Raw genomic sequence first — 56,490 nt, 5'->3', positions numbered from 1 at the left:
TCCATGGAGGAATCTTCCAATACCCTGTCTGAAGGTATAAGCTTGGCAACCAGTAACCTAGGAACCAGTAACCTAGGGACTGGTGGAGTTACTAGTGAGTAGACTTTTATTGAATCTTTGAGCTTTTAGCCTTCTGTTAGGGAAGGAGAGCCAGACTGGGGAGGGGTCTCTGCAAAGACTTTCGACCAATCTTGTTTCTAGCTCTATTCTGAATCTCCAGCGTCAGAAGCAACTGGATGCTTCCAATTTCGAGCATTTCAAGTTTTCTGCAGTATGAATCTATAGCATGAATCAGCTAGCGTCTCATTATCCTCCACCTACCTAGGCTTTCTGCAGGTTCTGAGTGTGTTACTACTTGTCCTTTTGCTTTCTAGTTTCCAAAATCTTTATCATTTATCTAGTGCTGCTCCCCCCACCACCGTCTCATCTTTGAGGCATACTTTTCATTAACCCTTTACTGCTACTCTGTTGGACTGAAAACAGAAAGGAAGACTAATGCATGTGTTCCATCCACCACGTAAACAGAAGCCTCCCCACTCACGTTTTGTAAGTGACTTCCACCCTCACCTTGCATCTTCCACTACCCTATTGGACCTGCCACCTCAAAGGTCACCAATAACCTCAAGTCACCAGTTCAAATTCATATTTGCTCAGCTCCCAGCCTCTTTGACATTTCTATGACCACTATTGTTGATGAGCACATAGACAGTTTCAAGGCTGGAGCTGTTACAAGGAGCACTACTTTGAACATTGTGGCATATACCTTTCATAAACATATGTTAGAATCTGTGTTGGTATATACGTAAAAGTGGGATATCTAGGTCAAAGTGTGTGCGATAAGTTCAGCTTCAGTAGACACTGCCAAAGCTGTCTAAAGCAGTTGCACTTCCAGTGTGCACGGTATAAGTTTTCCAATTTACGCTTCCTCCTATATATGTTCTGGATACAAATCCTTTGTATATTATGAACATATTGTATATATGTAATATGAATATATAATATGAATACTTGTATACTCTGTGGGTTGCTTTCTTGGTCTCTTAATGGAGTCTTTTCATAAACAAAGGTTCTTCATTTTAATATAGTCTAATTTATTATTTTTTCTTTTATGATTGATGATTTTATGTCTTAAGAATAATAAGTCTTTGCCTACTTCAAGTCATAAATATTTTCTTCACCAAAAGTTTTATGTTTACCTTTCCTATTTAGATATGCATTCTACCTAGATTGATATATATATGATATATATATGAGGTAAGGGTCAGGATATAATTTTTCCATAATAATATCGAATTGACCCACTTATTGCAAAGACCATCTTTTTCCTGCTGCACTGCAGTATTGTTTTACCATAAATCAGGTGACTACCTATGTGTGGGTTTGTTCCTGGACTCTGTTTTGTTCCACTGGTCAATTTGTCTATCCTTGCCTAAACCTCACTGGTTTAATTATGATAGCTTTATCATGGGTCTCAGAAACTACAGTAAGTATCTTCCAGTTTTAGTCTTCAAGAGAGCCATGTCCATTCTTGATCTTTGGTATTTCCATATGAATTTTAGAAGCCGTTTGCTGATTTTATTTTTAAAAAACCTGCTGAGATTTTGACTGGCATTGCATTGAATCTATGCAGTTCCTTCTATTTCTTTCAATAACATTTTGCATTTTTCAGTGTAGAATTCTTACACATCTTTTGTTGGTTAATTCCTAGATATATGATGTTTTATAATGCCATGCTAAGTGGTTGATTTTTTTAAATCAGTTAATGAATCAACGAAGTTAAGTTTCAGACCTTGAAATCTTTGGTCTCATGCCTGACACTCAATTATTGTGAAAAATGAATGGTACATCCTCATTCCTAATACCTACCTATTTGCACAATGATTTAGAACAGGAATAGGAAATGCCTATAGGCTGATATCAGGAATATGGATCAACTCATCAGGAGCAGCCTAACATTTAACATTACTGACCTGAAGAAGCTTCGGTTTATTGGAGGTTGAAAAACTAGCTACCCTTAGACTAGGTTTTATTCATAGGTGTTTTTGTTTATCCTGCTCAATGTTATAAATACAATTAAACCAACTGCCATCATTTTAAAAATGAGTAAAATTTCAGCTTTCCAGATTTTCTTTTTTAAAAAATCAGACAATTTGGCAACACCGGGCTCATAATCTTTCTAGGAAAAGAACTGGCTGAAGTTGAATAGCAGTGGCGTCCTTGGATGGAGCCCGTGTTCTCCGGCCACCCCCGCCCCCGTCAGTCCCGGTCCTCTGTCCCGGTCATCTCAGGGCGTCTTCCTCACCCTGCCCCACCTGCCCAGCCGCCTCAGACACCTGTGTTTGTGGCCTCTGACTTATCCTTGTTTGGCATTTAGAAATTTTATATTTATTTTCGGTTTGTTTATTTAAGGGCACTGTCCTTTACATAGTGTTTTTAAGGATTTAGTTGGAAAGAGAAAATTACCTGCCCTTTAAGAATCAGCTCAAATGTTTCTCTATGAAGTCTTTCCTATGTTTGTTTTCCTTATGCCAGCACCATCTGGTTCTATTCTGATTATTCATGTTCATTTCTTTCTCCTCCTCAAGCTGGGAGCCCCTAAAAAGTAGACACTAATCACACCATGTGATAGTCCCAGTACTTAGTCCACTGATGCCCTCAGAAGCTCAGTAAATGTATATCAAGCAATAAATGAATAAATCATAGATGATGGATGGCTGAAAAACAGACTGGGTTACCATGTCTCTATCTTGGGGCAGTGAACTTGAACATAGAACCTAGAGAATTTACATTTTTCCCTAATATTTCAAGATAGTGCATTACTAGTCCTGAACATGAAATACAAATGACAGCACAGTTGAACCTGAACAGTTCCGTCAGAACATGTTCACAAGCACACCACCCACACCATCTCACCTAGTTTTTTGTTTACATCACTTTGAGATTTCCTTGTGGTCTTTTCAATTTCCTCCACAAGCCTCTGGCTTTCTGCCACCAGGCGTTCGGACTGGGACCTTTGGGCCTCTGCTCTGTGGTACTGGTTCTTGTTAGCAATGTACCACTCCAAGGGCAGGAACTTGGGTGGAGGTTGCAGTAGTTTGGCCATTTGGGGTTTCCAAAGTCCTGAACAAAGACAAACTTCTTTTAGATCAACTGAATCCAATTTGTCCTTTTTTAAATGTCAGTTTTTCTTATGTGACATACATACCAAAAAGTGCCTAAATCATAATCTGCATACAGAATGAACACATCTGGGTAGCCAGCTCGCCTCTTTCCAGCCACTCTGCCCCACCCCGACCCTCACAGTAACCACTCTCCTGACTTTTAACACTACAAATTAGTCTTGTTGTTTTTGAACTTCACATCTATGGAATCATACAGGATGTACTCTTTTGTATCTGACTTCTTTCACTCGACATTATGTTGCTAAGATTCATCCGGGTAGTTCATATAGTTGTAGTTTGCTCATTCTCATTGCTGTGTAGTAGTATACAGTGGCATAAATATACCAAAATTCATCTCTCCTTTTCATTGTTTATGGATACTTGGGTTCTTTCCAGCTTGGGGCCTATCGTGAGAATGCTGTGAAGATTCTCATACATGTCTTTTGGTGAACAGATTGGTGCATTTTTATGACTCGTTAGAATTGCTGTGTTAGAGAGTACTGTTCGATTTCACTAGATACTGACAAACAGATGAACCCAGACAGGTTTTCTTTAAAAGTGAACAACTGTCATTATCTTTAAACTGGCAACTGGGTGTTGAGCCTATTGGCAGATAAAAGAATCTAAAAACTTCCCAGGACAAAGGAAAGGCGAGAACAGGAAGGAAAACACAGGAGAAGGCAGCAAGCCGAGGCCGGCAGCAACAGAAAGACTAAAATTCTCCCGCCTCGTGGGTACACAGCTCAGGTTGTGAAAACTGCCTCCCTCAGGCCTTAAAGGCGCCCCACCCGAATCCCTACCCAAAACTCCGAGCGCCTGCCCGGAGGGGTGTCTGGCTCTCTGAAGCCCCTCAAACAGCAGATCTCGACCAGGCCGAGCACTCCGGGCGTCTAAGCGCGGAGTCTCCCCATTTCTTCCTAGTCCGGACCTTCCTGTGGCCTCTCCCAAGTTTGTCTGAGCATGGCGTTCAATTTTAACACAAGACTCCTAAGTAAATCTGAGTAGCCTCCAAACAAATCGAAATTAGACCTCAATTAGGGCTGAACCCAAAGGGCACAAGGCTTTGGGTAGAGAGCTGAGGGCTGCATGGGTGGGGTGGGACCAGATGTACTTACCTCAACGGCACAAATTACTATACCAGCTCAGGTTGGGAGCCTCCTAACCTCAACTGAACTCCGGGCTCTGGCAGAAGAGGAAGGTAAACAGTGCAGTCTCCGTGGCAACCGGTGACGGAACAACAGGGCAAAGAGGGTGGGTCTGGCCCGAAGCAGCGTCTTGGGAAGGCTCTGCGCAGGTGCGATTTCTACAGTCCCCAGCCGGTGGGGGTGTGGTAGCACCCCCCCCAACCCAAGTCAACTTATCACGAAGACGCAGGACACCAAACAGGAAACAGCGGCCAAAAGCCCAAGGTGACAGTCAGGAGACATGACCAGCCCTGGCCCAGCAGCGGACTGGGTTACCTGGGGCCGCGCTGCTCCCACTGGGTCTGGGACTCCCCGGGTGTACAGGGGGATTAGGCTGGAGGATGCCTCAAGGTCCTCGCGGCGGCAGGCAGGCTCCGGACCACTAAGCCACAGAGCCGGCGCTGCAGGGAGGAGACGCGAGAGATTTCTGGGGTCGTCACGATCGGGAGGGGTACAGAAGGAAGAGGTGAGAGGAGGTGCCAAGCGTGGCCCCTTGGTGGTCGGCTGTCTCCCACCCGGAGTGGTGGCAGGACCCAAAGCTAGGAGTCAGGAGTAGCTTCTCCATCTATAAAATGAGCGGCTTGGAGCTCCCAAACTAACAGTGCTGTGCTCGGAATATGTTCTTTATGGTTGCAGTACTTGTAAAGTATCACTGTGTAAACACTAGGGGAAATACACAGCTGGGGAGAATACGGATTGGAAACGCTTATCTGGGTCCCCAAGCACACCAGAAGTGGGTATTTAAATCTGCTCCGCCTGTGGCAGACCCCATCTTTCCGCCAGCCAATCGAAGGCCAACCTCCCTCCCAAATCAGCCTCTCAAAGCCCGCCCCCTTCCTTTCCACTGCGGTTAGAAATGTGGTAGAATATCACAAAGCTTCGTGAATATTAAACACCACGCCTGTCCAATAGCTTGAGAAGGAGCTTGTATTGCATATTCCTATCCCCTGCCTCTCAACGGAGCAGCTAATTAAGGAGTGAGGTTAGGCTGGCCCCACCCGGAGTCCCACGCTTTCAAGTTGGGGTTCAGGATGACGTACTGGGTTTTCCACGTTGGGAAGTCAAACCACCGGGAACAGGTGCACGTCCAGTCTCAACAGTAGTTTAACGCGGACACCTAGAGAAGGTGGTCCGGCTCCCACATGTGCGGAGCGAGCAGGCCTGCAGGCAGGTGGCGGCTGCGGGGCGCTGCGGGGACCTCCTCTCCTACTTAGGCGATAGAAGGCGGTGGCCTGATGGCGCGATCCAACCCTCAATGACCTCTGGGGTTTTTTCCTGAGCAGGCCCTGCCTTGTAGACCAGACATGGGGCTGACTCTCAATTTACAGAAGGAGAAATCTCTTGGAACTGTTGGAAACGTGATAGAATTGGCAAAAGTACATGAAAATAGCTATATGAATTATAATCATAGATCACCATTGTATTTTGTGTCAGTATGCAAATATAACTTTCCTATGGGGGAGTGGGGCAGGGGTAGATAGAAAAACCTTGAGACCCTCTGCCCAAGAACTAAAGCTGACGGTTGAGTCAAACCATCTCTTCAGCTGGTGTTCTCTGAAAGCTCTAAACTTGGATGGTGTTGCATCTCTTTCCTGATATGCTTTAAAAAACAACCAAACGAACACTTCTTCCTTCAGCTATTTATTCTGGAATTTAAGTGTAATCGAAAGTATTTGAAAATATTTTAGAAAGAAAAAAATTTTGCACGCACACACACCCTCACATTGGCAGGCAAAGGAATGCATCTGATAGAGGAAGTGTGCAACGACTTACCAGCAATTACTTAGTGTCTGTCTGGCACCAGCATATGGGCAAGTGGAATGTAAAACAGTTATCCAGCACCGAGCTTAGAACTGGCTATATGATTAAGCACATAAAGCTTACACCCAATGTAGACATACTCAAGCAAGGTGCACTGAAGTTTTTAAGTAATTCCGAGGGGGTTATTTGGTTGGAATAAAGCTATATTTCCTAAACTTCAGTAATTCTAGTACCAACTTCTTAATTTTCGACATAACCATGCACCCACTTTAGAATTATTTTGATGTTTTTCTTCAAATATACTCATTTTTACATGTAAACATATTTTTTTTATTTTTTAAACATAATTATTTTAAAAGAACACTTTACATCACAACCATAAGTGGAAAACTAGCATCACTTGCACGATGGAGAGTAACCATAAAATAAAATGAAACAAAATAATATCATAAAATTTAATACTGATTAAAAGCAAAGAGATAAAAGTAATGATAAATCTAAACTTCTGTTTTTTAAAAAATCACATCTAAAAGCAAATTTCTCAATAAGAATGAGCCTATAGATATTTGGCTTGATTTGTTAGTTTAAGACTATGTACTTATTTTTTTACTTGTGGTGTTTGTCAGACCAGGAATCTCAACTCATTAGTAAACATGTTTAGAATGGTTAAAAGGTGCAATGACTCCTCGGAATTGATGACTCTGTTCAGCAGCAAGCTAGGAACTATAGTCCTCCTGTGGGCCCAGGAAGGAGAGGGACCCAGACATGGTGAATCCCAGAAGTCTGACCTGATGTCTTGACACTTTCTCCCCTAAATTCAAGGGGTTTAATTAGGAAACCAAGTCGATTGTAAACAGCTGCAGTGAGTCTAGGTCTAGACTGGCTTCCTCCTGTGCGAGAAGCCTGATGAGGCAGCTCTGAGTGCAGGTCTGGGGGGCAAACACCCCGAGTCACTCTGTGTCCACCGAGAGGTGGAAAGTACCAGAGAAAAAAGTAAGTCAGAAGGATAACCCAGGAGAGTTAACATTTGTGAAGTGGAATTTTCAGAGCCGGGAAAATAAGAATGGCAAACAAAGATGGAGAAAGAATGTCCTTGAGCTGAAGATGCAAGTCTTTGGATTGAAACACCCACTTGAAATAATTATCTCAGACGCACATACCCCTAGTCTGGCGAAATGTCTTAATTAAAAGAATAAAGAGGAAAGGAACAAGTAGGTACCACCTTTTCATCTATAACACAGGTTGCTAAAATGATGTCTTCAAAATTCTAGAGAAAATATTTTCAAATCTGGAATTCTATAACCAGTTTAAAAAACCCTCATGTATTAAAGCAAAATAAAAATATTTTTGGACATGATAGTACTCTAAAAGTTGAGCATATACTCTTTGGCAGGGAGGGGGATTACTAGAGCAAAAGTGAAAAACCCAGAACGAGGAGACATTGTCTATGGGAAACAGTGGAGCCACCCAGCTGCACGACGAAAAGAAACCTCAATATAATAACTGTACAACTGGACACAATGGGTTCAAACTGCGGATAACTGAAAGTCAGAGGAGTGCTTGAAGAATACCTTGAAGAATTACAGAAACTGGATGATTCATAACCCAGAAGTATAACCACATACTCCTGGTGGGCTGAAATTATATCTCCTCTGATCAATAAAAAGAAAGACAAACAGAAATTCTGAGAAAATTAAAAGTTTGTACAAGAAAGTTATAATTATGAAGAAACTTAAAGTTCGATGTGACTTTTCTTTTTCAGAGTAAGATACGAAACACGAGATGCTGGGTGCCAAGGGCCGCCACACGGCCGTGTGGGCCTCACAGACCACCCTGGCAGAGCTCATTTGCTCTTGGAGTCATTCGTCGATTCAGTCGACAAAGACTTGTGGGTCACTCTCTGAACCCATTCTCTGAATTCACTCAGGAGTCACTCTCCAATTTGCCCAAATATTTATTGAACATCTACTAAGGTCTGAGACCTGTGCTTGTCACTGAGGATAAAAGATGACCAGAAGACATAGTCCCTGCCTTTTTATGGAATTTGTAATCTAGCTCTATCTTACCCTGATTCAATTGACACCATCTATCTTGTAGGTTAGTTTATTATTATATGAATATTACATCTGTCAAATTTATAGACATACATACTGTTTGTCATGGCAAGTGTACAGTATATCTTACGGATACAGCTGCACCTGTGAAAAATGATGTTTGTGAGAGGTTATTCAATGAAACATTGTTTGTCACAGAAAACAAAATTTTTTAGACCTAACTGTCCACCAAAAGAAGACATTAAATGAATTATGAAACAGTCATAGAGTGAGACACTTTTCACCTTTAAAGTGTATAATTAAGAATCTTATATTTCTATATGGAATAATCACAAAGACACATTAAGTAAAAAAAGGAAGGTTCAGAAGAGTATATATACATATATATCTATAAATATGGCATTCTATCATTATTATGGTAGAAAAATAAAATGGAATTCTTTGAATATACATAGAATTTTTCTGGAAAGACACATGAAAACTAGTAACTCTGGTTGCCTCTGCTTCAGGACCTACCCGGCCGGGGGTCTGGAGAGGAAAGACTTCACTGAATACGCTTCATTTGAAAGATGTACAATATATTATCTCTTTTTAAAGACATAAAAGTTCTTTATAATAATAAAGTATTTAAGTAAACAGATGACACAAAGAGCGCAGCCAAGAGAAAAGCGGCTGTGGAAAGAGTCGGGACAGAGATAAATTGTGGCTTTGAAACTGAAAATCCTGGCGGAAGCCAATGGAGACAGCCGGCGCGGTGGCAAACATATGCAGCCCAAGGCCAAGCCTGATTCCCGCCTGCGTCTGACCAGCGGCAGCCTCGGTTCTCTCATCCGTGTTCATTCCTGTCCTGCCCAGCTTATGGCAAAGATAGGAGAGCATTTTGCAGATGCAAAAATGCTAAAACCAATATCATCAGGTATTATTAAATTCTTGTTGAACTCATACAGTGCCACCATGACCCTTGAACTGCGTTTCGGCAGCATTGCCAGTGGCGTTGGAATCCGTATCAGCGTCCCTAACCGAATGCACCTGGATAAGGAAAAAAAAACCTTCCTCCACATAGTGGTATTGGTTAGATATGAATTCTTTTCTACCTTAGGTTTCACAGTGGAACCACAAGTTCATTGATAAGAAACCGTCAACATTCATTCTCTACATCCTTTATATTTTATTAAATCTCAATATTATAGGCCAGTGATTTTCAACCTTTCTCATCTCACAGCACACATAAACTAATTACTAAAATTTTGCAGCCCAACAAAAAATATATTTTTTGCCAATCTGACAAAAAATATAGGTATAATTTTGATTCATCCACATGGACACTGCTGTGTTGGCTGTGGTGATTGTTTTCATGTGACAACCTAAGGGAAAAGAGATTAGCGCCCCCTGACCAAATAGTCAGGTACTGCATGTTTTAAAAATTCTTGCAACGCATGGATTGAAAATCGCTGTCATAGGCCATTGTGTGAAGCTGACTATTCAAGACCGTGGTGCCCTGGCTCCTTACCAGGAACTTACTCCTCTGCCACATAGCTCTATTTTTAAATGAAAACAAAAAGCAAACAAACAAACAAAACCAAAACCCAGCAGTTAAGAAACATGATAACTTAAGAGCTCTCATTGGAATTTTAAACTTCCACTAACTTACTAAATAAGAGTGGTATGCTTTTAAGAGGTCCTTAGAAAAATAAAGAGGCTGCAAAGTGTATGTTTCTTTTTTGAAATCGCATATTTCCACTGCCAATAAGGACTAAGAGATGCTCTCAGCCATCTTTCTTTCATGTGGTCACAGCACAGCCACAAGTCCTGTAGTATTTTCTGAACGTCCACCAGGCACGGCGAACCGCGCCAGTTCTCCTCACTATTCATAGCCGGTGCGCATTTGTGAGTGGGCTGCCGCGAGGCTAACTAGCCTTCACAGGGAGTGAACCCCGGACCCAGCGCAATCTCTTTGCTGAAGAGTGAATTCCCTGAGGGCAAGGACTAAATCACAGGGTCTGACCTCACAACACAAATTGTGCATGCCTATAAAAGCATATTAAGTGAATGCACTCCATTCGGCTCTCCAGCCAAAATGAAAATGAGCAACATTGACTTACCATCTGATTCTTCTAAGTGACAGTGGGATGTTTGAGAAAGTTTTATTGCCTAAATCACCATTAATATCAGGAAACAAATGACTCAGTAAAAGAAATTAATGTGCTAGCTCTTTTTGACTTGTTACCCAATCACCGTTTACTTACTTTTTATTAAGTATGATTTTCTTCCACATCAAAAAGGCTATGAGACAGAAATTCTCTTTGTAAGTTCACTTTGGCTGTCCTTGCAAGAGTAGATTTAATTAAGAAGGGTTTTTTTTAAAGAATATTATATATTTATGAATACCAATCATCAAAAGATAAACTACTTCAAGATCATAGAATGCATGCAATTTGAGTATAATTTTTTATTGCTCTTCCTGATTACCATTTTGGGATTGTGAAAACAATAAAGAAGCTATTGCCTTGTTTTGTCATCCTAATATACTTTTTATTTTGATGTACATTTCTGATAGCCTAGGTACAATTTATAGTTCTGTTTATAGTTCTGCTTCTTAAAACTTTTTAAGCATTTGGTATAAATGGTACTAGAATACTCGCCTATATTTCCACTCATCTTTATTTCATTTTGCATGAGAGAACATTGGGAAGCAATTTTGGTAGGTTTTAAACCCATACTTACTTTTGAGTTTTTTTAATCCTCGCCCACGGATATGTTTATTGATTTTAGAGAGAGAGGAAGGGGGAGAGAGAGAGGAATGGGGAGAGAGGGGGAGAGAGAGAGACATCCATGTGAGAGAGAAACATCAACTGATTGCCTCGGGTACACACCCCCACCCCAACCAGGAAGCAAACGCACAACCTTTTGGTGTGCTGAAGAGCATTCTGACCAATTGAACCACACGCTCTGGGCCACTTTTGAGTTTTTGAGATACCTTTTTAAAGAATCTGACTCTTGGAATGGCAAAAAAACTTAAAAGTTTATCTGGTCCAATCTGATGTTGAAATACCCTCTATAGCATTCCTGCCAAATGGTTGTCCAATGTTTGAACACTCCCAGTGATGGGAAACTCATCACCTCCAAAGCCGCCCCTTGGGCTACTTTGGGCTGCCGAGCTGGAAAGGCCTTTCTATAATTTCTGTCTATGGGCACTTCTTTACATCTTGGGCCATGCAGAATAAATATGCTTTTTCCTAAACATGAGCAACTTTAAGTTTTTTTTCAAACATTTGCCCTTTATCCTCTAAGAATTCTCTTTTCCAGACTAAATATTTAGGTTCCTTCAACTCTTCTCCATATGATGGCTGTGGAACCAAACTAAAACAGAGTCACTTATGTCAGGGATGAAATGGAGACAGTCGACGCAAGCACATAAAGGAAACTTAACCTAACCTTACAGGAATTTACAGCTCTTCTCAGAAATTAGCAGAGGACACCAGCCAATCCCCAAACTCTAGATCCGTTTACATAATTTCTGGACTCCTTGTTCCCCTGATTCAGCTACCCTGAACCAAATAAAAACGAAGAACACTAGGCAACAAATCAGCTGAAAAAGTCAAAGAAAAACTTCCCTCTTTATCCCCTCCTGTAACCCTGAGTTTCCTGGCTTGGGGGTCGAAAGCCTTACAAAGACGAACTCATCCTTCTGCTGTGTCTTACTCAGTGTACAGAGCCTGGTTTTTGACATAGGAGCTCTAGCCTCCCATCATTATATCCTGCCTCCTCCTAATTTGTTTCAGGTTACCTCTCGTCCAAAATCGTGTATAATAACCCTGTGCCAGAAGGGGACGATTATTTTAATGGGGTAGGTTTTATAGGACAACTTTTTAGCATCAAAATACTCTGAACAAGGGCTTTTGATTGTGGCGGCACAATGGACTCAACTATAGCCCTTAGCAGAGCCTGAGATGAACAGCCCAGGAGAGGCAGAGTGGCAGGAGGCCGGGCCAGCTGTATAGAGAGGGGCTCCCCATCGGGGGCATGCCGCTGACCCCTTGAGCCAGTCACATCCCCACTCCACCTCATTTTCTCCTTTGCAAAATGAGATGGGCACTACGTAACCCCAGAATTCCAGGGCTCTGCAGAGGTGTCTCAGTGGTTCCACAAGTGTTTGACTTTTATTTTAAACCCTTTATTTTTAAAACTGTAATAAAAATATGTACAGTCAAATGTGTCATATATGCCCATTTAGCTCATTGGAGCCAACCACCATTTTGCAGACCTCAGACTAAAACCAGCTTGGTCATATTTTTACATTTTTCAACTACACCTAAAAGTGTCTTTGGTTAGGAAGGGTTTATTCAGTAGAGCTTTTTTTAAATTCAGGTCTGTGTGTGTCTATTCATATGAAATTGTCCTAGTGAGGACATTTATGTTGCCTTTAATCAATGCCAGGCAAGGCTCAGGCCACCTGTTGGGATATGTTCTCTTGTCACAACACAATAGTGCAATCACAAGAGAGCCAACCAGCTTTAGTGCTCCTTAAGTTTCGGATATTATTTGTCTGACATTTATAGTTATGATACAGAATGAGAGATATCGTGAGCATGTCTACTTTGAAACCAAAATTTCTCACTAATCCTTATGAACTCTAGAATCAGTTTTGGCTGGAGAATACATTGAATTTGCAAGTCTGAAAAATTATATCCTTTGTACTATTTATCTGCAGAATTTTCTCATTATTATGCAGCTAGCTTTCTTAAATAAAGAAAAATAATAGTGGTACTTCCAGTTAAGATGGCGGTGTAGGCAGACATGGCTCACACAACCACATCAAAATCACAACTTAAATATAGAACAACCATCACTCAGGAACATCAGAAATTGAGTTGAATGAAAGTCTGACAACTACAGAATTAAAGAAACCACATCCATCCAGACTAGTAGGAGGGGCACAGATGCAGAATGGGCTGGTCCCACACCCATGTGTTATGGATGAAAATTCAGGAGGGATATCTTGAGAGCAAGGAGTCCCAATGCCCCACCAGAACCCCCATCCCAGGGTCTCAGTGCCAGGAAGATAAATCCCCCCAACTACTGACTGCAAAAAACAATAGGGATTAAGTCAGTGGAAGAAACTGCTGGAGCCCCAAGAAGTTCCTCTTAAAGAAACCACACACGGACTCATCTACTCAGACTCACTCTCTCTGAACTCTAGCACTGGGGTAGCAGCTTGAAAGGCACCAGTGACATACTGGGAGAAACTGAAGTATCTGGCATCGAGGTGAGCAGAGGCCATTGTTCCTTTTCTAAATTCTCCCCCAACAAAGCCAATAAGCTGGTGCCATATCTGAGACTCCATCAACCTAGCTAACACGGTTTGATCTGCCATGAAGATCCCCAGAGACTCCTCATCGCCCAGTTTACAGGCTACCCAAGCTGCTTTTCCATATGAATGGCTGGTTTGGCTCCTGCTGCACAACTTCATAAATCCTATCAAAAAAGCAATAGATGGCCTCAGTGAGTCCCAGGCCCAGCACTAGGAGCACCCAGCCTAGAGTGACAGCATGGCTTCTCCTTTGGGAATCGCCAAGCCCAGCACAATTAGGCACCATCTCAGATTGCTTTATAGCTCAGGCAGAGTGGCCCCAGGCAAAACACAGGCAGGGACTGATGTTGGCCTGCACCACCCAGGAAACCCCAGAGCCTGCGCACCCAGTGGACAGCTGCAGACCACATCAGAGCACCACTACCCTGCTCCTGCACAGCTGATCCTGCATGGATGGTGGAGGTTGGTGGTCAGTAATCACAGCCAATCCTCACAGCTTACTGACCCGGATAAACCCCCCTCCCATGGATCTGCCAACAGCAACCAAGGCTTGACTACAAGAGGAGGGGATACTAAGCCCACACAAAGAGTACACCTCTAGTACCCAGCTTGGGTGATAGGGGGAATATGCCATGGGACCCTACACGACACCTACTATATTAGGCCACACTACCAAGACATGGAGTCAAAGCAGTTCTACCTCATACTTAGAAACAAACACAGGAAGGCTGCCAAAACGAGGAGACAAAGAAACATGGCCCAAATGAAAAACAGATCAAACTCCAGAAAAAGAGCTAAATGAAATGGAAATAAGCAATCTATCAGATGCAGAATTCAAAACACTGGTTTTAAGGATGCTCAAGGAACTTACTGAGGACCTCAGCAGCATAAAAAAGATCCAGCCGGAAACAAAGGATACACTAATTAAATGAAGAAGAATTTACAGGGAAACAACATTAGAGTGAGTGAAGCCAAGAATCAAATCAATGATTTGAAACATAAGGAAGGAAAAAACAACCATGTAGAACAATAAGAAAAAAAATCCAGAAAAGTGAGGATAGTATAAACAGCCTCTGGGAAAATTTCAAGAGGTCCAATATTAGCATTATAGGGGTGTAAGAAGGAGAACAGAAAGAGCAAGAAATTGGAAATCTATTGAAAAATATAATGAAAGAAAACTTTCCTAATTTGGTGAAGGAAATAGACATGCAAGTCCAGGAAGCACAGAGAGTCCAAAACAAGATGGATGCAAAGAGGCCCACTCTAAGACACATCATAATTAAAATGTCAAAGGTTAAAGATGAAGAGAGAATCTTAAAAGCAGGAATAGAAAATAAGTTAGTTACTTGGCTGGCGTAGCTCAGTGGATTGAGCGCAGGCTGCGAACCAAAGCATCGCAGGTTCGATTCCCAGTCAGGGCACATGCTTGGGTTGCAGGCCATGGCCCCCAGCAACCGCACATTGACCTCTCTCCCCCTCTCTCTCTCCCCCTCTCCCTTCCCTCTCTAAAAATAAATAAATAAAATCTTTAAAAATCTAAAAAAATTTATTAAAAAAAAAAGAAAAGAAGTTAGTTACCTACAGGGGAGTTCCCATAAGATTGTCAGCTGATTTATCAAAAGAAACTTTGCAGGCCAGAAGGGATTGGCAGAAAATATTCAAAGTCATGAAAAGCAGAGACCTACAGCCAAGATTACTCTACCCAGCAAGGTTATCATTTAGAATCGAAGGACAGGTAAAGAACTTCTCAGACAAGAAAAAACTAAAGGAGTTCATCATCACCAAACCATTATTTTATGAAATGTTAAAGGGACTTATTTAAGAAAAAGAAGATAATCGAAACTATGAACAATAAAATGGCATAAATACAAATCTATCCACAATTGAATCTAAAAAACAAACTAAGCAAACCAGAAGAACAGAGACAGAATAATGATAGGGAGAGGGTTTTGATGGTTGCCAGATGGGAGGGGGTATGGAGAATGGGTGAAGAGGTGAGGGGATTAAGAAGCACAAACAGGTCATCACAGAATAGCCATGGGAATGTACAGTATAGTATAGGGAATGGAGAAGCCAGAGAACTTATACACATGACCCATGGACATGAACATTTGTAGGGGGTTGCCTGAGGGAGTGGGGGTGCTTGGTGGAGGGGACACAGGGGGGAAATCAGAACTACTGTAATAGCATAATAATGTATAATTTTAATAAAAGAAAAATAACAGCCACTGAAGCTGATACTGTACTGTAAATGGAACCCCAGCTCCCCCTCTTCTTATTTGCATTCTTTTGGCCAAAACTGGGATTTTAAGGACCTGACTCCGGAGCCTGCGATCTTGCCACTGCACCATCATGCAAGCGCTGCACCCATCGTGTGCTCACAAGACACAGGCTGTCATTTTCAAGACAGTCCGAAGTGACCTTTCCAGTGTACCATGTCAGAGGCTTGACTGAGCCCTTTCCTGAATCTGGTGAGACATCTAGCCCATATTGGCCTTCCAAAGTCTGGCTCAGAACATATTATGGCCATATTGTGTCCTTCACCATGTTCTGTACCAGGAAAAGTGGGCTAGGTGGGCGAGCCTGTGGATGCTGCCAATCTACCTCTGGGGGCTCTGCTGCAAGCTGCCCCCCCCCCAGCCCACAGCATCCTGGGCAGCAGCCCTGCTTCCAGGCTCTCCTCCCCTCAGAGCCATGACTGCTGGATCACGACAGAATCCTGATGGTGCTCTGCCAATTGGACTTGAGGATGGTAACAGTCCCTCCTCTTTGAGATGACAGCTTCATCTGGCACTACATGGATTACAGGAAATAATATACACAAAGTGCTGTCACGTGGTAGGTGCTCAGTACCTATGTTACGTCCTCTTCCTTTCAGATGCTGGGTGTTTTGACACACTCAGAGGAACGCTCATTTACAAGGCAGCATGTTACATCAAACAATTGACACAAACAGCATATACTGTAGGACAGTGGTTCTTAACCAGCAATTCATATCAACATCCACTGAAAACTTTTTAAAAAAATGTCTACTCAGTTAGAACCACCAGGGTAGGGCTGGGGCTTGTGAATATAGTATGTATTTATCTTCTATTTCAATAGGTAACACACGCTGCAGATTTAAAATGTAAATAGTATAAAAGGGTATGGAGTGAGAAGTAAATCTCCCTTCCGGTCCCGGTCTGCCTGTTCCTCTCCCGTAGGGCATTCATTTTTTTCAAAGATATGCCTTATTTTTTTCTCTGTGTTCTTTAGGTTGGATAATTTCTATTCTATCTTGTAGTTCATCAACTCTTTTTTGGACATTTCAATTCTGCTCTAAGCCCATCCAGTGATCTTGCATTTCTAATGTTGTATTTTTTTAGTTGTAGAATTTAACCATTTGGTTGTTAATAATTTCTATTTCCCTGATGGCATTTCCAATTTGGTCACTCATCTGAAAAATTTTCCTTCATAACCAGTTCTTATCCCATGATACACTTCCCCTGAATGACAAAAATGTTTTCCCACTTCTATTTAATTCTCAGATGGATTCCCTGTTTACGTAGAGAATGAAGAATTAGACTCAGTGATCTTCACAGAAAAAAAAGACTATTACAATCTCTTAAATCCATTTACTCACCTTATAAGCAATTTTCAATTTGTCTTTACTTAAAAAATTGGTGTTTCATTTTGACTGTATCATGCATCTAATGTCAGTAAAAAGAGCATATCTTCTGTCAAGTGATTTGAGTAGGAATACACCAAAACATGCTGCCTTTTGCATATTTTTAATTGGAAATATATTTTTTTAATCCTCAGCCAAGGACATTTTTTTCATTGCCTTTGAGAGAGAGAGAAAAAAACATCAACCAGTTCCCTTCTTGTACGCGCCCTGACCTGGGATTGAACCAGCAACCTGTTATGTGCCCTGACCAGGAATCGAACTTGCTCCTTTTGGTCCATGGGGCATTGCTACAACCAATTGAACCACACCTGCCAGGACTAACTGAAAATATTTTTTAGTCTGTCCCCATCTCCTCATTGTGGGAGCTGTAGAACTTGCAGAGCATGATCTCAAGGGATCTTCCGAGCTTCCAGCGGCAGGAGCTAGGGCAGGAGAATGTTTTTGCCAGCTGTCCCGCAGTTGCTAGAATAAAGTCTGCCCCTGAGTCTGTTCGGTAAGAGAAAGCAACTCTCCCCCAGCCACTCACACACTGAATTAGGGGAAACACCTTCCTGCTATGGAGGGAGGAGGATGCAGAACTTCTGTGAGAATGATGCCCAAGAAAACAATTTCTGTTTAAAGCTAATCATAGGGAAGTGCACAACATATCACCAGTATGGTATGTTATATTCACTGAAAACTGCCCTTAAGATGAAGTTAGGCCAATACTAAGAAAAGCACCTGAAATAATATAACCATTCTGTAATCTTTGTTTTTATTTTTAAGCGAACAAATGCCAAGAAAGTATTTATAAATATGATTAAATTGAATTGTATTTCCTAATGAAAATACCAGAATCTTCCAAGAAAAAAGCTTTTTTTCCTTAAAGGGTATTTTTTCTCATTTAAATTTTGTATTTAATAGATTTTATGTAAAGAACACCTTCACACTGAGGCAGAGAATGTCTGGGTATAGCAGTGGCCTCTGTTCTAGATGAGGGAATTATGAAACACATCAACTAGGTCTGAAGATCCAGTTTCCGAGAGAAGAAGACAGTAATGGATGCAGGTGCAAGCCAAGCCTCTCCTGAGGTTTGAACGACCACCTGATCCCTTGAGTTATGAAAGATATTGATACATTAATATTGCATAGTAAAAATTAGATGTTAATTGTTAATTGTGTTAAATATTAATTGTAAACTTACTAATTGCATAAATAGTGACTATTTTCTAATGTGCATTTTAAAGTACAGTTTAGAATGACAAATATCATTCTAAAATGTTTGTGATAGAATGTTTATGGTTCATCAATACCTATCTGCTGGCATTTATGTGGGCCAAGCAAAGTCAGATTGGGCCAAACCCTGGAAAACATAAATATATTTATTCTCCTTTTATTCTATTGTCATGAACTTGTGCTCCTTACAATAGTGTCTGCTATTAAATCTCAGCAGACACCATCGGGTGCCTCTCCGAATGTGGGTGGGCCTCCAATAACCAGCATCGAAACCCCCAGGTACAGGTTCTTAGGCCCCATGACAAACCTGCTGAGTCAGAACTTTAGCTGAAGAGACACTGTCCCTTCAGTGGTGCCTGCTTTCCTACCCATGGTCTTCCTTGGGTTTCACTTTTCACAGGAAACTGAACATAAACCTCAAATTGTCTTTGCACTTGGGCCAGTTCCCTTTGCTGATCTGATACAAGAATAGCTTTTTGTACTGCGACGGTGAGTTTATTGAATAGATCCCTTGTATTTTAGGAGGAGAAATTTAGTGCCTCCTTGCTCACCATCACTACTGGCCCTGGTAGCTCTGAGGATAATCCAGCTTGGATTTCACCCTGGAGGATTAACATTTCATAGAGCACATAAAGCCACTTGAAAGTCAAGAACAGGCAGAGTGAAGTGTGCGCTGGGCTCTTTCGGCTTCTCATGTTTGGCCTTTTGTCAGGCACAGCAGCTGAGGCGGCCAAACTGGAGGAGTAGCAACATTCAAGGGTCAAACCAGCTGCAAGGTGCTCCCCTAGAGGGTGGAGCGAAGGCTGCTGACCCACCTCCCACACCTGCCATGCTTAACACCACACCTGGGATTGTAGGAGAGAGAAGATTTAGCCTCCATTCTCTTAGGTTCAGTACCTGGGGGCCTGCAAATCAAACTGACGAAGATTAGCAGGAGGAAAAGCATACAATTTTCTGGATGTCAATGTTTTACACACATAGGAGCTTCACAAAAAAGAAGTGAAAACTCAAAGAAGCAACTGGACTTGGGGGCTTAGATACCATTCTAAGAAAGGTCACTAAGTAGCGGGAAAGGACAAAAAGGGGATGTGGGTTAGGGGGTGATAAATTGTGGGAATGTAACTAAGACATATATGGATAAATTAATGGAAGATGAGTATTATTACAGTAAGGGCCTTTTCTGCAGGCTCATCTTGGTGTGACACCACCCCTCCCAAATCTCTAGTGATAGGGGTCAGCCTCCTCCTCCTAGTGCAGAGGATTTGCCTTCCTCAAAAGAGAATGTATGCTCTGCTTGTAGGCAGGAAAGGGGAGGGCGGAGAACTTTTTCTGCATGCTTTTTTCCCTCAATTACCAGCTCAAAATTATCCTTATGTCAAAGTGGCATGTGTTGGGGTACCATATTATGATCCTCTTGGGGTCATTGGTGCATGCAGCTGGGGAGAAGCTGAACAGGGGCTGGCACAAAAGGATGAGTTTAGGCAGTTTCTTTGAGTTCTAACTGCAGCCCCATGCAGAGCACTTGGCCCGTCCCCAGGGGCAGCCTGCTCTCCCTGCTGCACCAGAATTGCTGTGGACTAATCTGAAAGCAGCTTTCTGACCTTGAAGGAACTGTAGGCGCAGGATTGATGTGCCCACCAGGTAGAACTGCTCTGCAGGAAGATTGGGTCTTAGATGGTGAAAATCAAGCTTCACTGTTCAAAGGATTGAAAATGAAATAAGTAATTTTAAGAGTTTTGTGAAATATGTGGTTATGCTATATCTGCAAATGATTCTTATACTATGAACAGCAAATAACAAGCAGGATCCTATTTGAAATCTAAGCCGACCTAAATTCAGGGAAATCATTATATTCCACTAGGGGGCACTGTGGTAACAATCTATAACTGGTTTGTAAACTAATAGACTAGCAAGAAGGGAGGGAATTTGTGATTCATTTATAAATTTGTGATTAGAATCCTCTGAGCAGAAACAAAAATCAGATACCACTTTTACCATAGGGACTTTGTCTATATGACACAAAAACTACGCAGGTAGGGTGTTTTCTTAAGTTGGAATGACATTTAAAAAAATGCAAGTTGACTGACTTGAACAAAATGGAATGGCTTTCAATTAGTTGCTATGTTGTTCTGTTGCTATGTGGTCCAGCAGAGGCCGCAAACAGAATCAAGGAGATCACATTTCCTCTGCCTCAGCCATTGGACAAGTTTCATACCCCTAAGCGTCCTCTCCTGCAGTTGTGCCCAGCGTGACAAAGTTTGTGTGAGGGTTTATATTGGGAAAGATAATAATGTCACAGCTTATTTTTTATGTTGTTGTTGTTGTTTAATTTGTTTATTGTTTTTATAGAGAGAGAGAGGAAGGGTGAGAGAGAGAAGAACATTGATTTGCTGTATGCTTGCTTATGCATTCACTGGTGTGTGCCCTCACTGGGGATACCAAGCCAGGGCCTTTTTCTTTCTTTTTTTTTTTTTACAGAGAGACAGAGAGAGAGAGAGAGAGAGAGTGTGTGTGTGTGAAGGAGGGAGAGAAACATCAATCAGTTGCCTCTCACACACACCCCAACCAGGGACCGGCCCGCAACTCAGGCATGTGCCCTGACAGGGAATCGAACTGGCAACCTTTTGCTGTGTGGGACAACACCCAACCAACTGAGCCACACTGGTCAGGGCATGTGGATGATCTCTTTAATCCCCATGGCAGCTCTATGAGTTAGGTCCTACTATTATTTATTATAATGATCAGACAGACGAGGAAGCTAAGGCCCATAAAGGATTTCCTGCTTGCCCACGGACATGGCTACTCGATGGTGGAGGTAGGATTCAAACTCCAGTAGATCAGATCTAGATCCTAAGTCTGAACTATTTCTAGGCAATTAATGGCAAAGATGGGACCAAAACCCAGGTCTCTTAGTTACAAATTAACAAGTGACTTTACTGTTGACAAAGACGTGGATGGGCAGGAATGGGTAGAAGAAAACTTTAGAAGAGGGCAGAGGGGAAGACAAAAGGACTGGGTTTGCAAAGAGACAGATTCATGCCAAGAAATAAGAATATTCCAGGCTGAGCTGGGATGTCTCATATATGCCAATTATGACAGTGCCAGAGCAGCCGAGACCAGAGAGATGTCCCCACTGCCTCCTGAAACCCGCAGGGCCCCAAGGGGTGCAGCCTGATGGACTTCCCAGGAGAAGCTCTCTGAAGACTGCTTCTGGTTTTGGGGCACAGAAGAGGAGAATTAGAAGTTCGGCTTAGCCCCCAGAGCCTTTAGTCAAGTACATCCCCAAATTATAAGAATAATTATCATTGCCACCACTTGAGCCCTGATATGCCCCGCACTGCACTAAGCAGTTTCCTTAGCCTAGCTCACAGAATCTTCCTAACAACTCTATGAGGGGGGTACCATGTCCACCACCTGGGAATTTAATGTGCTGACCCTGCATGTAAGGCACATGTGGATTATGAGCCAGAATGTATGTCCTGTGTACAAATTGGATTTTTTAACTGCCCCCTCTTATCTTTGAGCCATGCAGCCAATTTTGTTATTAAAAGACAACCCACTTCTGAAGAAGGATAGCAGATTGCTTACTCCCCCCTTCTAAAATCCCACTCCAATGTCAGGAAAGTTTATATATATGGAGAGAGATGGGGGGAGAGGCAGAGGGGGGAGAGAGGGAGAGAGAGAGAGAGAGAGGGAGAGAGAATGTAGCTAAGAGCATTCCAGACATATTTAGAAGATGGAGAGAATGGTAGTTGATTTGGTGGAACTGGGGATCACTACCTGGGTGCTGCCACCAAGAAGACCAACAAGCAGATGCGGATTGGCCTTGTAGAACTCTAAGTTCTGAGGACTCGGAGACACAAGATCTATAGATGGTGGAATTGAGGCATGGCACTAAAATCCAGGGCAGGGGAAGCATGTGTGGGGGGTTGGCCCCCCTTCCTTCTTCTGCTTTTGCACGTTAGCAGGCAGCACAGGCAGCTGACCCAAACCCTCTCCACACACCCATCACAGCCCACCCACCCGTACCGCCAGCAGATCCGAGTTCTCTCTGGATAACTGAATGGCTCCAGAGAACTCAGAATCCTGGCATTTTAGAGTTCCAGCCTAACTGAAAAGCCAGTTTGCTGCCAATCATCTCGTAGCGAGTCCTTCCCATGGACAAGCCCCACACACTCCCTCCAGCCTCCATTCATCTTTTCAGTGAATCGGGCTCAGACAAGAACAAGCGGCCCAGAATCACCCAGAGTTTCAGGAGCGCGTTCAACCTGCACGATGGAGACCCAAACAAAACAAGACAAAAAGCATCTAGAGGAAACAGAGATGATTCAGGGAGCAGGAAAAAACTGTGGAAAGAAAAATCCTTGAAATAATTTATTCACAGAAGTAAAATAAGATAGTATGTCCATGAAACAAGTTGGATGTTATTTTTAAAGGGATTACTGAAAAAACAAGAATGAGATATTGGAAATATTTTTAAAGGAGAGTAAACGTAAAATACTTGCTTAATGGGAAGTTTGGATGATGAAGTAGAATGAAAAGACAAAGAAATTTAAAAATAATAATACTTGAGGAAAAATGAGAATGAGGCCCAGTCCAGGGAGTCCGGTTTCCAACTCACAGGATTCCTATAAGAGAAAACAGAGGAAAAGGAAATGGAAGGGAGGAAATTCTAGTAAAAACAATACCATTTTCCAGAACTGAAGGACATGAATCTCCAGTTTGAACTAGGTCCCACTAAGTACCTGACACAATGAATAGACTCCCACCAAGATTTGTCATCACAGATTTTAGAATACCCTGAATAAAGAAAAGATTTCCAAAGCCTCCAGAGAGAAAAAAACACACAGATCAAAATGGCATTAGACTTCTGAATAACCATACAGCGGTTCAAAAATAATAGAGCAATGCCTTCAAATTTCTGTGTCAGAATGATTTTCAGCCTAGAATATTTGTAACCAGATGAACTCAGGTGATCGATGAAGTGTGGAAGTGGAATAACCATTTCAGACAGGTAAGGAAGGACTCAAATTTTACCTCACATGCATATCTACTCTTTAACAGCTACTGCAGGATGTTCACCAGCCAAATGAGGAAGTCACGCACGGAAGAAGGTGCGGAACTAGGAGTCATGAGATTTACGACAGGAAGGTGGTGAAAGGAAACACCAGGATGACAGCTGAGGGAGCACAACCAGTCCAGAGGGGAGCAGGGGGCAGCAGGCTCCAGGAGGGAGGCACCAAGGAACAAAAGAAAATGACATGTTTGGGGATGTAGAAATAGTATCCAGAAGGTTGAAGCACTTGGAGGAACAAATTAGCAATTGGTATACAGAATGCCAAGCAAATAAAAAACAAAAATTAATAATTAGTTCCAGAAAATAAATGAAGCAAACTATTGTTTTTGTAGTAATAATTACAAAAAGCAATTATTAGTTCCAGGAAAATAAACTCATGCAAAGGACCCAATGTAGGAGTGAGCCTAATGCATTCAAGGACTCGAAAGAAGAGTGAGGCTGGGGAAGGACTGAGGAGGGCAGGAGACCAGGAAAGGCTGTCAGAGAGGAAGGAGGGGCCAGGACACGTAGGGCCTGGGACCGCTGTGGGTACTCTGGCTTTCCCCTGCATGGGATGGGAGCCGCTGCTTAGGGCTTTGTACCAAGAAGTGATGTGATCTCACCTATGGGACAGCAGAATAATTCTGCCTGTGGTGTTGGGAATAAATCATGGGGAAGGGGAGAGGAAGAAGCAAGGTGCTATTGCAGTTAGAGGGCCCATTGCAGCGATGAAAGTGAAAGACAGCAATGTTGGCCCTCGAGGAAGACAGAGGCTTGGATGGGGGTGCCAGCATTGAAAGTGGAACAGGTGGTTGGATTCTGGGCAGACTTTGAAGGCAGAGCCAAGATATTTCTTGACATATTGAACGTGAGGCATAAAAGAGAGAAGTTCAAAATGCTCTAGGATTTCTGGTCTAAGCGACTGGAAGGATGAAGTCACGGTCAAGTGAGATGGGGAGCCCACAGTTAGAGCAGTCGTCCCCCTATCTATCATCGAACCAGCCCAGCTCAGGGCATGAAAACAACAGCAATCAGTTATTATTATTAATTCCCATGACTGGGCTCAGCTAGGCATGTCTCACTGGGTTGGGGCGACGGTTACCGAAAGAAGATTAATCTAGCTGGGGGTGGATTATCTGGGGCTCCTCAGCATCTCTCTCTCTCTCTCTCTCTCTCTCTCTCTCTCTCTCTCTCTCTCTCTCTCTCTCTCTCTCTCTCCCCTCTGACTCCCCATGGTCTCTCTAGCATGGTGGCTTCAGAATAGCCAGACTTCTTACATGGTGGCCACGGCTCCACGGGGCTATGTCCCAAGGCAGAGAGGGAAGCCATGTCTTCTTTTCTGGCCAAGCATCAGAGGCAGCACAGTGTCCCTCCAGCTGCCATCTATTCCTTATATATTCCGAGTCACCACATTCAAGCAGAAAGGGGGTCAGGCTCCCTCCTCTGGATAAAAGGGTCAAAGAATTTGAGAACATGTGTTAAAACCACCACAGCAGGTTTGGGGAAGAAGATAAGGTTCAGTTGGGGAACATTTTGAGTTGAGCACTATTTGCAGAGTAACAATAAAGTAAACACAGACAAGTACTTTAATCAAAAATTGTGATGTGACCCCATTGCGGGGAACTGAGGAAAAGGAAGTGATAGGTCACCGAATTGTGGAAAATCAGTGAGTGTGAACTGAAGGAAAATCGGGAAAGAAGAATGAACAGCATCCATTAGAAAGGTAGGGATAAATACAAAGGGAAATACACAGAAGGAGGAACTGTAAGGATGGTTCCTTCTAGAGAGACAGATGGGGTGAAGGTGTGGGAGGGGGAAGGGACTAGTGTTTTCAATATCTCTTCCTGCACCGTTCAACATTTTAATCTATGTATATGTATTACTTTGATAAAAGAGCAAGTTTGGAAAGGATGCTAATTGTAGTGAAATTGATGTTGTACATGTGTAGAAAAGAATACCCAATCCACAGGGCAAAGGCAGTCTTAGAAAATTCCACTGCCCTTTCCGCTGTGCGGTGCCGCCTCCTTCACCTCTCTGGCCCACAGAGCGGAGAGAGCCGCAGGCGCAGTGCACTCTGTGCTGCAGCAGCACTGACCACACTGATTTCCAACTCTCAGGTCACCTCGCTGACCCCTTCCCCAACCCTCGCAGGCTGGTGATGCAGGGCTGATGCCCATTTGGGGAGAAAACTATGGCTCAGGAGGTCCCATATTCATTAAAAGATAGACTGGAGCCCTGGCCGGGTGGCTCAGCTGGTTGGAACATCCTCCCGTACACCAAAAAAATTACAGGTTCAATCCCAATCAGGGCACATACCTAGGTTTCCAGTTCAATCCCCAGTTGGAGTACATATGAGAGGTAACCAGTTGATGTTTCTCTGTCTTTCTCTCTCTCTCTCTTTCTCCCTCTAAAATCAGTAAACATATCCTCAGGTGAGGATTTAAAAAAAAAGTAGAGTGAAGACTAGAAGCCCAGTCCCCTGGTTTATGGTTTAATGGACCCTCCATGTTAAACGTGGAGGTGGTATCACTGTAGATTATTCTGACAGAACGGGCCGGGGGTGGGGGAGGGAGAAAGGGAATGTTCTTGGAAGGGAAGTCCACCACTCTAAATTCAGTGCATCATTTTTCCGGAATAAAAACACACCTGTTATGAAAGCCACAATCCTAAAAGATACTTGATACAGCAACTGTGGTGGCCCCTGGCTGAAAATACTCCATTTCCCCTTAGTCACTTGTCTCAGGTCAGCGCAAGCCTGGGGGATAAAGTGACAGAAAGAACAAACAGATCTCCTGTGGAATGCAAGTCCTTGGCCCAGAGGAAAACTGCAGTGAGGGGCAGGGGGCGCCATTCTGAGCAGAACCTGGGGTTTTTCTCTTCAAAGCGAGCCCCTACGGAGTGTGCCTGGCCTGCCCTGGGAGCAGAGGGAAGCAGGGCAGCATGAGGCAGGATGGAGGTAAATCAGTTCCCCTGCAGACCAGGACCCACCAGCAGAGCTAATCAACCTGCTGATTTGTAGTTAGTTACACAAAGAACCCTGCTCTAATTACATCCACGCCCTCATTAAAGTGATAAAGTGGCTTGGCAAACAGTGTCCCCCAAATTTGCCAACATGCAATTCAATGGTGACCATGATGGTGGAGCACTGTCAACAGGTAGGCGGGTGACCCTGCCACGGTCAAGTCAGCAGAACCCACTGAGCACCTACTGTGTGCAAACTCTGTCTGAAGCCTGGGACGGCAGTGCAAACAGGCAGGAGCAAAGTTCCATCTCCCCGCCCCCGCTCCCCCTGCCCACTCACAGTGGACAAGCTCTAAGTGTCTCAAGAAGCCTTCCTCCACTTTCCTCAGCAGCAGTGTGCCGTGATTCTGTGTGCGGTTAATCCAGTTCGCTTAACTCCTCCAGCATGAGACCTGATCATTTACTCTGCTGCAGGCAGCATTTCAGTCCCTGGGAAGTGCTGCCCTGATGATCCTTCTGTGGGTCCCTGAGCCAGTGGGGGGTTTCACACTGAGTGCAGATTCCCCCGCAGGGTTTCTGGTCGGGTTTTCAGCATTTCTCTGTTCTAATCCAATTTGATTTTCTTTTTTCCCCTTGAACAATAACGCCTAAGAGAAAGAGACCAGAGGTCTCCCTGTGACACGAATTACTGTCCTTCATCCCTGGCAGTGACACTGCACTCTCAGGGCTGAAATCTGAACCTTTTAACCACTGGTGGTTCAAGTCCAACCTGGAGAAGCTAAGTTACAGCTTGTTACCTTCAGCCTCATTTATCAACCTCTGCTGAGCAAGCAAATACCGACCGGAGCATAACTCCGATGCCAGAGCTGCCTCCCATTGCTGCTCAAGAGCGTCTGGCAGTTGGAGCTGAAGTTATCCCACCTAAGAATGTCCCACTGCATAGAAATGCAATGACACCTGATTAATTCTGAAAGCAAGCACTTAACCTTCAGAAACTTGGTCCAGGTCCATGAAGCCCAGAACAACGGATTCATTCAGCCAGTTCTTCCTGTATTCACCTGGCACTGGTGACTTGGTACTGGCCATCTATTCAAAAAATACAAATGGAGAACCTACTATGTGTCAGGCACGTGTTGGGCCCAGGGGAGCCAGCAGGGAGCCAGGCCGCCACCACCCCCCAGCCCTTGTGGAACTGTGATCTAGTGGTAAAAGAAGAATGCTGAGTGATGGGACAAAGCAACTTCATGGGGCTCTGGGAAGGGAGATGGGGAGGGCTGTCAACAAAGGGCTCCCTGAGGAAGTGATGGCTGGACTGAGCGATGAGCACAAAGTAGGAGAGATCCAGGTCCACAGTGGAAAGGGAATAGAGAAGAACAAGGTAAGGATAAAGGTGAGAGCTGGGACTGGAGGCACAAGACCAGGTCAGGCAGCCTCCAATGCCCCGGGAAGGAACTGCTAACCCTAAAGACAGTGGGAACCCACTCAGCGGAGGCGGTGTCATGGTGACTTTCACAATTCACGAAGGTCATTCTGGTTGCAGCATAGAGAATGGGTGAGAAAAGGCCAAGAGTAAAGGCTTAGAAATCAGCTTTAGGAGTTAATTGTTCTAATCCAAGTGGGAAGTGATAGGAGTTAGATAAGTTTCTAAGGCAGAGCAGATAGAGAAAATTGGAATCAAGAGATACAGAAATCTTTCTCAAATATAAAGAGCTCTCAAAAATTGAAGGGATAGCCCAGGCCAGTGCAGCTCAGTGGGTTGGGCATTGTCCTGAAAACCAAAAGCTCTCCAATTTAATTCCCAGCCAGGGCACATGCCTTGGGTTGTGGGTTCAGTCCCCAGCTGGGGCACATGCAAGAGGCAACGGGTCAATGTCTCTCTCACATCGATGTTTCTCTCCCTCCCTTTCTCCCTCCCTTCTCTCTCTAGAATTATTAAAAGACAAAAATCAAGAGGAATAGAAGATACAGAAATGGGCAAAAGACCTGAACAGAGAGTTCGTAGAAAATGATGTACAAATGGCCCATACGTATGAAAATATGCTCATCTTGCCTCCCTTTATTTGATTCCTCATTGTAATTTACATACAACATTTTTACAGTGTAAAAGAGGAAAAGAAAATATGCTCATCTTCATCTATAAGGGTATAAACTACACTGATGCCCCCTGTCACCTAAAAGGCTGACAGAAGTCTGACAGCACTCACAGAAAAAGTGAGTTGGGGAAAACCAGGTGCGCTCACATGTTCCTGGTGAGACTGTTTGTATCACATGTTCCAGAGTGATACAAACCCTGGGGGGCGGGAGGGATTGAGAATTGACAACATCTGACAAAACAGGTGTTTACCCTTTTACCCAGCTGTCTCGTTTCTGGGATTGAACCCTGCAGACGCCCGCCCACACATGTGAACCAGACTGTGACCGAGGCTGACCCGTGCAGCACTGTTTGCGACAGCAAAACACTAGAAACAATCTAGATGTCCTTATGCAGGAGACTGGTTGAAAAAAGGGAACAATCCGCACAATGCAGGGCCATGCAGCCATTTTTGAAAGATGAGGACAATCTCTATGAAGCAATTTCTCCTGTTAATGAAAATAAAAATCAAGGTATGAGGAAAGTTTATGCTGTTACCTGCTTTGTGTAAGGAAGAAAGGAAAATGAAAATGCAGGTATGTATTCCTTAGTGCTGTGGAAGAAAGGAAGGGAGCGGGGAGGGAGAGGAGGAGGGCGACAAAGAGGCAAAGGAAGGCAGAGCTGAGGGAGGACGGCCGGAGATGGAGGGAGCAAGCAGGAACGGGCGGAGGGCCATGGGTGGGAGCACGCCTTTCTGTAGTTTTGACCTTTGAATGAGGAAAAGAATGTACATATTCAAAAAATAAAATCATGGAAATAAACCCTCAGTCAAATATGAAACAAATGAACTGTATATCAAATTCATAACATTACTTCAGAGAGAAAAAACAATGCAAGAAACTTTTAAAACCAGTGTTCTGTGTGCCCTAAAAGGATGTGTTTCTAGGGGAAAAGAGGGCTGCAAAGAAATCCTGAACTTGACTTAGTGGATTTGTTATTGACAATGGCATCAACTGTAAAATTACAAAACTGTTGTCTGTGTATTGTAGAATAGAAGAAATATAGAAATACAGGGGTAGGCAAACGTAGGTTCACGATGCACTTTTGAGTTAAAAAAGCCATTGCAATAATCACAGCCTGTATGTCTTTTTCTATACAAACAATTGTAAACTACTTTTGCTTACCCTGTATATTAAAATTATTGGAAATCAGGACTGTTGGAGAAACAGAAATATGAATACAGAATACAGGAAACTGCAAACGAACTCTGGTCTTGGATTTATACGGGTGGTATCAGTAAGCTTGGAGCCATCTCTATACAAAATGTCTTAGCTCTGTTCATTGAAAGGGCCCAGAAGCATGACACTCAATGTAAAGAACACACCTAGTTACTGGATCTTGATTGATAAATACAATTCCCCACTAGAAAACACCAGGATTTCTTGAAGAAATGACTGATTCCAAGGTTAGGGCAAAGAAAGTAAAAGGTGAGCCTGGAACATCTTGTGCCAGGAAGGTGTAGTGGGCACCCCCCAACCATCCGGTCAAACTTCCCGTGGCCAGCGGTACTCCCGACAGGAGTCAAGAGAGTATCTACCACCTGGGCTGTACTCCTGCCAGACAGGTTTCACTCCAATCTAAACCGGAGGAAACAAAAGCAGAGTTGGGGAGGGGGAGGGGGAGGCGGAGGGGGAGGCGGGGGGGGCAGTCTCCAAGGCAACCAGCCTGGGCTCTGAAAAGAGTCAAATGAAAAACAGAAAGTAAACAAAGGGGGGGGGCGGTGTCAGTTCTAGTTTTTAAAAGATTCAAGAGACACAACAACCAAATTCAATGTGTGTAAATTGGACTTCTGAGAATTTTTAATAACCATAACAGGCATGTGGGAACAATTAGGAACATTTAAATATAGATGGTACATCAGATGAGTAAATGTCCCCTTTCTTAGGTGAGCTAACATATTGCACTTACGAAGGAGAACGTTTTTACTCTTGGGTTAGGAGAACGTTCTTATTCTGGGGAGGTATCTGCTGAAGTATTCAGGGGTGAGTGTCCCGAGATCTGTGCCGTATTCCAAACATCTCAGAAAAATGGAATCAGACAGAACTCAAACATGGCAGAATGTTAACAATCAAAGCAGAGAAACACACATTACTGAACTCTTCTTTCAACTTTTCTGTAAGTTTGAGAATTTTCAAAATAAAACCTTGGGAAAAACTAAGTGCTCTGATGCTTCAGAGCCCAATAGAAGAAAAAGTCATGAAAAATCCTCCGTTGGCAAGGGTTTTGCAAATGCCTCGTTCACAGTGCATGAAGGGAAGTGAGCTGCTTTTGTGGGAGGTCCACAGTGCCCAGGGCCAAGGTGACATCCCAGTCTCTACGGTGGACGACAGGTAGTGACCGTGCTGCCCTTTGCCAAGGTAGCAAACAAACATGGGATGAGGAGCCAGTTTTAGAGGGACACGGGAATTAAACACTCAGTTCTGGCACTCATAGACTCCAAAAGCCCACGCCAGCCCTGGGTGTAAACCCCTGGTGCAGAAGACAGACCCGAGTGTAAAACATACCGCAGAGGGGTGATGGGTAGAGGAAAGGAGGCACGAAGGCAAGTGGGTGGGGTCACGGATGCCAGGAAGAGGGGTCCAACAATGCAAATGCCACCGAGGCATCATACATGCTGAGGACACCTGTGACTGTGATTAAAAATTGGGTTATTGAAAAGTATAGATTTTACTCCTGCCTACATGAATCAGCTCAAGGGATAAGGGTGGAAGTCAAGATGGGGGCTGTCTGACGTCGAAGCAAGTCCAAGAACCCAGAGGTAAGAGATCAAGGCTCTAAAGGCAAGCCCAAACCATATCTTAAAAGTGACAGGCATGATGGGTAACAAGCATACCAAGTGCATTTCTCATCCAGCGGAAGCCTGTGGTCCAGGACGATCGGTGGTGATGCGGCCGTGAGAGCACAGCCGGGAGAAGGGAAAGGGGTCCCGCTGGCCGTCTCACCAGGCACGATCAAGTCATCAGAATGAGTCGGTCACCTGTCTCCAATCAGAAACTGACCAACCTAATCAGCATTTTCAGTCTGCCATCCGTTTGCCTGGAGTCCTATAGACCTCGTACGGCAGAAAATAAAATAGTGCTTTGTGCTTGTCTCCTCCAGTTACGGAGGACTGACCACGGCAACTGCAAAAGCTGAGAGCTTTTTCATCACCCAACACATTTGCAAAATTCATTGGCTTTAACAAATCGCTCCCCAAACAGCTGGCCTGTGCGTTCTCCTCTAACCGGCTTGTGCTACATCACATTCAGAAAGTGCTTATAAGCTTGCACTTGCCCTGAGAAATATCCATCAGCTGTGAGAAAAGCTAAAACCCATCTTGGCTCTGGTGAAACGTTCCCTTCAGGGAAACACACAAGCCGATTTGGTCAGACGTAATAAGTTTTAACAAAATCCAGGTGAGGAAATCTATCTGGAAAAAGCAGAAGAATCTTACAAGCAGCTCCAAGAAATGATTCTCTCAGGAGAGGGGGAGAAAAAAAAAAAGATGTGAAAGCATTTATACCATGGTCGAAGGCAACCTGAAATCAGGTTTCACAAATGGGGACTTGCGTGTAACCCTGGTCCAGCACAGCGGTTTCCAAATGTCTGGAGATTGTGTGGCCTTCTTGCACTTTTCCTTCATGGCTGGAAACTCTCAGACTTTGTCCTACAGGTAATCGAGTTTAAAACCCATCAAATCTGAGCCCTCCCCAAAGACCGCAAACATCATAGAACCTACTTTAAAAATACCTAGTCTGCATTATTCTGACTGCGAGACACGAGGGACCCTATCCCTCAAGTTTAAGAGAAAGTGTTTCTCATTTTGGCAGGATCAGTTCTATTTGATGTGCAGAGGTGCGAGGCTGCGTCTGCAACTCAGGAGAGCTCCATTTAACATGTGTGAGTACTCAGTGACATGTAGGCATGTTTTTTATAGAGCCCCTGTTCCCAAATTGGCTTTAGGTTTGAAACCTTAAGCTTCAGTACGACAAAGGATCTTTGCTAAGAGGAATCACCTTCCTGAGTCTCCCAGAGGCAAGAACTGGAAAGGGGGTGGTGGTTCCCACTGTGGGAGCACCCAAAGGACTGAACCAACAAAGCTGCTGGGCTCCTGCTCACCCACCCAGCTAGCTCTGCGCATTCCTCCCGCCACCCCAAAAGACCTCTGCCCGAACATGCAACAGAGTAGACACGTATGTGACTCTGGGAAGGCACACAGTTGCTGGTGTTTAGGGCCCACTGCATGAGCTGAAGGCACGTATTAACTCCTTAAAGTGAAATTCTGTTAGTTCAGGGCTAAAATCCAACCCAATTAGGAAATGGTTCTTGAATAAGGATAAGCTAAAGGCTGTGGCTTTAAAGAATCTAAAGATGTTCTATTAAAAGCTTACCACCCAACAGCTGTGAAAATAAACCAGCGTTCCTGGATGGGCTTCCTCCGCGTGCAGGACCACCCAGAACCTGCCAGGGCGGACCACCGCTCATCACAGATGCGTCAGTCAGCATCCAGAGACAGATCCGCACGGGGAACTCGTTGCTCACACCCCCTCCACAACGGAGTGAGCAAATGTGACTTCAACCTTCTGGACAAGTGATTTAGGTACAGAAACAGTAAAGGGGTGGGTAAGTAGATTTTTCATTAGGTATGTGTGCATAATCTCTCAGCCAGAAGGCCCTATATCCCCCAAACAGAAATAACAAACCTGAATCGAAGTTTGACACATCTTTTTATGTACAAATGGTCAATGATACAGATGGCGTCACTTTTTATAAATATCTGCAGCAAATCCCCTCAAAAAGCTGTGAGTAAAAACTATCTCGCTACACAAAGGGCCTGTCCATCCCCAAAAGTGTCAACTGCAGGAGAGCCTATTCTTAGCCACACACACTTGTGGGGCCTCCAGGGAAGGGCAGGAGCGCCTGGGGACCGAGCGAGAGCCTTCCCATCTCCCTGGAGAGCTGAGGTGACTTGAAGGTCATCTGTTGCCCAAGACCTGGGAGGGATCAAACTCTTTCTTCCCAAAGCTTCGGTCTTCTTTGTCAGGCTGCTGATTAAGCCGTCTCTCTGTTTCCTGGCAGCAGCCCAGAGGGAGGGAGGAAAGGAAACTACAATAGGGTGAGGAAGTAAAAAACTCTGGGTATTTTGATTAAAAGAAAAAAAAAACTTGGTAATCAATGTAACCCTGTGAAACCAGATTCACCAGAGGGAAAATGTGATTTAGCATTCTGGAATCTACAGACAAGCATTTTTTTAAAAGAAAGATAATTACTTAGCACCAATCTCTCTCTCTCTGGTAATTTTCCCTTTTCCTTCGGGCCCCTGGCTGTGATCAACGCGGTCGGAGCCCGCTCAGCAGTGCTGCAATCAGTGACACAGCGGGGCAGGAGGGGGCGCGGCCACACCCGCAGAACCAACAGCGCTCTCGCAGGAAGCACCGCTTCTGGGGCCACCTCAACTCAGGCGACACAAGCGGACCCACGGACTCCTCCTGGGCTTGCCATGTAGCTCTCTAAGCCCAGGGGGCTTCACTCAAAACGACGCAGGTGGTTGTACAGCGACTGGACGTAAGTGAAGACACACATGGGGTCCGGCTTGCGGCCCATCACCATCATGTCCTCCACCTCGATGAGGCGCTCGCAGTTAGCCAGGTTCCTGAAACACAGAAGCCCCATCAGAATGACGGTCCGCGCAGCCAGCCAGCCCGGCGCCCATCCTCACCGCCCCGAGGAGAGAACTCTGCCTGGAGCTGGAGGCTCCCAAGTGCGGCCCATCAGAGAACTCAGGTCGCCCCAGCAGAACCTCTGGAGTCAGGGAGTCTGACCCCGAGTTTCCCAAACCCCGCACTCAGGAAGCACCGATGCAACTCATTTCGACCTAAGCAGACTTACATTAATGTTCAGACAAATTAAGTTTCACATTGAAATACCACTAAATTAAATTGCACTATAAACACAAACGTTATTAATTTAGCCTAATTGTATCAAACACTTAAATTTTACTAAAAATTTCAACTTATATCAGCAGTATATGGAAAATCAACTTATATCAGCAGTATATGGAAAATCAGCATAAACTACAAAAACATATGGTTAGTCCTTATTTAACATCATGGACAGGTTCTGCGATGTCAGCAAAGGGATGTATAATGAAACCAACTTGACTGCAGGCTAACTGACACAAACAAGAGTTCAGTCCCTACAGCTTCTCATCAGTGTTACAACAACATGACATTGAATGAAATTTTATTGAAGGATTTGCTGTAAAAAGAAATTCACCCACATGCCTCCTAAAACTGTTTCTAAACTTTTTACCATGACCCATGGTTAGATTTTTCACTGCAAGTCAGCACACGTACACACACATGGAAATTAAGTTTCATAAAAATACCCTTTCTACTACCAATACTTTATTTCTAATATTTCATCTCTATTTCTCCCCCCCCTTTATTTTTAATGCTGGTATGAGCCACTAAATTGAGTTTACTATGTATTGATGGGTTACAACTCGAAGTTTAAAACATTGCCAAATTACTATGGCTTTACAGTATAGTTTATCAGCTCTCATGATTCCTCCAACTTTGTTCTTTGTCAAGATCACTGTGGCTATTTGGGGTCTTTGATTCCACATACATTTCTGGAATATTTGTCCTAGTTCTGTGAAATACACTATTGGTATCTTGATAGGAATTGCCTTGAATCTATAGGTTGCTTTGGGTAGTACAAGTATTTTAATGATGTTTGTTCTTCCTATCCATGAACATGGTACATGCTTCCACTTTTATCTCCAATTTCTTTCTTCAGTGTCTTATAATTTTCAAAATACAGGTCTTTTATATCCTTGGTTAAATTTATTCCTAGGTATTTTTTATGGAATTGTAAATGGGATTGTTTTCCTTAGTTTCCCTTTCTGATAGTTCATTATTGATGTATAAAAATGCCACCGGTGCCCTGACCAGTGTGGTTCAGTTGACTGGAGTGCTGTCTCATGAACCAGAAGGTCGTGGGTCTGATTCCCAGTCAGGGCACATGCCTAGGTTGCAGATTTGATCTCTGGTCGGGGTGCATATGAGAGGCAGCCAATCGATGCTTCTCTTCCTCTCTCTCCCCCTCTGTCTAAAAATTAATAAGCATGTCCTCAGGTGAGCATTAAAAAAAATGCAACTGATTTCTGGATATTTATTTTGTATCCTGCTACTTTACTGAATTTATTTATCAGTTCTAGTAGTTTTTTTTGGTGGAAACTTCAGAGTTCTCTATACACAGCTCATGTCATCTGCAAATAATGACAGTTTTACTACTTCCTTTCCTATTTGGATGCCTTTTATTTCTTCTTGTCTGAGTGCTGTGGCTAGGACTCCCAGTTCTGTGTTGAATGAGAGTGTGGAAAGCGGACATCCCCCTCTTGTTCCTGATCTTAAGGGAAACACTTTTAGTTTTTGCTTGTTGAATATGATGTTGGCCGTGGGTTTGTTATATATGGCCTTTACTGTGTTGAGGTATATTCCCTGTATTCCCACTTTGCTGAGAGTTTTTATCATAAATGGGTGCTGGATTTTAAGCTTACCCTTTGTGACAGCATGAATGGACCTGGAGAGTATTAAGCTAAGTGAAAAGAGCTGGTCAGAGAAAGACAGGTACCATATGATTTCACTTATTTGTAGGATCTAATGGACAGAATAAACTAACAAAGTGGAGACAGACTTGGACACAGAGAACAGAATGACAGGTCTCAGAGGGGAGTCGGGGGGCTAGGAAAAAAAAAATGAAGGGATTAAACAAAGTAAAAAAGACTCATGAACACAGACAACAATGTGGTGATTGCCACAGGGAAGGAGGGGGAGCGGCGGAGGTGGAAGAGAGTAAAGGCGGGTAAATGGTGACAGAAGGAGACCTGACGTGGGGTGGTGAACACACGATACAACATACAGATGATGTGTTATAGAACTGTATACATGAAACCTGTATAGTTTTATTAACCAATGTCACCCCAATCAATTTAATTTAAAATTAATTAATAATTTTAAGGAACATTGCCTGCAATCATGTTGTCCCTCTCCCCGCCCCGGGCCCAGTGCCTCTTGCCATGGGAACCACTGGTGTAACTTCTGGCCCTCAGGTGCCCGTGCATGTGGAGCCGGGGCCACTCACTGGGCTGTAAAGAAAGCTGTTCCCACTGCCGTCTCAGCTCGGAGGCAGCTGAAGGTCCTGGCTTCATGGAGGCAGGATGATGAGTATCCACAGTTAAGGGACATCACAATGCTTCTCAGCACTGAGTCTTGCAGTAATAGCCGAAGTCCCCTGGAATGCCGAGCTACACTCCCCCAGGGCACTGGTGTGGCTGACCTGGCATTATCTCGCTGAACCAGAAAGGCAAAAACACTTGCACTCGGTCCAGTCATCAGTGTCCTTCCTTCAATAGTTGTGTGCACCTTTGTAGTCTCAGGGGTCCCCAGTCTTTTCACCCCGTGTTACTAAGTGCATGACTGGTAGGGTTCCTGTCCCACCTCCATCCTTACTAGCTCCGTGACTTTGGGCGGGAGACTCGGCATCTCCGGGCCCCGGTTACCCTGTCTGGAATAGTAACCACCCATGCACACAAGATGGAAAGGTGCCTGGTACATGGAAAGAGCTCAATAACCGTTAGAGATGACTGTTGCTGTTTCTATTGTCATGCCCGAATTTGAAATCTAGGTAGCCGAGTCCAGATCCTGGCTCTACCAGTGGCTTCACCTTTCTGTGCCATTTTCTTGGCAGAAAGTTAGGCTCCTACTTCCAGAGGGCTCCCCATCTGCTCTTCTTTGGGAGGTGGTGTGTCTTCATGTGCCTTGTACCCCAGAGCCCATGAACCAGTCCACATGGTTTGTGTAGCACCTTCTCCCAGTCCCCACCGAAGCCTGGGCTCGCGTGCTCCAAAGACAAGGACCGTGACATTAGCACAGGGCCCAACTGGCCTAATGCCAGGCCTCCTATCAGAAACTAAATGTCAAGGCGAAATGGAGACATCTGTCCCAGATCCCATTGCTGCCTCCCCCTCAGTCTGCAGCGGGCGGCCTGTAAGAGAATCCAGCAGCTTTGTGGGGTGGCGTGTGCTCTGGCCCAATGAGCAGGCACCCTTGCTCCCCAGGTCGGGCCAGAGCAGGGCTCAGTGTCAGGAAAGTCGGCGCTCTGACAAGGGCAGGCATGCAAAGGTGCTTTGTCAACGGTCAAGGTCTGAAAATCCAAGTTCTTCTGAGAGTCCTCTGGGGACCTGAGTTAACCTTCCTGAGCTATCACTTAGCCTCTGGTGCCCTCCTCCTCACCTGCAGCTCAGGGAGAGCACCTCCCCTCCCCACCCAGGGCTGCTGTCAGAGGGTCTCAGGAGTGTGTGAGCAGGCTCTGCACCTGTGCCAGGTACCAGCCCAGACAGCATGACCTCGGCAGTCCCCCCATCAAATGTGGCAGCGTCAGTACCCTGAACCCAGCCTTGGGAGAGAACTGAAGTACCATCCTCCGAACAGCCCCACTGGAAGCACCAACCGTCTCCGGGAAGGCCCTGCCCTAGCTTGCTCACCTCCGGGTCTAGGGCTGGGGCCTCATTTCCTTCAAGGACAGTTCGAATTCCTCTGCAGGTGGCACTGGCCATGAGAAAGTTTTCCCTAAATTTCTCATACTCTTCACACTTCACACTTATGGGTCTCACAAGGCTATTTTCAGGTTAATTCCACGCTCCCCACCCCGCCCCCGCCACACACACATACACACAAAGTCCCGTTGGAAGAGAATCTTCATATCCATGTCTTTTCCTGAAACTAAATATTCTGGTTCCTTCACTGTCCCCAAAGGGTGCCTGGGACCCCGTCCGCTGAGCCAGTTCTAATTTCCTTCCTATCCCCCTCAAGGGATGAACCTAGAATTGCTGGCACATCCCAGGTGCTGTCCAGCCTGTGCAGGGAGAGCGAGCTGACCCTCTTCTTTATTCTAGGGGTCGTGCTGACTCTCAGAATGACAGCCCTGCCCAGCCAGCGAGTCTTCGAGATCCGAGTGGCGGTCGGCACTGGTGCCCAGGCCTCCCCCTGGTGTCACCCTGGCGTCACCCTCTCCTGCCCAGGTAGAAGCAGGGGGCAGGGTGCTGGCTTCCCCAGCACACGGCCAGGGGACTGGGCCACATCTGCCCAGTCCGTACCCCGGCTGACCCACCCCAACAGTAACAACAAGATGGCCAGAAGCTGTGAACACAGCTTACAAGACAGAATATAAGAAAAGAAAAATGATGATCAGCAACTTTTACAAAAAATATTTAAGTCTCAAATATAAGAGACCCCAATTGCCTTTTAAATTTAAAAAAAAAAGCCTGCTTTTGTATAAATGGTACAAGCTTGTTTAAAGTAATTCAAACAACATGGACTAGTCCAAAGGAGAAACTACAAATCACTTCAAATGTCACCTCGTAGCAAGAACAAGAGTTAACATCTGTGTACTGGCCATTTTAAATGAGTTTACTTAGCCCCACCTTGTTCAGGGTTAAAAGGGGTTCAGGGGGTTTTCTCCTACTCCAGTCTACTGTGATCTTTAGCTACCACAGGGCGGGCCTGTAAGGGGGATGGGGTGGGGGGAAGGGTTATTTTTATTTATTTAAGCCTTCTCTAAGACCAGGATGCCAGGGCCCAGACTGCAGCCTCCGATCTGGTTTTAGGAAGAGACACATGGACACTACAAATAGCCTGCCAGCCCCTTCTGCTCAGCGTAACCCGAGAGCAGGGCACATTCCCCGCAGGGCAAGTGGGCGCTTCAGGCCGCACGTCTGGCTCCACGGGAGATGTGGGGAACGAGGTGCAGAGGGTCACGTACCCGTAAAAGGGGCTGTTCCTCCAGCTTTCCAAGTCCTGAACACCTGTCCCCCTAAAGGAGCTCATTTTGCTGTCAGCACCACATCCGCTCACACAGATTAGGCCACAGGGAATCTTTGGGACCGTAAATTATTGGGGGAGGGGGAGCACAAGCCACTTTTGCTCTGCAGGTTTCTGCTGCATCTCTGCACGTTTAAGGCCCTTACTCAAGGAAGGATCTGAAGACTTTTCCTTCCTGTGTACGGTGGACCCAGTGTTTGGAGGCCCAGTCCGTGTCCCCTTTTCCTTTTGTGAGCGCCCAGGCTCCTCCCCTCCCACACTGCCTGTTCCCAAATCACATTTCTTAGCTCCAGCCTGCCACCTGCATGGCTCTTGACGGCTTCCAAGTGCCCCGCGTGTCTGCTTGGCTCTGGCTGGCACACCAAAGGGACATCAGAGAAGGCACTGGTTGACAGAATCCTGAAGCAGGTGTCCCCATGCTTCCTCCCAGCTTTTCTAACCAGCCTGTTGCCTCAGTAACTGGGGACCCAAACTGCTGCCCTCCCGAGAAGCCTCGGACAGACAGGTCCACCTTCCCAGCCCTGTCCACTTAGTACCTCTGAGATAATCTCCCGGGTGACTCATGAAAGAAGGCACCTCCCAGACTCTGAGCAAGTCCTGGCCCCCTCGAGTCAGCAGAAAAACAAGAACTCATGCCAGGGGCCTAGTGGACCATCCACCCCTCACCCCAGCTGGGAGCAGACCCAGGCCACAGGAGGCAGGGCCAAGCTTTTCAGACCCACTGTTAGCTCTGGGGGGGGGGGGGGGTGAACCCTGGAGCAGTGCCCACCACCGCTCTCCCCGGCTGGGAACAGAAGAAACATCTGTTTGGAGTCTGGAGGCTCTGCAAGCACAAAAATGATGCTGGGAAAGCACAGCCACAAGTTGCTCTGGCTTTGGCTGCCAAGGGAAGCTGTGTTCCCTACGAGCTGAAGTGCAGGCCACCACCCGTGGCCCAGGGCCTCCCTCTCCTAGCCACGGGTCCAGGGCTGAGGTTAGCTATGGCAGCCAGGGCTTGAGCTGGCACCGCCTGGACCACTGGACTTGATGGAGAACTCTGAAAGCCAAGTATGACCTCGCCCACCGGGGTGGGTCTTGGGGTGCCCATGGCAGACCCTGATTCTGGACTGTCCCGTTTCTAGGCTTCAGAAAGCTGGGCCTCATCCTGGGGAAGTACTCCTCCCCAGCATCGTGCACTTGGCTCTACTTCACCATTGTCTGGATCCAGTTGCATAACACGCTCCATCCAAAGCTGTTTCTGCAATTAGGATGACAGCTAATCCCAAGCAGCCAAGAAAGAGAAGGCTTTTAAAGTATACAAGCAGTTCTTATGACCCCAAGAGGGCCGAGAGTCCAAGCGCGTCATCCGAGACAACACAACAGGGGCAATGCTCATGTTCCAACCACTCAGCCAGGGAGCAGCCGGCAGCCAGGTCTCCATTCTGTCCCCAGGGCGTGGGCTGCTGCTCGGAGGGGCGGCTGCCTTGGCTCCAGGTGAGCCCTTCAGGACCAAGTGCGGGTCTCCTCACCTGCTGGCTCAGACTCCTTCCCTGGCCAGGCTTTGGTGGGTGTGGGGGATGGGAGGTGGGGCAGGGAATGGAGTGAGGAGGCCAGGCAAGGCCCAGGAGCAGGCTCCTCCCGCTCAGTGAGCACAGCAGAGCGCCCCCCCCCCCCGCCCCCGCTAGACACAGGCACTGGGCATACAGACTGCGGACAAAGGTCAGTCACAGAGGCTTGAGTCACAGGCACACAGGTGGGTGGGTGTGCAGGAGGGAATGAGAAATGTGTCCTCCAGGAAATACTGCTTTGGAGACGCCTTCCTTCCCTCTGGCCTTCCTCCCCTTAACTCTACAAGACTCAGCATCAGGCAGCCCTGACCACCCTCATCAGTTCCCAATGCCGCACTGGGCTCGAATGGACCACAGCGATGGCCCCCTGCCCTCTGCCTCCTGCCTGTGTCCACCCAACAAGAGGCCCTGGCGTGGAGGCAGTAGGAGGGTGAGGACAGTGTATTGAGCATGCCCCTGCTCCCTCCCTGCCAGGTCACTATGAGCTGGTCACTCCCACTGCCCAAAAGCACAGCTCCTACCAGCCAGCCCCCTGAACACAGCTATGCTCCCGGTTTCCTGTGGCTCCGGGCTTATTGGCCCGAGGACACCGCATTGCACCTGGCTCCTTCCCTCACTCCTGCCGCACCTTTGTGAGGAGCCCCTCACTGACTTAGGATGGATGCACCTCCGATTCACCATGGCCCTGATGCTCTGGGGGTTGCACTCAGACAGTAACCAAGTCCCCAACTGACTTCCCATGCGCCTCCCAATCCCAGAATTGCCCGCACCCCATCTTCTCCCAATAAGCGGGGCTTAAGAAGGTAGGCAGTTTCATATGGAACACTAGAACAATGTTTAGAGAAGCAAAAGTCCACTCATTGGAGATGTTTTTAAACTGGCAGATGTTATTTTGTTTCTGGCTGATCAGCAGCTGTGGCTCACCCAGGCACCTGCATCTTCCACCAGCCCCGGGAGGATGGACTCCATGCTCTGAGGGACCTCATCCCACTGCCCACCAAGCCCTGTCTGTGGCTGGTCTCCCAGACCACCCCGAGAGGCCAGCCACCCGCAGGTGCACCCATAGGAGAGCCTGGCTCTACCACCAGGCTCTGCAGTTTCCCCACCTACACAGGACACAGACCGGCTGGAGGGCCTCGGGGCCTCAGGGCCTCAGGCCTGTGGACAGCTTCCCCGTACTCTGCCCACCCCGGGCTTGGGGACTGGGCCGGGGCTGGTAGCCCATGGGACTGCCATGTACTCACTCAGCCATGGTGAATGCCAGCTCGAAGTTCTTCTGCCGCTGCGTGGGGCTCAGGGCACTATAGTCGAAGGCATCGGGGAAGAACGAGTGCACCAGGGCGCAGAAGGCCATCCCGTCACTCCAGCTGGAGGAGAAGTTCTGCAGGTCCACGTGCTGCACGCAAGGCGAGGTCCATGCAGGCGGGTGAGGGGGGTATGGCCCCACCTCACTGCCCTACCCAACTCAGCCCCACAGGCAGATTCTCCCAGCCCCTCCCCAAGGTCCATCATCCACCCAGTGCAGCCACAGCTGTGGGCACCAGACTTCACCCCATAATGGGCACCACACCAGTCTGCACAGGTCCAGGTACAGGACGCCTGGGTTTGCTGGGGGCTCACGGGGGAGGCACAATTTCTCTGGCTCCTACCTTCCACCCCCACCTGTGGTTCTTGCTCTGGCCAGGGGACCAAAAGCAGGGGGTGCTGCTTAGTACAGCCGCTGGCCAACATCCCCAGGGCCAGGGTGGGACCCTGGCTCACCTGGTAGCCAAGAGTCTTGTTGCGACACCACTCGAGCAGGATCTGCTTGATGCTGCTGGCGCTGGCCACCCCGAAGCTCTGGGACCGCTTCAGCTTGGCCCGGGCCTCGCCTTTCCCCCTGTGGAGAGAGCGCAGCCTGCCGTGGGGGACATCCCTCAGCTGCCATCCCCTCTGAGAGGCGGGGGAGTCCCCAGCCATTCCCACACCGCCGGGAAGTGACCCTACCTGCTGTGCTCCCCCAGGGGCCATGCTGTCAGTACACAGCCTCCCTCACCCCCCACAGCCACGGCCAGGTGTGAGCCCCCCCACCTACCAGCCACACAGCCGCCCTGGACGGTATCCAGCAGGACCACCCCCCTTCCAGCCTCTAAGTGCCCCTGAGAACCCCCTAATGCCTATCACACCCCTCCTCCTGAGCCTCCCTCCTAAGGCCATCTGTGTGCTAATGGCTCTTTCCCAGCCTAGAAAGGCTAGCCCAGAGGTTTCCTCCTCTGGGCCCCAAGGACATGCCCTAACAGCCAAGGTGAGGTTGTCTGGGCCATTGGGGACACTCCATCTCCCTCACTGGGGTTGTAGCCTTCGGAACCAGCTCGGGGACCTTCATCACCACCCGCTGGGCTGCACCCCGCACGCAGCAGGAGGCACTGCTGGGCACGGACGGCAGGGCCGGACAAACGTGCAAGGGCGAGCCCTGTGTCTGGCAGGTGGCTCCAGGCCTGATGGAGGACCGAGGGGCACCTGGGTCCTGTGTGCCCCTTCCCCGCTCCTGTAGGAACCCCAATTGCCTGCCTTCCTGCCTTCCGGTCACTCCCAGGAGCCAAAGAGGCTACAACTCACGAGGAACTTGGGTGTGAGGGTAGCCCATGAACCCCCTCTGGGAACCGGGGAGAGAGGAGGGCTCTCATCCGGCCTAGCCTGGCTCCCTGCCCCACAGCCCACCCTGTGGCCCAGCCCTGACCTTGTGTTTTGCCCAAGAGTTCAGCCCTTAGAAAGCCCCCCTTGTGCTGTGTCTGCCGGACCCCAGTCTGGGTCTGGGCCTATCTGGGAGCCCGGCCTGGCCTGGGGCTGGTGTCCATACTTGCCCACCGTATCCTGCTCCCACTTCTCAAACAAAGCCTTCCGGGCCTGCGCACTGGACGTTCGGGGCAGCGTCTGCGACCTCACCAGCTCCCGGCGGCTCTCCCCCTGCCGATGGGTCTGAGTGGTGGCTGGCAGCTTTGGGGAGGGGGGCGACTGGGGTGGAGTCACCAGAGGTGGGCTGAGGAGAGAACCACCGAGTCAGGAACACAGGTCCAGCTGTCACTAGGTCACTCGGGCTCCTCCTCCCCACTGAGTGTTAAATGAGGCAGAAATTGGGGGCGGGGGCCAGCCTGGTGGCAGGTACAAAGGAGAATGCACCACTTGCTCCAGGCTCTCACCAGGCTCTGACCGGTTGGGCAGGTTTTCTGAACTGGCCAGCCCAGCCTCCTGGACTCAGGGAGAATGGGCCCCTCACCAGGTGAAGGTGTCAGTGGGAGGCAGGCAGGGGCATCCTCTCAGGCAGCAGGTGTGCCCAGAGCCAGTCCCACCAGAACCAGACGCCCCTCCTCCGCCTCCGTAGATAAGACCCCCTTTGTTTCTGCCTCCCTTCAATAGCTGGCCAGAAAGTCACAATTATTTTATTATTAAAAAGAAAAAAAGAAGAAAGCAAGCCAAGCCAGTCCCCCACCCCCATCTCCAATCACAGCCCAGCTGGCCTGGGGGGACACGGGGACACCCAGAGACCAGGAAGAGGCCCGTGGCACTGGGCAGCCCCTGCGGGCCCACCCCGGTCTGCGGCCTCTCCAGGTACCATCTCGGTCCCCGGGCAGGAGGCCGCCCGGCTCAGAGGGACCCTAGCCAGGGTGGATCGATAAAGAGGAGAGTGGGGGACTGAGACACCCCTCCCGTCTTTTGACAGACTTGCTTTGAAAGGTCCACCCAGAAACCAGCCTGCAGCCACACTGCTCCAAACAAAACTGTCCACCAAGCCCCACCGCCCTCGTACCTGCTCCAGGCCCACCCAGCACCCCTGCTGTCTCGGTGCTCTGGAGGCGACCGGCCAGGGCACGTGCCTCCTCATGCAGTGGGCGCAAGGAGCTCCCTGCAGGTGGCTGGGGCACCCTGGGTCCGGGGCAAAGCCCAGATGATCCCCAGGGAGTGATGACCCCCCAACCAGGAGCATGGCTGGACTCACCTGTCATTGCTCCTGCCTGCTGTTACTGCCCCATAGCCAGAGCCCAACAAAGGCCGTGGGAAAGAAGAATTCTTCTCTGCGGGACAAAGGGAGGGACAGAAATAACCAACCCTGGTCTCCAGGAGGGCCAGCCCCTGCCTGTCTCCCTCATCTGCCTGGCCCTGCTCTGTCTACCCAGCACCACTCCACACACAGGGAGGACCTCTGGGCCCAGCCCACCCCACCCCGACCAACAGCTGAGGGGAATGGAGGCCGGGAACTCAGAGCAATGACCTGAAAGGGCTTTCGAAGGGTACCCACCTGCTCGGGAGAGCACAAGGCCCGGGGCCTCCTGCGCTGTGCATCCAGCTAACACCCTGTTCCCGAACACTCATTTTCGAGGCCCATGCCACCCCAGCCTGGTCTACCACTGAAGCCTGACCACAGGCCCAAGTCAGGCCTGGCGGGGGTGGGGGTACTACGCCAAAATGTGCAGGGCAAAAGGCCACCTTCTAACTTTTAACCACAGCCTCAGCCTATAATCAAGGCCATAGTTGTCCCCTGCAAAGGACGATGCTATTTCATGGCCTCTCTGGGAGACGAGTCTGGCAAGGATGGGCCCCACGGGAGGGTGCAGACAGGCTAGAGAAGGGAGTCGCTGTGACAGGCAGGGGAGCTGGGGCCTGGCCCCAGATTTTCTGAGTCTCCAGCTGACCGCTCCCTGCCCAGCCCCTGCGCGCCCTCCCAGGCCAGAGTTGGGGTCTGTCCCCAAGCCCCTGCACCTACCACTGAGACTGGGAGTCCAGGGTTTGGTGGCTTCACTGGGGCTTGAGTTGAGGCCCCCCAGGATGGTGGCAGATGTGGGTGAGAGAGCCGTGGCTGAGGTCTCCCCAGCAAACCTCTCAGAGACCCGTGTGACAGCCATGACTGGCTGGTGGGGTGGCCCCAAGGAGAGGCTCCTGGGGCGAAGCTTGGGGACCTCTGGTGCTGGGAGGGTCTGGGCAGCCTCAGGGGTTCCGTCACCTGGACCTGGAACATGTGACAAGAGGGGGGACAGCAGGTGTCAGTTATGGCATCCACAGGGGCCTCAGGCGCCCCAGGAGGGCTCCAGCCACCCTGAACCCCCCTCTCACCTCTTCCAAGAAGGCCTCCCTGACCATTCTAGCATCCCTGAGCTCCCCCAAATGGGGACTTCCCACCACTCCAACCAGAGCTGACATCTCCTCCAACTTCCCCTCACAGCCAGGCTGGTGAGCACCCTCTGCCATCAGCCCACCCTCTGCCCCACTCAGGCTGGGACAGCTCCTCAGACAGGTCCTGCTTACATTCCTCCAAAAACAGGCAGCTTGCTGCCTTCCAAGATCTCCCACTTCTCCCTGTGCTGAAAAAGCCTGCTCTACCTCAAATGCAGCTGCTCTCCTGGCAACCTCTCCAGGGCTATGGTTTAGGCTCAAGTCCCCCCACCCAGCCAAGGGATGGCCGGGCACAGGCACACAGCTGCCAAGACCCCTGAAGCTACCCCTCAACCCCCTACCTGCCCCTGGCTGGTGCCCGTTCTCAACAATGCACGAGTTTGAGGTCCTCCTCATCTCCGACTCGCTGGCTTCATCCAGAAGATCCACACTCTATGGAGACACAAACACCGCAAAGGCCCAGTCAGCCAGGGTCGGCTACCCACCTCCCGAGTCAACCCCAAAAGCCCCTCCTGATTCTGGCAGGACAAACATCATCCACCGGTGAGAGAGCTGGCCCCGAGGACACACTGTGACAGGCCAAAGCTGCACAGCCAGCTGGGACGGACCCAGCCCCAGCTATTGAGCCCCTGGGGTCCTAGAAGGCCAATGCTTCACTGGGCGCATCTCAGAACCCAACAATGCCAGGCAGGAAGGTCAAGATGGAGGGTGCCGAAGGGGTGTGTGCGGTGGTCGCACCCCTACCCCAGGCTGGACCAGGTGACTGGGAAAGGGAGAGCCTGGCTCTGGCTCATCCCAGCTGGGCAGGCTGGCGTGGCGGCCTGTGTGGGAGCAGCTGACACCCAGAGACGTACATAAGCTTGCTCTGGGCCAGTGATGGTACCAAGGCCCTCCTACTGAGGCCTTCCCACTGGTCGCAGGGTTGCAGGGTTTGCCCAGACATCTGGAGCACAGGGCTCCCCCATCCACTCTATGCTGCAGAAGTGGAGGGGTGCAGAGAGAAAGCCAAGATCAAGAGCCATCGGGGAGCCTGGCATCCTGGCGGTGCCGCCAACCACCAGGTGGCCTGGGTTAGGTCATGCCCCCTCCCAGTCTCAGTTTCTTTGTTTGAAATATGGGAGTAGGCTACGCAAGTGCCATCTGAGCATCTACCAAGTGTCAGTCCTGTTTTCTGGGCAGGCCACTTATACCAGCTTGCTCTTCTGCCCTCCCACGTAGGTGCTACCGGCCCCATTTTACAGAGGGGACTCGAGGGCTGAGAGAGGGAATGTACACAGTGCAAGGCTACAGCCAAGATTTGTAGCCAGGGAGGACATTCTTCTCCTCAACTGTGATCCTGCTCCTCTCGCAGTGAGGGAAGGTGGATGCTCAGAGTGTCTGTAAGGCCGCCGGGGTCTGCTGGCAAGAGGGGAACCAAGGCAGACCCCTCCCAGGGGTTCTACTAACAACCCATAATGGATGGCTTGAGAGAGGTAGGCTGTATCTCTCCCTAGATGCCCCCAAGCTGGTCCCCTTGTTTATAAGATTCCCAGGTGGCCAAAGCCCATCCCTGGGCCCCAAAGGCTCAGCTACTTCTGCAACCTGTGCGACAGGTGGCAAGCCTAGCATGGAGGAGTCAGGGCAGTGGGGGAGCCCGGGCCATGAGCGGAGCAGCCGCGCCAAGGCAGCATGAGAGTGTGTGCCTCAGACAGACTTCCTCCAGCCCAGCAGGCCAAGGAGGGCTTCCCAGAGACAGGGGTGCCCGAGCCATGTCTAAAGTGAGCCAGGTGGAGGCCATTCCCAGCAAAGTGACTAGTGTCTGTAAAAGCAGATGGACATCAGGGCACAAAGCATTCTGATCCAGTGACAACAGAAGTATCACGCAGCCCAAAACACCAGCCCCAAGAACTTGGACTTGATTCCTTGAACAAGAAGGAGCTCAAGGTCATCACCTTTGTGTTTTTAGGAATATCCTTTAGAAGCCAGGACGAAAGTAGCACGGAAGAGGGAAACCAGATGGCCAGCCACCTTATTAACCTCAGGTGAGGAGGGGAGATGGGGCAGTGGGAGAGCAAAGGGCAAGAAGGACTCAGAGCTCTAGGGAGTGAGTGGATGTGGAGGGAGGAGAGGACGCCACTGCTCCCCCCAGCCTGGGCTTCGGGCCTGAGTGACTGCCTAGGAAGGGTAGGGGTGCTGGTGGGGAAACAAGAACTTCAGCTTGGGACCTGACGAAAGCAAGGTGGCCTGGGGCATCAGGGAACTGAGGTCAGGAAGTAGCTGGATATTTGAGCGAGAAGTTTAGGAGGGAGGACAGGCAAACGAAGAAGCAGGAGTCTCAAATCCAGAGTGCAGCAGAGGAAGAGGGCAGCATGGGGCTGACTGGGCCAGGGATGAGGCACCACATCTGTCCGAGGGGCGGGAGAGGCATCTGCAGATGAGAAGGAGAGGAGCCCTTGGGCAGGTGGGAAGGAAACCAGGAGAATGTTGAGAAAGGCAAGTGGAAGTGTAGCAAGAAGCCCGGTGTGTTGGCAGCAGCCAAAGGTGGCCTCAGGTCAAGGAAGAAAAGGCCAAGATAAGATCTAAAAAGCATCCATGAGTTTAACCAAAAACAGGTCACTGGCACTGTTCAGGAACTGAATAGAGGTGAGGTGGGGGGAGGGCACAGGAGACGGCCCAAAGTAGAGGGGGGAGGGGGACACCTTGTAGTAACTTCAGCCATGAGGGGAGAGGGACAAAGGAGTTTGAGGGGTTCTTTCAGAAGAAGGGATAGGACATTTATAGGCTAAGGGAAAGGCTCCAGCTGGCTGAGGGGCCCCTCTGTGGCTGGGGTCTCTGGGAGTGAGAAAAGACAGTACTCAGAGCCTGGCCCTGGAAAGGGTGTGACCCCTCAACTTCTGATTCTAGAGGACAGAGGGGGAGGGGCCAGGCCTACTCCAAGGAACAGTGGAGAAGGTGGGGTGCAACTCCTGGCAGCCCAGCATGGGGAGGGCACCCCTAGAGCCACAGCATTGCTAACCTGAAGCCAAGTCAGCAGGAGGTGGAAAAACGGTCCATCCTGAACCCCAGCCCCCACCTATCACCCAGTTTCACCCCACTCTGGGGTCTCTATGTCCCCCCACCCACCCTGCTCTGGTCCAACAGGTTCCACAGGTCCAGGCAGGGACCTGGAGGGACAGGCTGATGGCAAAACCATTTTCCCAGGAATGTGGGTCTCTATGGGGTGGGGGGACCCCCCCTAGACACCTGCCCTGCAAGTTGCAGGCCCATACCCCCCATGATGCCTCAGGGGACCACACACCACAACCAGACAGGAAGAAGGTTCTGGACCAGCCAGATTCCTGCCAAGGGGAAGGGCATAGGGCGAACTCATGCTGAGGGGACACCCTGTATTGGGTGGTAGCTGAGCCCAGACTCCCAGGTTCACCTGCACCTCGCTCCTCCATCTCTGTGACTGGAGCCACTCCTCACCCAAGGAGCCAAGGGTCTACTTGGAGACCAGCCTCCAACCCACCACCACACAAGCCCAGGGCAGAGAGGATCACCCCTAGCCTCACATAGAGACCACAGGCACTGGCAGAGTCAAGGTCTGGGACTCGGGTCTCCTACCTCACAAAGCACTCTGGTCTTGCAGAGGGCAGCGAGGACAACTCAAGACAAACTCACCTCCTAGGACCTAGGGCAGGCTGAGCCATCCTAGTCAGAGGAGGGTAAGGTGTGACTAGGGTATCCACCCTAGCAGGCCCTGAGCCTGTACCCAAGGGGCTGAGCTGGGCTGTAGCAGCACTTCTCCTCATCCCCAAGCCCACCCATGGAAGCCTCTGCTTGTTCTCCCAGGAGTCTTCCTTTGGTAGGGGCAGCCTGCCTCGGCTACAGGGGAAGGAGCCAGAGAGAGATCTCTGTGTGCCTGGTGGAAACCACTGGAGAGGCCTGGGGACAGGAACCGGTCCTGTTGACCTGGCTCCAGCACTCCCAAGCTCCCCTCCTGGGCTTTGTTTTCAGAAAGAGAGGCTCCCTCGCCTGTGGGAAGGTTAGGGGGACAGGCGGGGATGTGATAAGTCTGATTTCAGAGACCCTCCACAGAACTTCTCACTGGGGAAGTTCTTAACCACTTATAAGAGCAGGAACAGTATTTCAGGCACCCTCGGTACTGCCTGACCCCACGCAGGCTCACATGTGGACACGGGAGCCCGGGTGTATGCCCGGCATGGCCCACGTACTGCCAGAACCCCTATTCCAAGCCCGTTAACACGCCTGCCCTCCTCCTTGCTCACACCAGTTTTAAAGACTCAATTCAAACTTCTCTCCAAAGCATTTAACTCCCTTATCACAAGATGTGTCTGGGAAAGGAAGGCAGATAAGGCGAGTCTGGTTTCTTTCATGGTCAGGCCTGACACCTCGCTCCTGGCAGTAGTTCCTAAGGGACTTCACTGCCTTGGCCATGGGGGCCCAGTGGCTCCAGCTTAGCCGGGAGGACATTTCCAGGGGACAACTGTGGCCCGGTCTCCAGGGCTTGGCCTGGCCTCAGGCTGCTACCACCCACTGCGGCCCCCAGCTGGCTCCCTCCACCGGCCAGACCACAGCTGTGGCTCTGTGGACTCTTTTGTGAACAATTTGGGCTGATGTCACTGTTAAAACTATTTACCCCACTCAGCAGGAGAGGCCTAGTGGGCTGGGTCAATCCCCCTTGGTTTAGCAGAGAGGATTCTGAGGTCTAGCTGAGAGGAGATGACCCCAGAGCCTCACAGCAAATGTCCCCAAACCAGCTCTGTCCGCTCCAGGGACTCAGGACTCCCACAGGGAGTCCTCCCTGGTTACCCCCACCCAACTGCCCTGTCCTCTCCCTCCTCCCAGAGCCTCCCTGGCTGCTCTTCTGTCTGCTCACTACCTGGCTCCCGTCAGACCTGTCTAAGCCAGATGAGCAAGGTCCTTAGCAAGGTCAAGGTTTGTGTACTCAGAAGCTGATTACATGATCAACGCTTTCTGCACTGAGTTTGGGGCACATTTACATGCTGAGTAGGGCCCACCTCCAATCCTTGTGGTCTCCACTTTAAAGCAGCAGGGTACAAAAGGGTCTCCCAATCTCACTGCTTGTTACAGAAGGGCAGTGTAACACCAGCCTCCACAATGCCTGACCAGAGCCACCACTTAGAGTGTGCAAATGAGACCCTCACACCCAGAACCCCCATGCGATGTAGATGGCGGGGATGGGGGTTTATGAGAGGCCAGGAGAGCAGCAGCCCCTGCACCCAGCCTTGACCCTGTCCAGCTTTGTCCTGGAGCCCTGATTCCCTGTTTACAACCAAGCACCCAGCTACACACTGTTGGTCACCGCGCATGAGCGGGGACTTGTGGACGGCCCCACACAGCCCCCTTCACTGCCAGAAACTGGCTGGAAGCCTGTGTCAGGGCTCCTGAGAGGTGGGTTGCAAGGGAAGTGGGGACCAGTCTTGTAGTCAGATGGGGGGAAGTTGCCTCAGGCCCAGGAGCCTCTGACCCCACTAGAGACCCTGGTCATCCTCCACCCACACTTGCTGTTTGCCTCACCCCAGGCCTTTCTCAAGACCACAACCAACTCCCTGACCGTGTATCCGTCCTCTTCCCCCAGTCACTGCAGCATCGCTGCTGACCCCCAACTTCTCCCTGAGGGCTCTCCCCTCTTATTTCGAAAGGTGGGCTCTCTGAGGCCTTTTAGCTCTCTGGCAGCTCCCTGTGGGACAGACATGCAGGGGCTGCAGCCCCAGGGCTCCTGCCCACCGTCTCCTTCTGCACAACTGAAGACTTTACCCCCTCTACAGCTTCAACTCCCACTCTTCCCTGATATCTCCCTATGGCCTTGACCACTCTTCGTGCAACAGATCCGTGATTCCACCTGCTCTGGGGCAGCTTCACCCTGGGTACCCCACTCCCTCTCGCTCAGGATGCCCCAAACAAAGCTCCCACCAAATCTCCACCAGATCTGTGACCCAGCAGTCCACCCCCCCCCAGGGCCCCTCCCTCCACCTCCCTGCTCACACCCACAGACTCTCGCATCCTGCTGATTCTCCCTCCGAGATCCCGCTCCAAGGCAGCCCCAACTCTCCAACCACCCTCCAGCCACCCTCCAACCCACCATCCTCCTTGAGGGGGCTTGCCAGATACAAGGAGGACCCCATCCTTCCCCTGCCGGTGTCTCTCACCCACCACTTCCACCTGAGAGGACTAGCTCACCTCAGGTGATCATGGTCAACTCCCACTGAAAAAGTTGGATGACTGGAGGGAATCCTCCCACATATGTACATGTGTACATACATATACATGTATGGCTCTGGGGGTATTGTTGTTCAAACTTGGGCAGTTGCTCCCATGAGCAGACGAGTAGCAAATGCAGGGTACAATAAAACCTCAGGAGTGGCCCACGACACAGTTTATTAGGCACATGTGAGCTCACAGTGGTGACTTTATACCATGGACATGTAGTGTCACGCTTATAGGACAGAATTAAATGTATCCATATTTCCAGACACTTCACACGGAGCACTGGGACACCCAGGGGCTCTGCCACCAGCACATGTTTAAGTGCCTCTCACACCCCGGGACAAAGCCCAGCTCCCTTTGTTCAGCATCCGGGGGGCCTCCACAACTTGTCCCTCCACTCTCATAGCCAGGGAGTCCTTTCAGTCTTTCCGAAGATGCTGCACAGCCCCTACAGCACCAAGTCTACGCCAGCAGCAACAAGGCCTGGGCCTTCCGCACGAGCCTCCCTGGGAGACCCGCAAGGAAGGGATGATTATGTTTGGGGCAGAACACCTGTTCTGGCTGCCTGCACTGTTGGTACTGCTCTGTCTGGGGCTATCTGCCACTCAGGCTGGGACCTGAGAGGAGGGCTAATCTGATTGCCTCCCACTGTCTCGCTGAGGTGCAGCCCCACCCACACAGGAGACCAGAGGGCCTGATGGATTGAACCTAGAAGGGGCAGCAGGTGCGGTGCAGACTACTCACACCCAGGCCCTGGAAACCCAACCCCAGAGCACATGCCTGAGCAGAGTGGAAAATCTCACCTAAATCTGCACACACCATGGAAACATTCTAACCGGCCACTCCAGAGGTCCCCATGCTCAGGGTATTGACTGGCCCACACCGCCTCTGCCCCACCCCCACGCGGTGAGGGCCTGTGGCCATCACTAAGTTCAGGAACCTAGACACTGCTCAAGGCTGGTTTCTCCACCTCTCCCTTCACGGTAAGGATTTGCCCCCTGCAGTGCGAGATCCTAAACAAGGCTGTCTGGCTGCACCTGACCAGACTGCGTCCTCTCCTCCCCCCAACAGGACTTGAGTTCTCAATCTGGGTTAATTGATAACTGGAACCGTCAGGCCTCAGTGGAGCGGCAACGATGAGAGCGCGTGAATGGAGGTGGGGCAGTAGGGGATGCTGACCATTCCAACACTCCCGCTAGGCCCTGGGCGGTGTAGAATGATTAGGGGCCAGCTCTCAGCGCCCAAACCCTTGGTGTCACAGGACAGCTGGGAGAGGGAGACAAAACTCGGAGCAAACAAGTCCCAGCTCCACGAAAGGAAGGGGGCCCAAGACAGGTGCAGCAGGCCGGCTAAGATAGTGCTTCTCTGCCCTCTACAACTCCGAAGTGACAGTCGAACTCCCACCCCCAGTCCTCGCGGTCAGTGGAGAAACTGCCCCCAAAATTCGCACTCGGGGCGGCTGGGAGGCACCTACGAGCCTCACTCCCCGGCGCTTGCGCCCGCGCTTCCCGAGGCTCACCTGGCTGCGGCCGGACAGCGAGAAGGTGGCGTGGCTGGCGAAGCGTGCAGTGCCCAGGCGGGGCGCGCGGTCCGGGACAGAGGGCGCCGGCGGAGGGCTGGGCGTGCCTGGTGTGCCAGGCGCGGGGGACAGCCCACTCGCCAAGCCCAGTGCCTCCACCTGGCGCGTCAAGCGCTCGAGCTGCGCCTGCAGCCGCTGGTTGTCGCGCTGCAGCTCCGCTACGGTGCGCGCCAGCGGACTGGCCAGGCGCAGCGCATCGGCCACGCGCCGCTCCACGCCGCGCTGCAGCCCCTGCATGTCCTCGTGCAGCGCGCGCACCGCGCCCTCCAGCGCCGCCTCGTAGCGGCCCAGGGCCTCGCGCACCGCGCGCGCCTCCGCGGCGTCGGGGGCCGGCTCCATGGCCGAGCAGGGTGCGTAGCACTGAGACTGAACCTGGCAGCGAAAGGAGCCAAACTCCGCAGCTCTCCGCCGTGACTGGCGGTCAGAAGCTGGGCTCGTCGGAGGGGCGGTGGGAGGAGCGGGCGGAGGGCGGAGCGGGCCCCCGGAGCCCGGGACTGGGTGCCGCGTGGAGGCGGGGGCGGGGCCTCGAGGGCGGGCCTGGGGCCGGGAGGGCTCTGGCACCCCCTCCTGCAGACCCCTGAGGGGTAGGTGAGTCGGTGGGGCCCTAGGAAACACCTAAGAAGAGCTCGCTCGGCCTCTCAGTTCCTCCGGTTCGAGTCGCGGGGGAGTGCTGAGTCCGATTCCCCCTACCCCAGAATAGCAGCGTGCGGAGAGGGGCTGCGGGCCCACCGGAAGAAGACCTTGCGCCCGCAAAGTGGGCTTGACTTTGGAGATCACAGACGTGGGTTATGCTTTCCCTAGGCGTTCTCAACCCGCAGGTCCCGGGCCCTACGGGGGATGGGGGGAGGACTTCCCGACTGCTCTGGGAGACCTGAGAGCAGCCACCGCAGTCCCCAGCACTGCCCCCTGACACCCACCCTGTGCTCGGCGTTGCCTTCTCCACAACTTGGGCGCTGACTCTCACAGGCGCACGCTCACCTGTGGGACCTTTGCCTAGATTTTTTTTTGCTCCTGTTATAAGACCTAAGAGAGTAAAAGAAAAGTGGTAAGGTTCCCTCACTGTCTCTCCCCTCCCTGCCCCACTCTGTGTAGCAGGAGCTTGTGCCCTTCCCACCAGTCAGTAGGGGCCCCAGGCTCACCAAGGGGCTCAGTGTTAGGAGATCAGCAGAGGCCAAATCAGGCAGAGAGGAAAGGGTTTAGGGACTAATCTCCAAATCCTGGGATGGACGACTTTGGGGCTGATCACCCCCTCCCTCCATTAGAGTCTGTCACTAGCCCCTATCCGTAGGCCAGGGCTCCCACCTCTGTTCCCTCTCAACGATTCTTTTATGCCTGAACCCAGATCTTCCTCACTCCCAACACCCCCACCCTTCACAAGAAAAGGAAGAATGGAAACAGTTATTCCTTTAGGATGATAGGATTATGGGCACAGATACAGTAAATTTCCATGTATACTGCATTGTAAAACTGATTTAAAATAAAAATGGGCACATCCCATCCTTGTCTGTGCAAAAAAACCTTTCCTGATTAGCCTTCTCCTGCTCAGGCCTGGCCCACCTAAAGGATTCCTGGTAGCTGGGCAGGCACAGCCAGATGACCTCAGGAAGGAGAGATCTCAAAGGCTTGGTCTTGCTGCATTAGGCTTCCAAAGATGTTTGGGGCCACAGACCTCCTGGACTGGCCTGTAGTGCCCCAAAGGAGCTGGATCAGCTTAACAGATGCTGAGTGCTGATCCCCCTCCCCCCTCCACCTTGGGGACAGGAAGCAACACTGGGTTACCTAATCCAAGCAGCCTTCCAGCAATTATTTCATGAGAAAGTCAAGTGCCAAAAGGCGTGCATGTTGCATGTGTGTGTGCACGTGTGGGTTCCAAATAGCTGCCTGGACAGGGTAAGCCAAGTGGCTCCCTGCATTCTTTCTCTGGGTAGACTCTGGTAGAGATAGAGAGACACTGCTGCTGCAGCTTCCGCCCAGATAGCACTTGCCGCTGCTACAGGTCTGAGCTCAGGAGCCTGGAGTTCAGAGACCCTGGTCTTAGGCAGAAGAGCCCAGTCCCTTCCTTTGCCAGACCCAAGGGACCATCATGTGGGGGAGTCTTAGGAGGGACTGTCCAGCTGGACCCTTGGCCCCACAGCCAATGTGCACCTGGGTATGGGCCTGGACCAGCAGCATGGGGAGTAGGGGTGGCTGGCAGGGGTCCAGCCTTCTCTCCTATTCTCCAGGGGAAAGAAGGCTGGCCAGGCGTCTGGGGTGGGGACCCTAATGGTGTGGAAGACGTGAGAGATAATAGAGACTGGCTGCCCAGGTCCACCCACACATCCCACCTCACATAGGTTCTGGTCCCTCCTGACCCACCACAAGCAGATCTGAGAGGGGCTGCTTGGGGGCAGGGAAGGGCTCCATCTGTGGCTGAAGTAGGGACTATGTCAAGGGCAGAGATGGGCTCCCTGTGGGTTCTAGGAAGGCAGACAGTTCAAGAATCAAGCCATCCCCCTCGTCTCCTCTTCTTCGGGGGTCAGACCATTGAGTCAGCTGGAAACAAGCCTAGGAGATAAGGAGAGATGAACCAGAACCCGAGGAAGATGTGCAGAGGGGCAGGGGGGCAGACAGGGGGGAAGGGGACAATTCTGGGGTGGG

The 56,490-nt window shown here is 49.0% G+C and overlaps 2 protein-coding genes across 2 annotated transcripts in view; both read right to left on the bottom strand.

Annotated features, from left to right (window-relative positions):
* The window catches only part of TEKT1 (tektin 1), a 19,513-nt gene extending 15,178 nt beyond the window's left edge, over positions 1-4,335 (bottom strand). The window contains exons 1-2 of the mRNA XM_045824540.1: positions 4,277-4,335; positions 2,914-3,120 (exon numbers count right to left, since the gene is read on the bottom strand). Of these exons, the coding sequence (XP_045680496.1) occupies positions 2,914-3,103 (190 nt within the window). The 5' untranslated portion in view covers positions 3,104-3,120; positions 4,277-4,335. The remainder of the gene's footprint in view (positions 1-2,913; positions 3,121-4,276) is intronic.
* A 28,855-nt stretch (positions 4,336-33,190) lies between these two features.
* On the bottom strand, positions 33,191-54,279 carry SMTNL2 (smoothelin like 2). Its single transcript, XM_045824649.1, has 8 exons — positions 53,794-54,279; positions 46,403-46,493; positions 45,655-45,897; positions 44,890-44,965; positions 43,753-43,932; positions 42,675-42,792; positions 42,158-42,309; positions 33,191-34,133 (listed from the first exon to the last, which is right to left on the bottom strand). The coding sequence occupies exons 1-8, from the start codon at positions 54,190-54,192 to the stop codon at positions 34,007-34,009; spliced, it is 1,386 nt and encodes a 461-aa protein (XP_045680605.1). The 5' UTR covers positions 54,193-54,279; the 3' UTR covers positions 33,191-34,006.
* Between the last annotated feature and the right edge of the window lie 2,211 nt (positions 54,280-56,490).

This window comes from Phyllostomus hastatus, unplaced genomic scaffold (assembly GCF_019186645.2).
Source record: "Phyllostomus hastatus isolate PE091 unplaced genomic scaffold, TTU_PhHast_1.1 phas_scaffold_55, whole genome shotgun sequence".
Classification (NCBI taxonomy): Eukaryota; Metazoa; Chordata; class Mammalia; order Chiroptera; family Phyllostomidae; genus Phyllostomus; species Phyllostomus hastatus.
The sequence above is the reverse complement of the archived record's forward strand: the minus strand, read 5'-3'. Positions and strand labels throughout refer to the sequence as shown.

Excerpts from the sequence above, each read along its gene's own strand:
- SMTNL2 (XM_045824649.1), bottom strand. The coding sequence starts at position 54,192 with ATGGAGCCGGCCCCCGACGCCGCGGAGGCGCGCGCGGTGCGCGAGGCC. Across the intron at positions 45,898-46,402 it reads CGGGCACCAGCCAGGGGCAG|GTCCAGGTGACGGAACCCCT; the intron begins GTAGGGGGTTGA and ends CACATGTTCCAG. Across the intron at positions 44,966-45,654 it reads CTGGACTCCCAGTCTCAGTG|AGAAGAATTCTTCTTTCCCA; the intron begins GTAGGTGCAGGG and ends TTTGTCCCGCAG.